General features: G+C 42.0%; 2 protein-coding genes and 1 pseudogene across 7 annotated transcripts in view; 1 reads left to right on the forward strand and 2 right to left on the reverse strand.

Moving 5' to 3' along the window:
- Positions 1–19,729: 19,729 nt before the first annotated feature.
- On the reverse strand, positions 19,730–48,815 carry LOC308605918 (uncharacterized protein). 4 transcript variants are annotated; one of them, XM_081216274.1, is made up of 4 exons: positions 48,772–48,815; positions 41,106–41,195; positions 39,050–39,176; positions 19,730–27,594 (listed from the first exon to the last, which is right to left on the reverse strand). In XM_081216274.1, the coding sequence occupies exons 2-4, from the start codon at positions 41,118–41,120 to the stop codon at positions 25,634–25,636; spliced, it is 2,103 nt and encodes a 700-aa protein (XP_081072400.1). In that variant the 5' UTR covers positions 41,121–41,195; positions 48,772–48,815; the 3' UTR covers positions 19,730–25,633. The 4 variants fall into 4 exon arrangements, with proteins under 4 accessions (XP_081072400.1, XP_081072399.1, XP_081072401.1 ...); XM_081216273.1 differs by having other exon boundaries at positions 48,656–48,799; XM_081216275.1 differs by lacking the exons at positions 41,106–41,195; positions 48,772–48,815 and adding an exon at positions 27,846–27,939 and having other exon boundaries at positions 39,050–39,131.
- Positions 48,816–57,287: 8,472 nt separating this feature from the next.
- The window catches only part of LOC308605923 (uncharacterized protein), a 14,916-nt gene continuing 114 nt past the window's right edge, over positions 57,288–72,089 (reverse strand). The window contains exons 1-4 of one of the 2 annotated variants that reach the window (XM_081216288.1): positions 72,085–72,089; positions 69,528–69,595; positions 61,885–62,011; positions 57,288–60,506 (exon numbers count right to left, since the gene is read on the reverse strand). The exon at positions 72,085–72,089 is cut by the window's right edge and continues 114 nt beyond it. In XM_081216288.1, coding sequence (XP_081072414.1) covers positions 58,816–60,506; positions 61,885–62,011; positions 69,528–69,542 — 1,833 coding nt within the window. In that variant the 5' untranslated portion in view covers positions 69,543–69,595; positions 72,085–72,089 and the 3' untranslated portion in view covers positions 57,288–58,815. Of the gene's footprint in view, positions 60,507–61,857; positions 62,012–69,527; positions 69,596–72,084 lie in introns of both variants that reach the window. The other variant, XM_081216287.1, reaches the window with a different exon arrangement.
- LOC308605941 (synaptobrevin homolog YKT6-like) lies at positions 65,945–67,843 on the forward strand (annotated as a pseudogene). The gene has a single exon. The product of its transcript is annotated as a synaptobrevin homolog YKT6-like (transcript).

Genomic DNA, 72,089 nt, shown 5'->3' on the forward strand with positions numbered 1-72,089 from the left:
CGTACAGAGGAGAAAACTGTCAGAGACACTCTGAGAAACTCGACTCAGGTCAACAGATAAGAAATGACACAGCAAGCACCTGAACTCAGGTGGCTGGGATCTGGAATTGAAGCTAAAGAGTGTCAAAGAATTGGAACTGTTAAAATTCACAAATCTAAGGACATGTATAGGCTAAAAGGATGGAAAAAGATATTCTATCCTACAGAGAGTAGAAGTGGCTACATAATATCAGACAAACTAAAAACAAAAACTGACACAAGGGACAAAGGATATTATATAATTAAAAATGGTCGATTCAATAAGAAGATTCAACAATTATAAATACACACACACACGCACACACATCTAACATTAGATAGAGCTCCCAAAAATGTGAGGTAAAAATTAACAGAAATGAAGAGAGAAATGGACAGCAGCACAGTAATAGTATGACATTATAAGACCCCAGTTTTATTTATAGATGGAACCATACAGGAGATCAATAAGGAAACAGAGAATGTCAATAACACTACAGACTGACTGGATGTAACAGACATGTACACATCACAACCACCCAACAACAGCAGAAAAGACATTCTTCCCAACTATCCATGGAACATTCCCCATAACAGACCACATGTTGGGGCACAAAATAAATCTCAAATTGAAGAAGACTGAGGTCATAAAAGTATCTTATCTAACCACAATTAAATGAAAACAGAAATAAGCAGACAGGAGGAAAAAACACCAAAAATGTGGGGGAAAAAGCCAAAAACCAATGGGCCAAAGAAGAAGTCACAAAGGAATTTTTAAAATATCTGGAAGAAAATAAAAATAAGACATACCAAAATTTATACGATACAGTGAAAGCTACACTGAAAAATGCTTGTAATAAAGAAAAGATCTCAAATCAGAAATCTATTTTTATACCTAAAGGAAACAGAAAAAGAAGAAAAAAACTAAACCCAAATTTAGAAGAAGAGGTAAATCAGAAAGATGAGACCACAGATAAATGAAATAGAAAATAGAAATATATAAACTAACAAACCAAGAGTTGGTGTTTTGACAAAATTAAATTTACAAACTCTTAGCTACACTATGGAAAAAAAGAAGATTCAAGTAACTAAAAACAGATATAAAAGGAGAGAGATTGCAACTGATGTCACAGAAATTTTTACAGGATTATAAGCGAGTACGATATACAATAATAGGCCAAAAAATTACATAATATAGAAGATAGAGGAAAATTCTTAGAAACATATAACCTACCAAGCCCTAATCACTGAGAAAAAGTCTGAACAGAAATATAACTTCAAGCAGTAATCAAAAACTTCAAAGAAAAACCTAGGACCAGATGGCTTAACTGCAGAATTTTACCAAATATTTATGGAAGAATTACCTCATATCCTAATAAAGATCTTCTGAAGAGGGAACACTGGCAAACTTGTTCTATGGAGCTGGCATGATTCTGATACCAAACTCAGAGAAAAACACAAGACGGAAGGAAAACTACAAACTAATATCCCCGATGAATACTGATAAAAATATCATTAACAAAATACTAGCAAACCAGATTCACAGCAAATTAAAACCATTTTACATCATGACGAAGTGGAATTTATAAGGCAAGGATGATTCAACATACAGAAATCAATTAATGAAACGCACCACATTAACAGAATGAATCAACCCATGATCATCTCAATTGCAGAAAAAAGCATTTGACAAAATTCAACAACCTTTCAGGATAAAAACCTCAACAAACTAGGAACAGTGAACTATCTCAACATAAGAAATGCCATATGTGAAAAGAACAGTTAACATCATGCTCAATGGTGAAAGAGTGAAAGCTTTCCGTCTCAGATCAGGAAGAAGTCAAGGATGCACACTCTCTGAGCTACTGTCCAAAAAAGTACTGAAAGACTTAGCCAGAGTAATTAGACCAAAAAAAAAAAAAAAGAAAAGAAAAATCAAAAAAGTAAAATTATCTTTTTTAGTAGATGAGGTTTATAAAACTGTAAAGATTCCACAAGAAAACTGCTACATCAAAAAACAATTTTAGAAAAGTTGCAGGATATGATATCAACATGCAAAAATCAGTTGTATTTCTATACACAATGCACAAAGTCAAATGAAAATTAGAAAACAATCCTATTTCTATAGCATCAAAAAGAATTAAACACTTAGGAACAGATTAGCCAAGGAGGTGAAAGACTTGCACACTGAAAACTACTAAATGTTGCTAAAAGAAATCTAAGATGATACAAATAAATAGAAAGACATCTTAAACTCATGGATTGGAAGACTTAAAATGCCCAGAAAATCCTAAATGTTTTATAGATTCAATGGAATCCCTATCAAAATTCCAATGCCAATTTTTGCAGAGATATAAGAAAACATGGTAAAACTGATAGGGAATCTCAAGGGACCCCAAATAGCCAAAATATTCTTGAAAAAGAAGATGGAGGCCACCCTTTTTTAGATTTCAAAACATAGTACAAACAAAGTAATCAAGAATGGTGTGGTATTGGGACGTCTCTGGCGGTTCACTGGTTAGGACTCACTCTCACTGCGGAGGGCCTGGGTTCCATCCCTGGTCGGGGAACTAAGATCCTACAAGCAGCGAGGCTTGACGCCCCCCACCAAAAAAAAAAAAGATGGTGTGGTATTGGCATTAACTCAGAAATAATTCTTGGAATATATGTAAAGTGTATTTAAATATATATATTATTTATTTAGTTTTGGCTGCGTTGGGTCTGTTGTTGCACGAGGGCTTTCTCTAGGTGTGGGAAGCAGCGGCTACTCTTCGTTGCGGTGCGAGGGCTTCTCATTGTGGTGGCTTCTCTTGTTGTGGAGCATGGGCTCTAGGCACACAGGCTCAGTAGTTGTGGCACACAGGCTTAGTTGCTCCGCAGCATGTGGGATCTTCCCGGACCAGGGCTCGAACCTGTGTCCCCTGCATTGGCAGGTGGATTCTTAACCACTGTGCCACCAGGGAAATCCCTTAAAATGTATTGACAAGGGTACCAAGACTACAATAAGGGGAAAGGACAGTCTAACAAATGGTGCTGGGAGGGCTTCCCTGGTGGTGCAGTGGTTGAGAGTCTGCCTGCCGATGCAGGGGACACAGGTGCGTGCCCTGGTCCGGGAGGATCCCACATGCCGCGGAGCAGCTGGGCCCGTGAGCCATGGCCGCTGAGCCTGCGCGTCCAGAGCCTGTGCTCTGCAATGGGAAAGGCCACAACAGTGAGAGGCCCGCGTACCGCAAAAAAAAAAAAAAATGGTGCTGGGAAACCAGGTATCTACCAGCAAAAGAATGAAACTGGAACCTTACCTGCATCAAACGCAGAAACTTCTTTGTGTCAGAGAAGGCAATCAACACAGTGAAAAGAAAACCTCTAAAGAACGGAGGTGATGCAAGTGATTTAAAGAATTTCTAAAATCAGTGATGGAATGAAACGCCCTCTATCACTGATGTTCCTGAACTTTCCATTCCATTCTCAATCATTAAGATTGTGAAGTCAGTGACTCACTCATTTAACTTCAACTGCATTAGAAAAAGAGCAAATTTCTACTTATTGGTCTCTTTTCTAGCACTTACCAGGTACTGTGCATATTAATACCATCACTTCCATGTGCAGCTTCTTTATCCCGGTTTTCAGAGAGCGGACGGTGCATCCTGCTGGCGCCCTAAGCAATCCCTGCTGCCCAGTAACACTGACACCAGGTCTCCAATCCATGGATGTGAAGCCCTGCCCAGTGGGGACTCCTCACAAGTTCCAGGTCACTGGGTCATGGGGAGGCGGGATCTAAGTGGAGGTGACAGGCCCTGAAGGAAGGACCCGGGTGACTGTGACTGTACAGGTGTCAGGCAGGATACTTCAGAGTCAGAGATCAGCGAGTCCAAAGAAGGGCATTTCAGGAAGGACAGACAGAAGAATCAGCTGAGAAAATGACTTCACCTGAGAAAGAGCCATTCCTGACTCCAGTTCTTTCCTCTCCCTCCTCTTCTGAGTTTCTTCCTCAAGCAATAGGAGGCTTTAGAGGTCGATCTTGAAAGTAGGAAAGATGCCGTTTAATGCTCAGAATCAACACACCCCCTTCCTGAGTCACCACCACACACACAGGGAAGCCCTCAGCATGTGGAACAGACAGTCCTCTGCTGCCCACTGTCCCAGGAGGGGCTCAGGACAGTAACTCCCACAAGAGACCAACAGGTGAGTTTCCCACCCTTTCCTTCAGATCACGCTCCCCTCCTGGTGAGGCCCTCACGTACCCAGCAGCAGCGGGCACCTCAGCTGGACCCGACGATCCCCTGCAGGTCACAGACCAGCCCTGATCCATCCCCACGCAGAGCAGAGCCCTCAGCCCAGATCTCAGCCCTCGGGAATGGGGGGACCCTGAGCCCTGATGCTCAGTGATGCATCCAGATTAGAATCATCTGGGGCACTTTAAATATTATTGAGGTTGGGCCTCACCGCAGCTATTTAAAGGGGGATCTTTGGTCAGGGGCACAGAACTTGTATATGCAAAATGCCTCAATGATCTAATGGGAAGCCTGGGTTGAGCAGAACTCAAGAGGAAAGCCCAGCACACCTTCTTTTCCTCTTCCAGCTTAACTGAGGTATAACTGATGAATAAAAATGGTGCACATATAAGGTGCACAATGTGATTATCTGACAGATGTATACACTGTGAAATAATTATCACAATCAAGTAATTTACACTTCCATCAACTCACAATTACCATTTTGTGTCTGAGTAGTGAGAACACTGAAGTGATACTCCCTCAGCAAATTTCAAGTATGTAGAAACACAGTATGGATGACTATAGTCAGCATGATGTATATTAGATCCCCAGAACTTATTCATTTTATACCTACAAGTTTGTACCCTACGACCAACATCTCCCCATTTTCCCCACCACACAGCTCCTGGTAACAACCTTTCTATTCTGTTTCTATGAGTTTGACATTTCTAGTTTCCACATATAATATCTTTCTCTGTGAGGCTTATTTCACCCAGCAGGTTCTCTAGGTTCACTTATTTTGTAATAAATGGCAAAATCCTTCATTTTTATGGCTGAATAACATTTCATTGTGTGTGTATACACACACACACACACATTTTCCTTATCCATTCTTTTGTCAACAGACATTTTGGTTCTTTCTACATCTTGGCTATGGCGAATGATGCAGTAATGCTCGTTGGAGAGCAGATATTTCCCTCAAAATATTGATTTTGTTTCATTAGCTATCTAGCCAGAATAGTTTTTGATAGATTGTGTGCCTGTTCTTTTTTTAATTTATTGAGGAAACTCCATGTTGTTTTCCATAATAGTCGTACCATTTACATTCCCACCATCAGTGCACAAGGGTTCCCTTTCTCTGTATTGGGCATGCGTGCGTGCGTGTGTGTCTGCATGTTTTGGGTCAGAAAGGGAGAGGATAATAGAGTAACCAGCACTGGCCTGGCAACAAGAAAGTCTCATACAGCTCCCCAAGGATGAGCCTCTGGATTGCAGATCACTGTGGTGTTCCTGCCCTCTGATTCTTGGAAAAATCTTTCCCTACATCACAGGACTTTGTCTCTGTCTCCTGTTAAGTTGTGCCCACAGACCCATACATAACAAGACCTCCCTAACGAAAACCTTCTGCCATTTAAAGCTTAGTACTCGTAATTTCCCTTCTGGACCCAAACTGACAAATTCTCATGAGGTCCAACACACTCTCCATATACCCCATAACCCCCCCACCTATCCTGCTATAAAATACCAGAAAACATTCCAACCTCTAATAACTCGTGCATTCATGCTGGAATAATACATATGAAGACACCTAAGGACCCTCTAGACCCAAGACACTATATTTTAATATAAAGCATTATTTTTTTAAATTAATTAATTAATTTATTTTTGGCTGTGTTGGGTTTTTGTTGCTGCCCGCGGGCTTTCTCTAGTTGTGGAGAGCGGGGGCTACTCTTTACTGCGATGCACAGGCTTCTCATTGCGGTGGCTTCGGGCTCTAGGTGCGCGGGCTTTCATAGTTGTGGCTCGCAGGCTTAGTTGCTCCGCAGCACGTGGGATCTTCCCGGACCAGGGCTCGACCCATGTTCCCTGCATTGGCAGGCGGATTCTGAACCACTGTGCCTTGGAACCGGAGAAGTCCCAGGACACTAATATTTTAATTCACAGTGCCCCTAGCCCAAACAATGTCATCTCCAAATCTAATAATAAAAGCAAGATGTCTGGGGCTTCCCTGGTGGCGCAGTGGTTAAGAGTCCGCCTGCCGATGCAGGGAACACGGGTTCGTGCCCCGGTCCGGGAAGATCCCACATGCCGCGGAGCGGCCGGGCCCGTGAGCCATGGCCGCTGAGCCTGCGCGTCCGGAGCCTGTGCTCCGCAGCGGGAGAGGCCGCAACAGTGAGAGGCCCGCGTCTCGGGGGAAAAAAAAAAAAAAAAAAAAAGCAAGATGTCTCCAACGATGCACATGCCCCAATGAGAACATACATCTTCCAAGAAACACTCCAACTTCTCTTTTGTATCTTTCGAAGTGCATCTAAAACTTTCTTCACTTGCAACCCAAAATACTCAAAAATACCAAAAGTAACCCAGAAAATGATTTCTGAGACATTCCCTATATTACTCCATGGGTTGCATGATGATGACGCTTGCCCCCCAAAAAACCCAACAAAAGTCAGCGTGTGGAGTGTATGCTGGGGGGCACCCTCTAGATCCAGCACCTTGGGACTAAGGCACCCATCCTCCTGCACCCACAGCTCCCTGTGGGCTCAGCTCAGGCCTTGGTTCTACCAGCCTTGCACGATATTATTTCCCTCGGCCTCATTCCACTCCTTACGTTCCTCCAAAGGTGTGATCATGACTTACCCAGTTAAAACTAGTACATGCAAAGCAGTTTCAGCACGTGTCCCAGGCAACCTGAGTTGACATTAGGGCACCCCAAACCATTCCATGCAGCCCACAACCACCCATAAACCCACTTGCAGATGCTCCAGCCAGAACTGAGACGTGCCTTCCCAACATTCCACAGACCCACGGATCCCACGAGGAACAGGAGCACACAGCATGCACTGGGCTCTTCTGTTTGACCACACTTGCTGCCGTATCCCTCCTGCAGACCCCTCCACTTTTCCCCATTTTACTACCTCTCCTAAGGGCATGACTGAGCAAATAGGACTAAAAGGCACAGAGGCCTCTGGGCACAGACATCACAGTAGGAACGCTGCCACCCAAAGGATGCTAGGCATTCTGTATGAATATCAAGAAGTTGGCTCTCCTGGGAAAACCTGCCAGCAACTGCAGACGATATAGAGTCCAGTTACAAAGGCTACTGAGTTCAGTGGGGAAGTCACCAAGAGAGAGGGTCCCCAGGTCTCACTGTGTCCTGATCTCCCCACGCACAGCTAATTGCAACACCCTAGCTCTTTACAAGGGGCCTCCTTCACGCCCCCTTACGTTCCTGACTTTCTGCCTGCCTTTAACACAGTGAAATCAGTATCCCTGACTCTGAACAGATGAACTGCTGGAAGGCAAAAACCTCTTGTCAAGGTGGCGACTGGTCCCTGGGATGTTTAGAGCCTGGAAGACCTGAGAACTATAGTGGATCAATGACACAGCGGACTACATGTGAGGACACCTCAGCACACGGGCTGCGGGTACCAGTCTAAAGTGCTTACTAGGGTTCCCTAAATCGTTCTGTACTTATTTTGAGTAATTAAGCAGCCACAGCGGGTAAGGATCAATTAAAGTTGAAATTTCCAAATAGAATTACCGTATGATCCAGCAATCCCACCCCTGGGCATATATCCAGACAAAACTATAATTCAAAAAGATGCATGCACCTCTATGTTCACAGCAGCACTATTCACTATAGCCAAGACATGGAAACAACCTAAATGTCCACCGACAGATGAATGGATAAAGAAGATGGGATATATATATATAAATATATATATATTTACATATATATTTTTTATATATTTATATATATACACATACACACAGGAATATTACACAGCCATAAAAAAGGACACAATAATGCCATCTGCAGCAACATGGTTGCAACTAGACATTATCATACAAAGTGAAGTAAATCAGAAAGACAAAGATAAATACCATATGATATCACTTATATGTGGAATCTAAAACATGACACAAATGAACCTATCTACAAAAACAGAAACAGACTCATGGACATAGAGAACAGCCTTGCGGTTGCCAAGGTGGAGGGGATTAGGGGAGGGATGGAGTGGGAGGTTGGGGTTAGCAGATGTAAGCTTTTATATACAGGATAGATAAACAATAAGGTCCTACTGTATAGCACAGGGAACTGTACTCAATATCCTATGATAAACCATGATGGAAAATAATCTTTTTTAAAAATGTTCAAATTTCCAGAACAAATAAGCAAACCATCATCATCACTTGTTCAAGTCCCTTAGTCTTCCCTGAGGATTACTCAGCCCCACCCACAGTCCTAGCATCTAAACACATTCTCAGAGTGATGTACTGCCGTCGTCCTGGGAAAAAGAGGAACGCTGTGTGCACTTCAATGGAGGGAAAACGGTCAAGACTCAAAATAATCAATGGAGAAGGGCATTTCTGTTGATGACAATTGATACAGAGGCAATAAGACCTGGGTAACCTGACAGAGATTGTCAGGAGGGGATGGGGAGCCCTCTCTGAGCCTAGACCTGAAGGAGCACAAGGGGCCTGAGCCATGGTGACTTCAAGGCCAAAGGTAAGAACAGGGACTAAGATCTGACACAGAAAAGGTGTTGGTGTTTGGAAACAGAGAAAAGGTGAATATGACTGGGGCACAGTGAACCAAGAGAAAAGCTCCCAGGATGAGGCTGGGGACACTGGCAGGGCCTTGAGGATGACACAGGACTGAGCAGCCACAGTGAGGACTCGGGATTTTGTCCTGAAGACAAATGGAGGCCACTGGAGGTCTGAGTGCCAGGACACACATAAACTCCCTTTAGGTTTACACTTAATACAGAGAAGGGTGACTGACTACGGGCTCTCCAACTCGGAGTCTAGCTTCCGGCCTCCATCCCTAACGCTTCTGTTTTTCATTCTGGGAGGGCTGGGACCCATTTAAAAAATTCTAATTACAACTGCACACTCCTTCCAACTGCCACACACGGACACACACCCAACTTGGCCAATCCTTTCAGGGGTCAGTGTTGCTCAGACTGAGAATTTCTGGTCTAGTCTGTCATCCCATCTCATCTTGAGGCCCAGAGGGGAGACATTTCTGAGAAGGTCTGAATTTACGGAACAGACCAGGTGGAACTGAATTCTGAAAAGGTCACCTGAAGGGCCAGTGGGCACAGTGTGTCCTTATCACCTGTCCCATTTATTTATTTAATCATAATAATGAAAGGGAACATTTTCTTGGAGAAGTGCAACAATTAGAAAATTCCAGCTTGCTTTTTTTTTTAATGCTTAGACAACAACTTCTTAATTTGCACAAGTCCAGAGACACTCAACCCACAAGAGGGCAGAACCCTTTGAATTCTTCCTAATGAAATGAAAGTCTGTTTTCCCAGAGTAGTCAAAAATATTTATTTGAATGAAAGAGAAAAGGAATGAGTTATTGTTATACTGAAATAAGCCCTTACAGAATTAAGTAATTTGCTTTATTAAATTTTCATCAGTGTATTTCTTCTCCCTAAAACAGGCAGGAACTGAATAGAAAGAAACAGAAGTGGGGTGTTATATTCTGGGAAGTTACATAAACATGCAAAAGCAAGGGAATGATTAATAAATAAATCTCCAGCTCCAATCATTTCCTGATTTTGGATGCTATTATGGGTTGAACTGTTTCTCCTCAGAAAAGATATGCTGGAGTCCAACTCCTAGTTACCTCAGAATGTGACCTTATTGGAGACAGGTCTTCATAGAGATGATCAAGTTTAAATGAGGTCATTAGTGAGTATGCTAATCCAATATGACTGGTGTCCTTATAAGAAAAGGAAATTTGGACACAGAGACACGCACAGGGAAAATGCCATGTGAAGATGAAGATTCTTCTTAGGCAGAAAAATATCTATGCCAAGGAATGACAGCGGTCATCAGGAAACCACCAGAAGCTAAGAGAGAGGCAAGTAACAGAGTGTCCCTCGCAGACCTCAGAAGGGACCAACCAGGCTGACACCCTCATCTCTGATTTCTCGTCTCCTCAACTGTAGTGCAATAAATTTCTGTTGCTTAAGAGACTCAGTTTGTGGAACTTTGTTACAGCAGCCCTAGCAACCTCATACAGGAGCCTAGAGACCTAGTTATTTTTCTACATGAAAATACTTTCCTCTTAATACTATTTATTTTCTTTATGAAATAATCAACAGCGATATTTTTGGAAGAAAAGAATTCGTCAAAAGGTCAAAAGTTAGAAACATCTTACTCTCAATTTGCTTTTATATGTAACAATTAAATCTATTTTTGAAGTTTCTTTTATGAAAATAGTGTCATTTTCATAGAAAAACAATTTCTCTATTTCATCATTGTATTCTAGGTAATAAAATGGCAAATGCCATTTTGATTCTAACAATTATAAAAACTTTTATACACAATGTATTCAATTTCAGACCATGAGCTTCAAGAAACTATAGCAAAAATAAAGTTCTCAGAATGATAAAAATAGAGAAGTCAATGTGGTGTTATAACATTAAATTAAAATCAATTGCACACCCACTTACCCAACACAGGGGATATAACATACAAATAAAGAGAGAGTTAATAAGAAAATTGTTACAGACTTGCAGGATGATCTTCAGAGGATTACTAAAATAGAATTGTACCCTGTATTTATTGATGCCATGATTTTCTCCCCATCTTCATCTTGGGAATATACATGAATAATAGTAAGTTCTACTGCTGTGTGTTTTAAAATATTTTCCTGGCTCAAAATGTTTAACAACAGGGTCCATATATAGGATGCCAGACTGACTGCCATCAGCAAGAAAATAAAAACATTTTCTTTGGAAATCTAATCATTAATTTGGATCTGACTGTGGCAGTTACCACATAAGGATTAAGCACTCAACTAATAGATAACTATTATCTTTTGTCCCCTCTTAGCAATAAGCTACTAAAGCATAAAAGTGTGTATAATTTGAGTGAAATTATTTTCCAGTTTAAAAGTGAGTTGCAGGCTTCCCTGGTGGCGCAGTGGTTGGGGGTCCGCCTGCCGATGCAGGCGACACGGGTTCGTGCCCCGGTCCGGGAAGATCCCACATGCCGCGGAGCGGCTGGGCCCGTGAGCCACGGCCGCTGAGCCTGCGCGTCCGGAGCCTGTGCTCCGCAACGGGAGAGGCCACAACAGTGAGAGGCGTGCGTACCGCAAAAAAAAAAAAAAAAAAAAGTGAGTTGCATGTGAGTACCTCATAGAGCTGTAGCAGCAGTAGGATTTGTTTTTAAATGTTTACTTTATCAGAAACCTTTTTGTTGTTTAAATCTACCAGCTTACTAACACAGATGTGTTTGTTCAATTTTCAGAAGAGATAGCAGATGCTCAAATTCAAAAATAATGGATATGGCTGATTTTAAATAGCAAAGATGAAAGTTGATTTTACAATCTTATTTTCTTGCCAAGCAGCTGGGCAGCCATAAAGCACGCTCACCTAATTGGTGCCAATTAATTACCATGTGGGTTCAGTTTAGTGCTGAATCCAATACTGGTTCAGAAGCCTATACCATTCAGGGACTCATCAGACACACCTTCAGAAACGCTACAAACAAACTACTTTCCAAAATGCGGGTGGCAACTCCTTTAATGTCTCACTGTCGAGGGAAATATGTATTTAATAAAATACTGCCTATGAGATCAAAGCCCCTAGCACCCATCCCTCTCACTAATTACAATAGTAAATTTGGATACATTACAAAAGAAAACAAACACTACTTGAGGACTCTGGAAGGTAAACAAGAGCAGAGAGGTGATGGGAATGAGGCAAAAGTTGGAGAAAGCAGCCCAGTCGCATGGTTTCGCACCAAGGGTAGACACCACTTGCACAGTGGCACGTAGCGTGTGCAGCTAAAGCTCTGACAGGAAATTTGGATATTTCTGGCCAGGGAACAATGGAACAAAGTCAGTTAGACCAGAGTATGGGAAGAAAACCCTAGAGGAGAGGAAGCTTGAAAAGAGGCACCGGCATTTCTGTGCAGAAGCCCATAAAATTCCCACCCTAACATGTGAACCACACGTGCTTTGCACAAACCCAAATCAGCATAGCAACAATTTTGAGCACTCAGCTGACATTTGAACCACTTGCAAAATCTCAGCCTAACCTCAGCCTAATCCCTGAACCTAACAGGTTCAAAGGAGACAGGCCAAAATCAGCATGACCAAGGTTTTGAGAAAACAAGTGAGACTCGGGCCACTGCAACAAAAGGTTAAACACAACTGGCAGTCTGAACAAAATAAACTCGATCTCCTACAGAAACAAACCATCAACATTCTTCAGAGGATTATAAAACCCAGAGTCTACACAACTCACAACATCCATGAAATAATAAAACAACACTTAACACACCAAAACTGAGGAAAATAGGAGTCATTCTCAAGGGAAAAGGCAACAGAGAGACATTGATTCTGGGATGATTCAGATGATAAAATTATCAGATAAAGGTTTTAAAAGCAGCTATTATAAAACTATGCTCTATGTGGCAAAGAAACATACTTGAAATAAATCAAAAAGGTAGAAATTTTAAAGAAATACAAAATTTTATAAGAAGGACAAAATGGAAAATTTACAAATAAAAAAATAAATTATTTAAACAAAAAACTCCCTGGAAACTCCATGAAGACATGCCAATTTGTCTTCAAACTGTATTTTAACCAGCACTAGTAACAGTTTCTGCTCAGAATAGGCCCATGAAAATACTTAATGAATAAAATCTTAAGTCTGGTAAAATGAAATATTATTTAAAATATTTTAAATAGAGCATATAATTCACATAGGCTGAAAAATTTATATGAAAGCACATATAAATTTTTAATGGAGAAACCTCAGTCCTTTATAACAAGGATGAACCACATTATCATCTTTACCTTTTGAAATACTAAATATCCCATACTAAAGACAAAATACAAAGTAATCTATTAAACGTCCTAGATATATAAAAAAATTAAAATTTTCCCATGTGTCTTGAACCCGCTTGAAAGGAGACTGGAAGTTGCAACTCTGTTCTAACCACAAGGCTTAACGAACTAAAAAATCAACAACTTTAAGAAAAGTAAGGTCACAGAGCCAACAACAATTTTCAGTTGAACCGATAACTGGAGAGACAGAGAGGCAGACAAAAAGAATCACAACTTACCTGAGTGGAAACTCATGAGCTGAAACTCCACCAGAACCCGGTCCCAGAGTAAAACAAGAAAAAAAAAAAAAAAACCTGAACTGTAATTATCAAATTGCTGGAGGCTCAGAGCAGACAAGCTCAAGAAGTAAAAACTCCAAGGGACCCAGTCATAGGTGGGCCCCTCCATGCAACTGTGAGTTTCTCCTGCAGGAGCTCAACCAAGTTCTCAGAGTAAACACTGGAGAAAAAGACTCTGGAGCTTCCAGCAGGGACAGAGAAAAAGGAACTATTTTGAAATACACCTGAGCATGCTGTTCTTTTTAAAAAGGCCCGCCCACAGGTAAGACTATTTAACCATAGCCTTACCTGCTGAGGTTTTGAACCTAAATGACTTGCTGGGAGGGAAACATCCAACTGCAGACCATACTAGTCATCCTGTCCCACAAAAGGAAGGAAGAATGAGAATTATACATGCAGTTCACAGTGCAGAGTTACAGGCTCACTAAAAGACTGAGACCCACTCATAGAACTCTGAACGCTTCCCATCCCCCGACACCCCACCATCACATTACTAAAGGCCTATTTACAGCAACTGCTTTTACCCAGGGCATCATGTCTATCACGAGAAAAATTACAAGGCACATCAAAGGCAGCAATTACAGTTGTAAGAGGCAGAGGAAACATCAGAATCAGACACGCTAGGGATTATCAGAGTATTTCTGCTAACGCCCGTCCCATTTAAAACACTGGGACCATCTTTCATGTTCCTGAGCAAAGGAAACTTCTTTCAAGGTCTGATCACACTGATACCAAGCATTTAATTCTTCTTTTCCAGAAAAATCACAGTAAAATACTTTAAAAATACAGAATTGCAAAAACATAGCTGTGGAAAACATAGCAAGGGGTCAACTTAGAAATAAGCTCTGAGCAAACTTCTTCATCATGAACAGAGGGGCTCTGTTGGAAGATTCCAAGTCAATCCAGCCCATCCTTCATCAACTGCAGTGACAATCAAGAGGGACCTGAGGGAAACATCTTCATGTCACCTCACAGCTCACGATTTTCACAGATCACATAAAAGGGAAGGCAATGTATTATTATTAAGCTAACTGGTTAAACTAAGTTTTAACTGTTAATAGAGAAGATCACTGACGTCTTATCACAAGTCCTTATCAAAAGAGTCAAATTATTTACTAGTTACCAAAGAACATTTCCAATATATAACTTAATGAGGAGAAAGCAGGCAGGCCTCGAATAAACCTGAAACATTTTAAAAAGAAATATTTTGTGAAATTTTTAAAAATTATTTATTTATTTATTTTTGCCTGCGTTGGGTCTTTGTTGCTGTGCGTGGGCTTTCTCTAGTTGCGGCAAGCGGGGGCTTCTCATTGTGGTGGCTTCTCTTGCTGCGGAGCACAGGCTCTAGGCATGCCGGCTTCAGTAGTTGTGGCTCGCGGGCTCTAGAGCGCGGGCTCTAGAGCGCAGGCTCAGTAGTTGTAGCGCACGGGGCTTAGTTGCTCCGCGGCATGTGGGATCTTCCCAGACCGGGGATCGAACCCATGTCCCCTGCATTGGCAGGCGGATTCTTAACAACTGCGACACCAGGGAAGCCAGTGAATTATTTTTTTTTTTTTTTTTTTTGCGGTAGGCGGGCCTCTCACTGTTGTGGCCTCTCCCCTTGCAGAGCACAGGCTCCGGATGCGCAGGCTCAGCAGCCATGGCTCACGGGCCTAGCCGCTCTGCGGCATGTGGGATCTTCCCAGACCGGGGCACGAACCCGTGTCCCCTGCATCGGCAGGCGGACTCTCAACCACTGCGCCACCAGGGAAGCCCAAGTGAATTATTTTTAAATCTAAAAATTCTGGTGTCAAAGTTTAAAAAAATTGAGAATATATCATATTTAGAAAAGTAGTACACGAGTTGATTATAGAAGGCCACCAAAGCTTATTCCAGAAGTTAAGAATTACTTACAGGAAAGTTCAAATTGTACATACTAAAATTTATGCCAAGCTATGTAAAGAAATGATAAAGAAAATGTAAATCCATCACACAAAACCCCAACACTTCCAACTGATCCTTTACAAAGGTACCATGTAGTGACAGATTCAACCATTTCTTGCCCCACGTGTCCTCTCCCTACTCCACGTCAGGAAAAGGGAAGCGGGTGACTCACAACTGAGTGAATCAAGTCACTGCCCCCTGGCTGAACATGGCGGGCAAATGTTATCTTCGCATACAAGTAACCACAAAACGCACAAGCCTTGCAGACAGCAGCTTTGCAATTCCCATCCTCATCTGCATAATTTAAACCAAAAAAAAAATTTTTTTTTTGGGCCGCACCGTGCCGCATGCAGGATCTTAGTTCCCCAACCAGAGATCGAACCTGTGCTCCCTGCAGTGGAAGCACGGGAGTCTTAACCACTGGACCACCAGGGAAACCCCAATTTAAACAAATTTTAAATGTATTAGATTCTAAAGACACCAATCAGTATTATCACAACTTATTCATCCATATCCAAACAACTCACCACCCATCCGAATCCAGTTTCCCCTCTCTACCTGCACTGCTAGGTATTTCCATTTCATTCTGTTCCTCTGTCTCCCCGTTTCTTTCTGTCTCTCTTCCTGCTCCCCTCCGCTCTCCTGCTGTTTCCTCCCTCACACCCGGCCTGCCCCACTCCGCAACCGTCTCCCCTCTTGTTGCTCTTTCTGCCCAACCAGACTGCCCTCAATGTCCATTATTTCTGCTTCTTTCTTCCCCCACCCCTCCTCCCTCTCTGCCCTCTCGGTTACACCTTTTCTGAGACACGACGGAAGGGGAGAGGGCGCAACCTTTAGAAGAATGACACAGCTGTTGAGAATACGACAAAAACTGGTTATAACCCATCAGGCCCGACTTCCAGTAGACTCTGAGCCTCGTTATACGCTCACTGTAATACATTAGCTAAATGACACACCCACAGGCGCCAGGACAGTTCCGAGGCCAACCATAAAAGGCCAAAAAATGGGCAGTTGCCCAATTCCTGGAAATCTCCGCCTCTCCCCGAAACAGTGGGAATAATCCTCCCACTCATTAGACTATGAAATTTCTCAGCCCCTAAAAACTAACCACGCCATATTTTGGGGCCGCTCTCACCTTCTGAGACGGACTGCATTCGGTCTATGGAATGTGCATATCCCAGGGCCTCTCGCCTTCTGAGGGCCTACATTCTGTCTATGGAGAGTGTACCTCTCTCAATAATCTACTTCTTACCTATCACTTTGCCTCTCGCTGAATTCCTTCTATGCTGAGATGTAAAGAACCTGAGCTTCATTAAGTCCTGAGACCAGGTGTGCGATATTAATTAAAAGACAGTGGGGGGCTTCCCTGGTGGCGCAGTGGTTGAGAGTCCGCCTGCCGATACAGGGGACACGGGTTCGTGCCCCAGTCCGGGAAGATCCCACATGCCGTGGAGCGGCTGGGCCCGTGAGCCATGGCCGCTGAGCCTGCGCGTCCGGAGCCTGTGCTCCGCAACGGGAGAGGCCGCAACAGTGAGAGGCCCGCGTACCGCAAAAAAAAAAAAGTGGGTTCAACTCCCAATCTGAGGTGTGTGGTTTCACTTCTCTCCCTGTTACACTCCCTTCCTCCCAACTCTCTAGCACCCCGTGGGGATGCTTCTTCCCTGCTCTCTCTCTCTCTCTTCCTCTTCTCTTCTAGTCAATAGTCCTCTTTCTCTCCCAGCACCAAGCTGCTCTGAAGGCCAAGGTTCCAACTCTTTTATTCTCTCCCCCAATTCCGTGTGTGAAGGGCCTCATCACTGTTGCTCCCCCACTACCGCTAATCCAGAGCCCCTCTCTCTATGTTGCTCTCCAATCCCTGGAGATCCGGCTTTTTAATTGACTTCTCTATTTTATTCACCTGCTACAATCACGGCTTAACCACTTTCATTTTCCGTCTCTTTACAAGTCCTCGGCCACCCTCTATGTTCCCATCGGTTCTCCCCCATTCTTTTCTCCTCAGTTTTTCTATTTCTCTCAGTCGCTCTGTCTCAGCTTCTCCTGATTCCCCTCGCCCCCATATTTACGGTGATGGCGACTGAAAAAGATGCCCGCGGACAGGAAGGGACCATTTTCCAATGGAGGTGGTGTCACACGGCTGGCCCAGGTCACCTCCGGGGTGACTATAAAGGGGAGGTCTGGGGAGCAGAAGGACCGGCCTGAGGAGACGCGAGGACAGAGGGGCGGGGAGGGAGGGAGGGGGTCTCCGGAGAGGGGCGGGCTCTGCAAAACCCCAGGACCGGGGAGAGGACGCGGCCTGTCCGGGAGCGGGGCGGCCGGCGCTGCCCTCCAAGGGCCGAGAGGGCGAGGCTGCGGGGCGCGAATCCACCTCGCGGAAGAGGACTTTATAGGGGAAGGCGGAGGTAGTAAAGGGTTTAAAGCAGGAAAATGTCACGAATAGAGATGTCTACCTGGACCGAAGGTAGAAAAGCCAAGGGCACCGGGACCCACCCGCCTCAGAACGATTTCAAACCCAAAGGAAAACATACCCGACCTGTAACAGCGACGTCTGGATTTACTGGGTCGGAGGGCCGGCTGCTGGGAGTTAAGGTCCGTAGTGACTCCCAAGACCCTGAGGGTGGAGTCAGCGGGACCGCGCAGCACAGATTTACACTACAAACGAGAAACACGCTGGGCAGTGCAACCTCCAACCCGCACTGTCCGCTTCCCGGTCCATAAAAAGCTGCGCGCGCAGTCTCCGGCGGGGCTTCCGGGGGCGGGGCCTGGGCGCCATCGGCGAAGGGCGGGGCGAGGAGGGAGCCGAGTCCAGTGTAGGCAACGCCGGGCTGCGGGGCAGGTGATGGGGAGGGAGGGGTAGTTCCCCCTGCCTCGAAACTGCTCATTTTAAGTGTCTGTCTGGAGAGGGGACTGCGAGGCGCAGGTTTAAGCTAGAAAAACAATGTTAACTCACGGCTCCCAGTGTGACCTTCGCTCCGCACTATTTGCTTCCCGGTCTGAAAGAAACTGCGCGTGCACATACGGGCTACGGGCGGGACCTGAGCGGAGCACCACCACCAAGGGGCGGGGCGTGAGGGGCCCAGGCCTGCGCAGCGACTGCGAGAGGGACGGGCGCGTGCCGGCTAGAAGCGTGGTCTGCGCGTCTCTTTCCCAGCCAAGCGCTTTTCGAAGTTTAGACATGCTTGAGGGTCTTTGTGTCGTGTGAGGTAGCATTGCTTCCAGCTTAGTTTAAGTTATTGTCTTTAATAGTTTTACAGTAAAAGCTTACAGTTTGGTGGGCCACTTGGTTTGGAAATTAAGGTATTTTCTTTTTAACAAGCTGAAAAGTCAGAACCTATTTCTGCCAGAGGGTTGAACGCCCGTCCTGAACTGAGAGAACTGGGATCTCAGTGAAGGATTGATGTGGGGTGGTGTTTGGAGCCAGGAACATTTCCTGCAGTTAGAATTAATTTAAGCAGTTTAAATAAACAGCAACTGGAGTTATCTCTGTAGGGATTACAAGCTAGAGTATGAAATACAAAACTCTCCCTGGGTAGAATGGGCTCTTTAATACTAAAACGCTGTGAACAGCATTTTGTTTCTAGTCTCCATTCACCCAGGAGGCCAAATTCAACTGTGTTCAGTTCCAGAGACTCTGATGGGGACAAGACCTCGATGTGAGGAGTGGAGGGCTAAGCAGTGACAATTTAGGTCCCTAATCTTTGCTTTAAAAAAGAGCAAAAGTTTTTTATGAACTGTATAAATTTGTCGACAAAAAAAAAGTCAATAGTCAATCTAAGGAAGAAATGGAATATTTTATTTAAGCCAATCTGAGGATCATAACCCAGGAGACAGTCTCTCAGAGAGCTCTGAGGACTGTTCGGAAGAGGTAAGGGTGAAAGCCAGTATGTATATATGTGATTTTGGGGAAGAGATACAGTGCAATACAAGCACGCGTATTGGAAGGTTACTGCTGTTGGTGAAGAACAGCTGTCTTAGTTAATGGTTTTAGTGCTTTTTTAACTATGGAAAGATGCAAGAAACTGGGTTCATAAAATTGTCTCCTAAAAAGATCTAGCTGTGGGCCAGTTCTGCCAGTTTTCCCAGAGCAGAGAGTGCCTCATCCTGATCTTCGCCCTGAATTCCTGTCAGGGTGGCTGTAGTTCAGTGACTGCAGTGGCTAACGTCTTGTTTCTTGTAGAACTGGATGGTGAGCAACATTCTCTATTTTAAAACCCCTTCCCTTTCGGTCTTAAGTTCAACCAAGTTTTGGGAGGCATTTCGTGACCAATTTGTCCCACAGTGCTAAGAATGCTCACTCCCAGGTCAGGTCAGACTTTGTGGATGGGCTACTCGATGTGCTGTAACTGGACTAAGCCCTGTTAACAGTAGACAAAAGCCTCTGGACCGCCTATCTTACTAGTCTGTTATGGCCCAGGTTCCCTCTTGTTGCTTCTTCCCATATCTAGAGTTACACTACTACAATCATTGATCTTATAGGACTATATTTGGTCAACTGTTTCAAGTCACAGTCACTATTATTTTTATTGGAGGCTCGGTCACACATTTGGTAATGCAAGAAACAATAATCTTGTAAAATAGGCAGAATACAAGTAGTATAGTTATTATCATTAATAAGGTCCTAAGTAAGTATTTAAGTTACGAACTTCCACTAGGTGCGACCCATTATCTCCCAAGGTTGTCAGACCCAGTCTGTTCTGCACCAATTGTTCTCTCTTTTTTTAAAACATTTAAAAAAATTGAAGTATAGTTAATTTACAATGTTGTTAGTTTCAGGTGTACAGCAAAGTGATTCAGTTATACACACACATATAACATATTATAATATTTATATATTATATATATCCTAAAGTATATATATATATATAATATACTTTTTCAGATTCTTTTTCATTATAGGTTATTACAAGATACTGAATATACTTCCCTGTGCTATGCAGTAGGTCCTTGTTGTTTATCTATATTACATATAGTAGTGTGTATATATTAATCCCACACTCCTAATTTATTCCCCCCCACCCCCCCTTTCCCCTGTGGTAACCATAAGTTTTTCTATGTCTGTGAGTTTGTTTTGTAAATAAGTTCATTTATATCAACTTTTTTAGATTCCACATGTAAGTGATAGCATATGATATTTGTCTTTCTGTGTCTTACTTCACTTAACATGATAATCTCTAGGTCTATCCATGTTGCTGCAAATGGCACTATTTCATTCTTTTTTATGGCCGAGTAATATACCATTGTGTATACATACCACAGTTTCTTAATCTATTCATCTGTCGATGGACAGTCAGGTTGCTTCCATGTCTTGGCTATTGTAAATAGTGCTGCTATGAACATTAGGGTGCATGTATCTTTTTGAATTAGAGTTTTCTTCAGCTACGTGCCCAGGAGCAGAATTGCAGGATCATATGGTAACTCTATTTTGAGTTTTTTAAGTAACTTCCATACTGTTCTCTCCATAGTGGCTGCTGCAACTTACATTCCCACTAACACTGTAGGAGGGTTCCATTTTCTCCACACCCTCTCCCTCATTTATTATATGTAGACTTTTTGATGATGGCCATTCTGACAAGTGTGAGGTGATACCTCTTTGTAGTTTTGATTTGCATTTCTCTAATGATTAGCGATATTGAGCATCTTTTCCTGTGCCGATTGGACATTTGTATGTCTTCTTTGAAGAAATGTCTCTTTTGATCTTCTGCCTATTTTTTGAACCAGTTGTTATCTTTAAGGGAAACAGTAGATTGACATTGTACATAAAGTTCACTAAAGATGTCTGCATGTGTAACACAGGTGGTGAGTCACCATGACCCCTTACAGGATTGAGAAAGGAATGTTATCTTTTAAGGAGTTACGTAGCTAGCACCAGAAGAATAAAAGTTGATCTTTAATGTTGAGCAGGTGTTTTTCTTGTCTTGCCTTTAAAATATGATTTAATTCATCAAATTGCAATTTTTATATAATTTTTATTCTACTCCACACTTGAGATAAACTTGTTCACTTCATCATATACATATCAATAATATGTAAATATAATGTAATTTCAAATTTATTATACATTCATTCTGAAAGTACCTGGAAAGTTTATTTTTTATTTTAAAATTGGAAGATTTATTTCCTTTCAGCTTCATCTCAACCTAAACAAACTAAAATAATTCTTCAGGGACTTCCCTGGTGGCGCAGTGGTTAAGAACCTGCTTGCCAATGCAGGGGACACAGGTTTGAGCCCTGGTCCGGGAAGATCCCACATGCCACGGAGCAACTAAGCCCGTGCACCACAACTACTGAGTCTGCGCTCTAGAGCCTGTGAACCACAACTACTGAGCCCGTGTGCCACAACTACTGAAGCCCGAGCGCCTAGAGCCTGTGCTCCGCAACAAGAGAAGCCACTGCAATGAGAAGCCCGCGAACCGCAACAAAGAGTAGACCCCGCTCTGCACTAGAGAAAGCCCACGCGCAACAACGAAGACCCAACGCAGCCCACAATGAATTAAAAAATAAAATAAATTAAAAAAATTATAATTCTTCAAGTTTTAATACAGATATTCTGATTCTATTATCAGGGTAAGAAATTAAAAAATCCATTTTGAGATGTTATTCATTCATGCCATCCTCCCTGACAGTGAGAGACATACAAAAGGCTTGTACTTGGGAAATAGTTTAATGTCATCTCTAAATGTATTTTCATATTGGACTATAACTTAATGGAAATATAACTGTTATATCGTAACTCAGTGATGTTCAGAATTGGGAAATCTACAATAAATATTTCCCATGAAGCAGCAGAGATGTCAACAGGATTTCCCTGGAAATGGCAAACATACTCAATTGAGGATGAACTTAAAATGTTATTTTAAAGTTATGTTTGTTCTGAAAGACATGAAATAATTCTTACCTTATACTTCTCAATTATATTTTTAACTTTTATTCATTTTAATTTCCACATATAGTTGCATGGTAATTACACCAACATAATGACTTTCTTCACTCTTAACTGCTCCACATCAAGAGCTATGCGTTCCCCTAATTTCTCAGCCACTGTGCAACTAGGCAAGACCTTGAGAACAGTTTCGCCAAATAGAGTGTGAGTGGAAGTAATGCATTACTCATCTGAATGACCAAATCTATATGTCATAAATCACAATATCACAATCAGAACTTCCTCTTATACAAATATACCTGAGAGAAGGGAAAACACATACCCACAAAGACTCCTTGTAAAAGATGTCCATAGAAGCATTTTTCTTAACAGCCAAAATGTGTAAAGAACCCCTCCAATGAGTGACAACTGGATAATCAAACTGGATATTACTTACTCAGCAATAAAAAGTTATGAGGCACTAATAAATGTTACAATATGGATGACCCTTGTAGACAGTAAACTAACTGAAAGAAGAGAGAAATAAGGCCACGTTATATGACTTAATTTATATGATATGCCCCAAAGAGCCACATTCATGCAGACAGAAGGTAACTTAATGTTTCCTTGTGGCTGGAGATGGAATATGGAATAACTGCTAAAGTGTGCAGGTTTTTGTTTTTTACAGGGGAGTGATGAATGATGAAAATACTGTGGTTGGACATTGTAAATATACAAGTCCTACCATACCGTGCACTTAAAAAGTGTGAATTTTATCGTACGCAAATTATACCTCAACAAAACAAAATCTAGTATCTCCATATCAAGCTCAGGAAAGAGATCTGCTCTATTATACTAACCATGGCCTACAAGGTGTTGGGGATATGAGTTCCAGTTTCCATTGTACTAATGGAAGGAAAAGACGATGACAGGAATAAGGGCAAGATGGGGAGGAACTGAAGAGATACATTGTAAGATAAGATTAACATATCGAGTTTCCAGAAATTCCAGTGACGCACCTGCACATTAGCAACAAGCCTCCTGCTTCCACATTCTGAGACTTCAGTCCATTATCTCGTATCATTTCAATTCTCTCAACCTAAATTAAAAAAACGTGAGAGGCCTCTTTCTTTGTGTTTATATAACACATGCTTTGTACCTGTCATTGCTCCATGTACATTTTCATACCACACAAAACTGAAAATAACTTTATGCATCCTCCAGATTTTTCACTGAATCCATAAAAAGGAAATACAAATTAAGTACACAAATTGGGCTAAACAGTATTTTAAAAAGACGATAAATGTGACTAACAAAATGGAATGTTTCTACAGTTTAGAAACTATGCAACATATTGCTTATTACTGTAACTTCAAATAGATTTTTATAGCCTTTCAAAAATGGCTATTATGAAAAATTATTGAATCATTATGTACTGTCTCATACACACTTCCACATATTTTCATGAAACAAGTATGAAAATATCTTAGGCAATTTATGTAAATAGGATTTCACAACCATTTTCAATCATCATATTGTGCAATGGGACCTACGTGTGCATCGGGAGAAGGAATGGAGCAAGTATGTTATCACAGGATGAAAACTGTGGTCTCTTCCCAACCAAGAATTCAGGAGTTTCAAGTGTAAACATTCAGTTTTATACGAAAGAGTCTGTTTCCATTGTCGATGTCTGACTACCACCACCTTTAAGCCTCACTAAAACCTCTTCTGATTCTGCCCAACTGGGCAGGGCAGGCTGATGATAAAGCCTGAATGCTCCCTCCCTTGGCAGCAGTTGTAGGTTCAGATCACAAGAAAGCACCAGCACTCCAGCCTGGTCCTGTATCCACCCTAACACAAGCCAGTCACCATTCTCTGCTCTCTGTAGCCATTTTTGGAACAACTTGAGAAGTCTACCCTGCTCTCCCCAGAAAGGCTCGTTAAGTAACAAACATTCACATGCAAACACTCTGTGTATGGAACCATTAGTCCGGACATCCAAAACCTGAGTGGGGCTGTCCTCTTCCAGCAGAGTCAGCACAAGTTCAAGCTAACAAAACATGTGTTACAGGGTGAATATATGAGCTATCCAAAAAATTCTCATTGTGTATGTTCATTCTTAAAAGGAAACTCATGAACACCGATCCTTTCAAATTATTTCCGAGTGCTCCAATTACAAAAAATAGGCTGTTATATTTATCTTTACTTCTGAAATTTCTTCTATTTTCTTACATTTTTCGTATCCTTACTATATTTCTATTTTCACTTCATGTAAAGGTGCAATCCATGGGTCTAATTTTGGCCTCCACACACAAAAAGGCAGGCAAAACTATAATCATATCGTGTATATCCATGAATGGGGAGGCAGGTATTAGGGTGTGAGAATTTGAAATTTCACTGTATTTTTATTATAGCCACAGAAATAATCTAGGATACACCATGGAGTGAATAGCTAAATGCAAATTGTGAATATACATTTTCAAAACTGTAAGTTGTTTGAGTCTAACATGGAAAGAGACTGTTATAGATGCCATTCAACCCAAACAGCCAAATAATGTATTATTAGTGTTCATCTATTCTGTCACTCCCCAGGCTCTCAAATTTATATCATATTGTATCTTAAAATTGTGTCCTAGTTTTTTTAGGTTACACGGATATGAATAAACCCCACCTAAAGAAGTAGGTCCTTTTTTATTTTTTTGGCCATGCAGCGCAGCTGGTGGGATCTTAGTTCCCTGACCAGGGACTGAACCTGGGTCCTTGGCAGTGAGAGTGCGGAGTCCTAACCTCTGGACCGCCAGGGAATTCCCAAGAAGTAGGTCCTTTCATCTTACTGATCCCTTCCCTGAAACCATCATGGTGACAAATGAAAAGCATGTAATGAAACTATGACATCAACAGGTTTCTAACTTCAGGTTGCAGATCATCAACAATAATGTAGCTTTTTCAAGAAACCTCAAATAACTGAATTAAAAAATTTCACAAACTGAAGATAATTAAACTTTCCCACAGACGTCCTTTCTCCACTGGCAGATTTAGTTCCCCGAGTATAAATTTTCTTATGTGTAAGTCGATTGACAGCACTGGTTGAACACTTTATCACTTTTGTTACATTTGTAATGTTCTTTCCGGTATGAATTCTTTGTGGTGTATCCTGAGGTCACTGCTTAAAGGCCTTGACACACTTGTACAGTTTCTATCTTATGTGAATTCATTCATGACCACAAAGGTACACATTTCTGACAAAGCTGATCACTGTCATTACATTTGGAAGGTTTCTCTCTAGTAAGAATTCTGTTATGCTCCACAAGCCTCGTTGCAAGCTTTGCCACATACTTAAGTTTTATATGATTTCTCTCCTTGATGGAGTCTCTGATGTTAAGGCTTGACCACCTGCATAAGTTTTATCTCAATCCTTATATTTGTAATATATTCTTTCTACTATGAATTCTCCAATGATCCCCAAAGCTTCAGCTTTTAATAAAAGCACCGCCACATGTATCAGCTTTATAATGTTTCTTTTCCGTATGTATTTTCTGATGCCTAGCAAGGTTTGTAAATTGGGTAAAAGCTCTGCCACACTCCTGACATTTGTAAGGTTTCTCACCAGTATGAATTATCTTATGTCGATTAAGATGTGAACTATCTGTAAAGGCTTTGCCACACTCATTACATTTATGAGATTTCTCTCCAATATGAGTTTTCTTGTGACGCCAAAGTTGTGAATTCTGGATAAAAGCCTTATCGCATTTATTACATTTATAAGGTCTTTCTCCTCTATGAATCCTCTGATGTGCCGCAAGGCTTGAGTGATGGATAAAAGCCTTGCCACATAAATTGCATTTGAGTTCTCCAGTGTGAGTTCTCTCATGACCCCAAAGCTGTGAATGCTGCATCAAAGCCTTGACACACACACTACATTTATTTGGTTTCTTTCCAGTATGCCTTCTCTGATGCCTACTAAGACTTGAAATTTGGGTAAAAGCTCTGCCACACTCATCACATTTGTACGGTTTCTCTCCAGTATGGATTGTCTTATGTTGAGTAAGATTTGAATGTTTTGTAAAGGCTTTGCCACATTCAACACATATATAAGGTTTCTCTCCAGTATGGACTCTCATGTGTTGGGTAAGGATTGACCGCACGGGAAAGGCTTTGCCGCACTCATCACATTTGTAAGGTTTCTCACCAGTATGAATTTTCTCATGAATCCAAAGGAGTGAACGTTGAATAAATGACTTCCCACAGTCATTACACTTGTAAGGTTTCTCCCCAGTGTGCAGCCTCTGATGACTTGCAAGGACTGAATTTCGACTAAAGACCTTGCCACACACATCACATTTGTATGGTTTCTCTCCTGTGTGGATTATCCGATGGTTCCTTAGGGCTGAGTGCACACTGAAGGCTTTGCCACACTCATTACATCTGTAAGGTTTCTCTCCAGTATGGATTATCTTATGTTGTGTAAGATTTGAATGCTTCCTAAAGGCCTTTCCACACTCAACACACAGGTAAGGCTTCTCTCCAGTATGGATCCTCTTATGCTGAGTAAGGCTTGAATGCTTCCTAAAGGCTTTGCCACACTCATTACATGTGTAAGATTTCTCTCCAAAATGCACCGTCTGATGACTTCCAAGGATTGATTTTCGACTGAAGACCTTGCCACACACATCACATTCATATGCCTTCTCTCTTGTATGGATGACCTGATGTCGACTGAGGTTTGAGCGCTGATTAAAGGCTTTGCCACACTCTTTACATTTGTAAGGTTTCTCTCCAGTATGAATTCTCTGATGACATGCAAGGTATGAATTTCGACTAAACACCTTACCACATACATCACAATTATATGGTTTCTCTCCTGTATGGATTAACTGATGTCTACTGAGGTTTGAGCCATAAGGAAAGGTTTTGCCACACTCATTACATTTGTAAGGTTTTTCCTTGTATGCTTTCTGGTCTTGTGTCAGTACTGAAGGATGCATAAAGTCATTCTTATATGTATTAGAAATGTTGGTTTGGACAATAGGAGAAATTGACTGACGTGGTAAAAATGAGGTACTACTGTTGATACTCTTGTCAGCCTGATTAAATTCATCAAATTTCTCTTCACTTTTAAATATATGCAGTTCATCCAGAAAGCTTAATGTAAGCTTATTTTCAATAAGTTTGTTCCCAGTATCCCTTCCACCATGTTGATTTTTTCTGTCAGTAAGATCTGCACTATGGGTTATAGGCATTCCTTTGTAATTTCTTTCATCATCTCTCCACTGACACTCAAACACATGCATGTTTTCCTGGATCTTCATGAAGTAAAAATCTCTGATTTCATGGCTTTCGTGTCTTCCCAACATCACTGTTTGGAATACTTCTCCTGTGTCACTGTTCGCTTTTGGTGTTAATTTCTTGATCATATGTATATGAGAGACAGCTACAAGATATAAAGAAACATAGGTATCCTATTAATTACAGATCGTAAATAAATGTTTCATGTTGAAAACGTGATATGACGCCAAAGGTAATACTTATCCTGAACAGAGTTATAAAACTTCCCAACCATGATCTTCAAATTTTTTGACACACTAAAGAAACAGGATCCTTTATTAATGAAAGAATAATCACATGTAATTCAAATTAATTTTAGGGTAGCCTAGTCAAACACCCTACGACAAAAACACTCACATTGTGCAAACTTAGCTCTCAAAGAAAGGGTATTTTCCACCATGACCACAAAGATCCCATACCTGTTGGGAGTAAACATACTGCTGTCTCGTAACTGAGGAGAAAAAAACGTAATATATATTTTATGCATAATTATTGTACATAAATAAGTACTAAAGGACAATGCACTGTAATGGTAAATAATCCAAAACAAGCTTATCTAATGAATAATCTAAATAACTCGCAGTTTAGAATCACAACCACTGTAGCACTGAGAAAATAAATCAATAAAACAATTTATAAGAAAACAAAATATTTATCTTAATACACATTATAAATCCACATGTACCCACTGAGAATAGGCATTTTACAGCATTAATAAGTGGTGCGTGTCAGATATATTGCATAATACATGCTGAAAAAACATCATCTATAAATCACAATATAAATTGATAAATATTCTAGTAAATCATGATAAAGCCAGCATAAATAATAAGTCACCATATTATAGAAAATTTTACTCTGTGGAACTCTTAACATTCTCCCTTTAGAATAAAGAAAGGACTTATATTCTAGAAGGAGCACACAATATGAGAACTGGGAGTTACGTTGAAATCACCGACTCATGCAATATCATGTCAGGAAAATACATAACATTATAAAGAAGAGCTGGAGGAAGAAGTCAGAAGTCACAGTTATGATTTCATGGCTGCAGTTATATCAGTCAATTAATGGAGGAATTCCCTCTCTATGCAGTGCGCTTCAATTATCCTGTTCACTGGCACCAAATTATATGTGATACAGAGTAATGTGCTTTGAAAATTTACTAATTAAGGTCAGAGGCAACACTGTTGAGAATATACTGCAAAATAAAAACATACAAGGGGGCTTCCCTGGTGGCGCAGTGGTTGAGAGTCCGCCTGCTGATGCAGGGGACACGGGTTCGTGCCCCAGTCTGGGAAGATCCCACATGCCGCGGAGCGGCTGGGCCCGTGAGCCATGGCTGCTGAGCCTGCGCGTCCGGAGCCTGTGCTCTGAAACGGGAGAGGCCACAACAGTGAGAGGCCCGCATATCACACACACAAAAAAATAAAATAAAAAAATAAAAAAGAAATCTAAGACTCTGTTTGATATTAAAAATAATAGTCTCCCTTTTCCTGGGGTCTCTAATTACTTGAACTCATATCCTGGATCTCTTAACACAATCTCCACCATATAAAAGGCATGAGGAGTGATGTCAGCAAGACGGTAAGACCAATAAACTCAAGGCAATGATTACCCCATGGAGACACCCAGTTAATGACAAAATACAGCCAAAGAGGGAAAAAAATCTTTTGGGAAAACTCTGGAAACCAGTAATAAAGCTGCAGCACTCAAACAAACAACTACCCCCAAAACGTGTTAGAAAGATCATGACGATTTGCTTGCCTTTGACTCACTCACTCCCCAGCACATTGCTGTGAGAATGAATAGGAGAAAGCCTCCCAATACCCAGATCTGCCCTCAGGAGGAAATGCAAATCAAAACCACAGTGAGATATCACCTCACACCCCTTAGATGGGTTACCATCAAAAAAGACAAGAGAGGGACTTCCCTGGTAGTGCAGTGGATGGGACTCCATGCTCCCAATGCAGGGGGGCCCGGGTTCGATCCCTGGTCAGGGAACTAGATCCCACGTGCATGCCGCAAATAAGAGTTTGCATGCCACAACTAAGGAGCCCGCCGGCTGCAACTAAGACCCAGCACAACCAAATAAATAAATAAATATTTTTTTTAAAAAAAGACAAGAGATAACAAGTGTTGAGCAGAATGTGGAAAAAAGGGATCACTGCTGGGAAGAATGTAAACTGTTGCAGCCACTAGGGAAAACAGTATATAATTTCCTCAAAATATTAAAAAAAAACACCCCGCTATCATATAATGCAGCAATTCCACTGCTGGGTATATATCGAACAAAATAAGATCACTGTGTTAAAAAGATACCTGCATTCCCATATTCATTACAGCAGTATTCACTATAGCCAACACATAGAAACAACCTAAGTGTCCAAGAGATGAATGGATTAAAAAAATCTAGTAGACATACACAATGCAATATTATTTAGCCACAGAAAAGAAGGAAATTCTGCTATTTGTACCAACATGGATGGACGTTGACAGTATTGCTCAGTAAAATAAGTCACACGTAAAAACTAATACTGAATGATCTCACTTATAGGTGGAATATATATATATATATATATATATATATAGAAGAACAAAAAAGACCAAAGCTAGCAGAAGTAGAAAAAAGTAGATCAGAGATAAATGAAATAGAGAATACAAACTACCGAAAACCACAACCACAACTGGGAGGAAGCTTCCCAAATTCCAGCTCCTTCCTTAGGAGGAAATGCAAACCAAAACCACAGTGGGTTATCACCTCACACCTGGTAGAATGGCTATCATCCAAAGATCAAGAGGTAATAAGGGGAGGTGAGGATGTGGAGAAAAGGGAACCCAGTGCAATGCTGGTGGGAATGTAAATTGGTGCGGCCACCATGGAAAAGAGTATGGAGGGTTCCTCAAAATATTAAAAAAAAGAACGACTGAAACAGGAGGGAAGGGGGCAGGGCACAACCTCTGAAAGAATGACACAGCCCGAGGACATGACATCCACTGATTAGAACCAAATGGATCCAAGATGACGGACAAGTCAACTTGTTCCACTAGACCTTGAGCCTCAGTATACACTCACATCAGCAAGCTAAATGACATACCTACAGGCGCCAGGACAGTTCCAACACCGACCATAAGGATCAAAAAGTGGGTGGTGGCCCAATTCCTGGAAATCCCCACCTCTTCCTAAAATAGCTGGAATACTCCTCCCACTCATTAGCCTATGAAATTACCCGCTCTTATAAAAACTGACAACCCCATACCCTGGCGCTTTTCTCATCTTCTGAGACGGCCCACACTCTGTCTGTGGAGTGTATTTCTCTCTAAATAAATCCACTTCTTACCAATCACTTTGTCTCTTACTGAATTCTTTCCGCGATGAGACGTGAAAAACCTGAGCTTCATCAAGTCCTGAAACCAGGTGTGTGACCTCAGTTGGAAGACTCTGGGTTTTGGCTGGGTTGAAGTCCCAGCTGTGTGGGTTCAAGTCCCAATCTGGGTTTTGGCCGAGTTCGAGTCCCGGCACGTGGGTTCAAGTCCCAATCTGAGGTGCGTGGTTTCACTCCCATAGGATATAGCAATCCCACTTCTGGATACATACTGAAAGGAAATGAAATCACTACTTCAGATATCTGCCTCCCATGCTGTTGCAGCATGATTTACAACAGCCAAGACATGGAAATAACCTAAGTGTCCAACAGTATGTAAATACATTTTAAAATGTTACACACAGAATGGAATATTATTCAGCAATAAAAAAATTAAGTAGTAAATCCTGCTACCTGTACCAGCATGGACAGACCTTCAGGGCATTATTCCACGTGAAGTGAGTCAGGAGAGAAACACAAATACAGTATGACCTCAATTATATCACACATAGTGGAATTTTAAAACAAAACCAAAAGCCAAATGATTAGAAAAAGAGTAGAATAGTGGTTGCAGGAGCTGGGGATTGGCAGTTTCAGTTATAAGGTGAATAAGTTCAGGGGATCTAATACACAGCATGGTGACTGTTGTTAACAATACTGTAATTATATACTTGAATTTGATAAGACAGTAGATGTTAAATGTTCTCACCGCACACACACACACAATTGTAATTATGTGAATTGATGTATGTGTTAACTAAGCTGTGGTCATTATTTAGCAATATATTATATGTATATCAAATCATCACTCTGTACACTTTAAATTTACACCATGTTATGTTTGATTATATGTCAACAGACCTGGGGAAAAAGAAAATACAAAGCAGTACACAAAAGAGATCCTGGTTTATCATGTGAATAAGAATTTCAAAAAAAAAATAAAGCAGAGAGAGAGCAAGGAAGAAAACATGGGGAAAAAAAAGATCTCAAAAGACCAAAACAGAGCCAAAGCTCCAGAAGGAAAGAAGTAAGATTAGAGATAAAGGAACTAGAAAATAAAAAAACTACAATCACAAAACTAAAGGTTGGTTCTTTGAGAGACAAAATTTACACTCAGCAAGATTAAGAAAAAATCAGAATACTCATAGCTAAAATCAGAAATGAAAGAGGGAACATTACAACTAATTACAACTGATGCTACAGAAATCAAAAGGATTATAAGAGAATAGTATAAGCAATTCTATGTGTAAATACAAGGAGAAATGGCTAAATTTTTGGCAACACAACCTCTGAAGACTGAACAATTCAGAAATACAAAAACTGAACAGACCTATACCTAGTAAGGAGATTAAATCACTAATCAAAAAGCATTCAACAAACGAAAGCCAGATAGCTTCACTGCAGAATTCTACCCAACATTTAAAAACAATGAATGCCAATCTTCCTCAAACACTTGCAAAAAAACATGAAGTGGAGGAAATACTTCCAAACTCATTCTATGAGGCCAGAATTACTCTAATACTAAAACAGACAAAGACACTGCTAGAAAATCACAAACCAATATCTCTGACGAATACTGATGCAAAAATCACAAATAAAACGATAGTAAACCAAATGCAACACCACATTAAAAGAATTATACACCACGACCAAGGGGGATATATTTTTGGAATGCAAGGATGGTTCGACATATAAAAACTTTTCCATGTAAACCTGCACATTAAAAGAGTAAAAGGAAAAAAAAAAAGCTACACAATCATCTTAATTGATGCAGGAGAACTATTTGAAAAAAGTTAACATGATAAAAAACACTCAATAAAGTGGAATACAAAACAGCTACCTCAACACAGGAAAGGGCATGTATCAAATGGCCAAAACATCATACTCCATGTTGAAAGACTGAAAGCTTTTCCTTGAAGATCAGGAACAAGACAACGACACATGCTCTCACTATCTGTATAAAACATATTACTGAAAAAAAATTACTAGAAGTCCTAGCCAGAATAGGAAGAAAAAGAAATAAAAGGTTCCAGATAGAAAAAGGAAAGAGAATTATGTTTCCAGCCGATATGATCAAATGTGGAGAAAGACCTCAACATTCTGCAAAAATCCTGCTAGAACTAATGAATGAATTCAGAAAAGTTGCAAGATATATTACCAACATGTAAAAATCAAGTGTGTTTTTATACATTAACGATGAACAATCTGAAAGAAAATTGAGAAAACAATTCCACTGACAATAACATCAAAGAATAAAACACGCATAACCTTAGCAAAGAAGAAGATTTGTACACTGTAAACTAAAAACATTGCTGAAAAATATTAGGAAAGATACAAATAAATGCAAAAATATTCCAAGTTCATGGACTGGAATACAATATTGTCAAGATGTCAATATTACCCAAAACAATCAACATCTTCAATGCAAATACTAGCAAAATCCCAAGTGTTTCTTGTAGAAATAGATAATTTCATCCTAAGATGCATATAAAATCTCAAGAGACAAAGAACAGCAAAAACAAGCTTGAAGAGAATAAAGTTGGAGGTCTCCCACTTCCTTATTTCAATACTTAACACAGGGCTTCCCTGGTGGCTCAGTGGTAAGAATCTGCCTGCCAATGCAGGGGACACGGGTTCAAGCCCTGGTCCGAGAAGATCCCACTTGCCGCAAAGCAACTAAGCCCGTGTGCCACAACTACTGAAGCCCACGCGCCCTAGAGCCCGTGCTCTGCAACCAGAGAAGCCACCGCAATGAGAAGCCCGCACACTGCAACGAAGAGTAGCCCTTGCTCACTGCAACTAGAGAAAGCCCGCACACAGCAACAAAGACCCAACACAACCAAAAATAGATAAAAATAAAATAAATAAATTTATTTTAAAAAATACTTAACACAAAGGTACACTCATCAAAATAGTGTGGTACTGGCATAAGGACAGAGAGACCAGTGGAACAGAATAGAGAAATAAATGTCAGAAAGAAACAATGTGTATACGGTCAAGTGATGCTCCACAAGGGTGTCAAGATCAGTCAGTGGGGGAATGACAGTGTATTCCACAAAAGATGTTGAGAAAACTGAATATCCACATGCAGAAGAATGTAGCTGGACCACTGCCTTACACCACATACGTCTAAACATGAGCACCAAAAGTGTAAGACTCCTAGCAGAAAACAGGAGGAAACCTTCATGACACTGAATTCAGCAATGATCTATCAGATATGACATCAAAAGCACAGGCAACAGAAGTAAAAACAGATAAACTGGACTGCATCAAAATTTACAAGGTATTGTGAATTAAAGCACACTCAGTAGAGTGAAAAGACAATCTACGGTGTGGGAAGAATATTTGCAAATCATGTATCTGATAATAGGTTAATATTGGGAATACAGAAGGAATTCTAAAAGGGTCTGATCAGCAATTCCATCATGGGGGTAGGGGTGGATCCCCACGCCAACAAGCAATGTTCAGGCATCAGCTGGGTGTCCTACAATTGAACTCAGTTGTGACACTATCTACCTGGAGATAGTCATATCCGACAGGTGAAGGACTTGGTGTTATAACACTGCCCCCTCCACCTCACACTTTAGATGCCAATCTCAAGTCCAGGATGTCACCAGGGCTTCTGACCAGCAGCCTACAGATCAGAGCTTCCAACGATTTATTTGTTAAGAATGTTTCATAGAACTCAGAGAAACATGTTACTTATTAGATCATCAGTTTATTATAAAGGATATAACTCAAGAACAGCCAGCTGGAAGAGGTGCATAGGGCAAGGTACGGGGAAAGGGTTCGGGGTTTCCACGCCTTCCCCCAAACCACCATTCTCCCCAAATCTCCACGTGTTCACCAACCTGAAAGCTCTCAGAACCCTCTCCTTCTGGGTTTTCATGGAGGCTTCATTACGCAGACATGACGGATTAAATCAGTGGCTATTGGCAGGCAAACTCAATTTCTAGCTCCTCTCTCCAACCCCTCCAATCAGGGGTGAGACTGAAAGTTCCACCCTTCTAATCACATGGCTGGTTCCCCTGGTGACAGCCCCCCATCTTGAGGGAATTTCCAAAAGTCACCTTATTACCATAAACTCAGCTGTGACTTAAGGGGGTTTGTTATGAATAACAAGACACCCATTCTACCTTCATGGCTCTGAAGTAATTTCAGAAACTGAGGACAAGACACCTAATATTATACCAAAAGATGCTCCCATTGCTGTTCTCACTCAGGAAATTCCAAGAGTTGGGGGAGCTCTGTGCCAGACATGGGGAAGAGGGTCCTCCTCAGAACCGAACCATGGTGGCACCCAAATCTCAGCCTTCCAGCCTCCAAAACAGTGAGAAATAAATTTCTGTTGTTAACAAGCCACCCAGTCTATGGAACTTTGTTAGAGGAGCCAAAACCGACTAAGAGACCTATGATCTAGCAATTTCATTTCCCTGTATATGTAACAAAGAAATGGAAAGCAGGATCTGGAAGAGATATTTGCATACCCGTGTTCACAGAGGCATTATTCACAATAGCCAAGAGGTGGAAGCAACCCAAGTGTCCACTGACAGATGAATGCACCAAAAGGTGATTATTCAGGCAAAACAACAAAAGACTCAGATCCCATCATGTGCTACAACATGGATGAACCCTGAGGATGTTATGAAATAAGCCGGTCACAGAAAATACGATACGAGTCCACTTATGTGAGGTTATCAAACACAGTCAACTTCATGGAAACAGAATGGTATTTGCTAGGGGCTGCTGAGGGGGGATAATGGGGAGAAATCAAGTGAGTTTAAATACTCATGGTCATCAACTGAATCTATAGTCAAACAACAAGAAAAACGTGGTATATGTTAACTCTTCTAAGCTCAAATGATGTAAAACATTAAGAAAGTTATTTGACACAATAAAAAAAAGAACATGAGGTCGGGGGTGCTTCTACTCTTAATACTATGTATTAGTAGATACATAATTATTTCGAATCAATCAATAATATGCAATGTGTCTAAAATTAATCAATTAGACTTCGTAAGTATCATCAGGAGAACAGAAGTAACCTTATGGAGAAAACAGGTGAATGGCCCTCACGGGGAAGGACTTGCAGTAATGGGCGCTGTAGTAACAGCAGTTCCGTGCAGAAACATTTTCTGGCTGTGGCGTGGAGACTGATGGAGGAGACCCATGTGCACAGAGGTGGTGACCAGCACACACAGCAGATAAGCCGGAGGACAACAGCACAGCACCAGTAGGAGGGACAACGGGGACCAGGTGCACTTTATATGAAGCTAATGGAAAGGAAGATGGGGAACAAGACGGTCTTCTTGTGTTCACTCAAGAATGCAATTTCCGGAAGAGGGACTGGGAGTTTGGGATTAGCAGATGCAAACTATTACATATATGTATGAATGAATCACTTTGCTGTACACCAGAGACTAACACAACATTGTAAATCAACTATACTCCAATATAAACTAAACTAAAAAAAAAAAAGGAATGGAGTTTCCAGAACGTTAGAAGTTTTGCAGGAAATACAGGTGTCAGAAACAACAGTGGAGAAGAAGTTCATAAAGTGCAAGAAATGAGCTAAATTTTCTATAAAACACAATGGCATATATAAGTATTAATTCACTATATCAACATGGACATTATGAACCTAGACAGGGAGCATGATTATTAGAATATCACAGTCATGCCCCCAAATAAAAACTCAGTGAAATTTATACAAAATCCAACAAATTATGCACAGAAAATTGAAAACATACAATAGAAAAAGCAATGACTTTTATATAACAAATTATGGCAAGGCGATCAAATGGTATTCCTGGGATTAAGAGAGTGACAATAAAAAATACATATATTCTCAAGACATTAAAAATCTCAACTTAAAAACTGTAATAAATTTAATTTAATATTCGTACTCCGGTGAAAAGAAGTAGAAGGAATTAATATGTTTTCAAAATATTCTGGACTAAGTGTAGGGTTTAGGGAAACAGCTGCTGAGCCATACCCCCAACTCTAAAGGAGGAAATACTGTAGTATATAGAAAACAATATCCACTCCCTAATCCCCCCCTCCCACACACTGCAAATAGGAAACAAAGAACACAAAGAGTAGTAGCGGCTTAAACACAACGAATTACGGTACTTCACTGACGGTCTCATTCAGCTTCCTAAGTTCCCTCACTAAGCTGCTTCACAATAACGTGTTGAGGTGGAATGAAAAACAGCACACACAGAGGATAAACAGCGTGGTCTGGACAACAGTGTAGTCAGCAGCCTCAGAGATGTGAGGATATGATCTTCATAACAAATGTTCCCAGCAGAAATTCGTGTGTTATTTATTGTGGCACAAAGGGGATGTGCATATGTGAACACCACCGTCATGGTGTCCTTGAGAGGTGCTTTCATGACACTCCTCCAAACTGGAAAGATTACGGAAAACACTCATCAGTCAGGCTCTCCTGATACTTCCCACCTCAGTATCCTGGGACATGCTGACCACTCTACTGAGTAGCTTCAAGTGGTGCTTCTTATGTAGCAGGATAACGTCGCCAAGATATGAGTGACAGTATTCTCCATCAAGAATTCTGTTACCAAGGAAACCCACCCCATAGGAGAGTCCACCAAAAATCGTCTGTTACTTAAAGGTGGATGCTCGCGGCAAAAAAAACAAGATAAAATTTCAGACCCTAGGACTGTGTATTTCAGAAGCAAGTTTCAGGGGCAAATTCATGCAAACTTAAGAGAATATGAAATCTGGAAGAGTCTACATTACCCAACTAGATAGAGTAGTGCAAGAGGCAGGAAAATGCAAGATGTGGGGTCAGATATTGTAGGATCTTGAGATGGGACCATGTGCTCTATCCACAGATGCCAAGCTAAGAGCCTGAAAGACTGGCATAGGCTTCTCATGTAGGACTGGGGATTAAAAAGAAGATCTCTCTGTCCACCGTCTTTACAGTTTTCCTAAGTAACAAACACAGATGATCCAACCCACCTCCCGTTACACACCCCCAAGTTGTGTGACAAAAACAGAACAGGAGGAAGGGTGCAGGGATTTGAGCAGGCAGGCAGGGCTTGAGACAACCCCATGCAGGTTCTGGGGTGACAGACGGAATCAAAGAGCAGCCAGTGTTTTCTCACCTCCTGACTAGGTCTCCCAAGTACAGCAGATGGAGATGGAACTGGGAAAGGTCCAGGGCTTAGGACTGTGGAGGTGTCAGCTCTGATCAATATGGACTAAGAACTAAGCATCTGATGGAATCAAGAACAGAATGAGAGACCAAGGGGAAAAGAGACCCCTTTCAAACATCCCGTCCCACGCTCCTCAAGGAACCAAAGAGTTCAGAGGAGCCGGATGATGGGGTGTAGATCATGATAAAAACTCTGCCTTTGTCTGTTTTGGAGCTGCAGCACCCCTGAAGGATGAAAAGACACATTTTACATGTTGAAGGACAGAGTGCTAAGTTAGGGAGGAGAAAAATGCCCTCTCAGAGTTCACAAGAAATAAACTTCTGTTTTCCCACAGAACTCTCCCACTTAAGGAAAGTTTCCCAAACACTATTAATGGTGAGGTTTCCACTCTGCTCTTCTGAGCTCCGACCTGTGTTGACACCTTTGATACATTCCCATTCATTTGATTTTTTGCTATTTTCCACTTCACTCTTCAGAGCCCAGAGCTCTTTCCCTTGCTCCAAAATGGAGGTAATATTCACAACAGAAACAGAAATTCGTACTCATAAAAAGAAAGGAACATGGTGTCCTGTGGCGTTTCCAGAATCCCAGTTCCTTGTTCAGCTGAGGAGTGAGGACATTACACATGGGTCTGGAGAAACATTTCACAAATTCATCCACCGCCTCCTTCTGAATACACAGGGAACAGTATAATATGCAGACATCTAGCTCTCTTCCTAGAACTACTGAATCAAAAAGCAAAGGGTTAGAAAACAAGAAATTTGATACATTAAGAGTTTGCCATTGGGCTTTGTAAATACTGAAGCTCTGGAACAACTCCTAGTATATCATGAAATGGGCAAATTCCTGAAGAAAAGCAATTTTAAACTCCTGATGTCGAATCATAAAGCTGTTCATGTCTGAGTCAACAGGGCTTTCAGGTCAGTCAAGCACAACAGGGCCTCCCAAGAGGCACACAAGGGAAAATGCAAATATACGCAAGGGCAGATCCCAACTTCTGGAGGGAAGTTATCCTCACCCAGGGAGATCAGGTTCCTGCAGGTCTCCACCATCACGTCCCTGTACAAGGCCCTCTGAGCAGGGTCCAGGCATTCCCACTCCTCCTGAGAGAACGTGATGGCCACATCCTCAAAGGTCAACTGTCCCTGAAACAAAAGATACATCTCACCAAGGGGCCATGAGGAGAGTTCTTACCGTCACATAAAAGGAGAAGAGAGAGGATCAACCGTGTTGAAGCATGCGTTCTGACAGATTTGAGTAAAGGCATTTTGAGCAAGTTATATGCCTGAAATTTTAGTTTCTTTGCTTCCACAAAAGATTACGGGGCTTCCCTGGTGGCGCAGTGGTTGAGAGTCCGCCTGCCGATGCAGGGGACACGGGTTCGTGCCCCCGTCTGGGAAGATCCCACATGCCGCGGAGTGGCTGGGTCCGTGAGCCATGGCCGCTGAGCCTGCGCGTCTGGAGCCTGTGCTCCGCAACGGGAGAGGCCACAACAGTGAGAGGCCCGCGTACCGCAAAAAAGAAAAGAAAAGAAAAAAAAAAAAAAAAAAAGATTACGATATCCTCCGAGTCAGTGTGGATTACTGGTTTTTGTGGATGATACATGAAATATACAAGTAAAAATGCAACACGGGCTGTCTACACAGGAGTGTCAGATATTACGTTCTACACCTTGAGGGTATTCAGTAGGCAGATGAGCTAGGACACGAGTGGTGTCTTCAGAGGCGACTCCACAGTGGCTTTACCGAGACATCAGGATCTTAAAATTGTGATGAGGATAACAGAGAACAATGATGAAACGCGTGTGAACACTTCCTATGTGCTAAGCATTACGCTTGAGACTTTACGTATATTAACTTGTTATCGACATAATAGCGCATTAGAGAAAGACCTGTTCCCACTTTACAGAGGAGAAAACTGTGTCACAGACACTCTAAGAAACTCGCCTCAGATCGAACAGCTAAGAAATGACACAGCGAGCACCTGAACTCAGGTGGTCGGCCCCTAATCAAACCTAAACAATCAAACAGTTAAGTACAGCATGAAAAGTACCCTGACAGAGGGTTCCCTGAAAAACCCTGAAACAAGTACAAGGTGAACAACGTGCAAATGCATAAAAAGTCATATATAAATACATACGTGTCTACACATAATGTTACCATTTTTGCTACTATTTAAATTATTAATGGGATAGTGTAAAAGAGAATTAACATGTAATTTCAACTGCTAAAAAAATATAAACCTTATTTATAAAATATTTTATAAAAGCCATGGACTTGCACATCCATGCCCTAATGCACACACATGTAGACACACCATTCACTAAAATGAGAGCAGCTGTCTCAACATATTTTGGATTTTTTAAATTATCATTTTGATCAATATATTTCAACATCTCTGGGACAATGAAAATGTACTAAGTGTACTTAATTTAGTGTGTCAACATTATTCTACAGTAGGTTAGTAAAAAACAGGTACAAACATGAAGAAATATATAATGCTTTAATGTCTATAAAATACATATACTCAAATATACAAATATAATTTTATCCATTTAAATTTAAATACGTAGCTATTAAAAAAGCCAAACCAGGCTTTCCTGGTGGCGCAGTGGTGGAGAGTCCGCCTGCCGATGCAGGGGACACGGGTTCGTGCCCCGGTCCGGGAAGATCCCACATGCCGCGGAGCGGCTGGGCCCGTGAGCCGTGGCCGCTGAGCCTGCGCGTCCGGAGCCTGTGCTCCGCAACGGGAGAGGCCACAACAGTGAGAGGCCCGCGTACTGCGAAAAAAAAAAAAAAGCCAAACCGAGTTTGTTTATTCCAGTAATAAATATTGATTCAAAATTGGAAGGGTTATTAGTGGTGTACATTAATTTAACAGATTAAGGAAAGAAATTATCAAAATAGTAGAGCTGAAAAATTCTTGGATAAATAAAAATCATGACAGAGAGAATACCAAAAAAAAAAAATTTTGTGGAGCAAGAACATACTGAAGCATCAGAGAAGATCGGCAAGTCCGAAGAAGGGCATGTCGGGAAGGACAGACAGAATAATCGATTGACGATACGACTGTACCTGACTCACGGCCATTCCCGACTCCTTTTCTTTCCTCTCCCTCCTCTTCTGAGTTTCTTCCTCAGACAACGTGAGTCTTTAGAGGTTGACCTTGAAAGTTGAAAACAGGCTGTTTAATGCTTAGAATCGACACACCCCCTTCCTGAGTCACCACCACACACACAGGGAAGCCCTCAGCATGTGGGACAGACAGTCCTCTGCTGCCCCCTGTCCCAGGAGGGGCTCAGGACAGTAACTCCCACACAGAGACCAACAGGTGAGTTTTCCACACTTTCCTTCAGATCTCGCTCCCTTCCTGGTGAGGCCCTCACGTACCCAGCAGCAGCGGGCACCTCAGCTGGACCCGACGATCCCCTTCAGGTCACAGACCAGCCCTGATCCATCCCCACGCAGAGCAGAGCCCTCAGCCTCAGCCCAGATCTCAGCCCTCGGGAATGGGGGGACCCGGAGCCATGATGCTCAGTGACGGATCCAGATTGGACTCACCTGGGGCAACATAAATATTATCGAGCTTTGGTCCCACACTGACTACATGAAGAGGAATCCCTGGTCAGAGGGTACAAGACATGTGTATGCATAAAGCCTCATCGATCTAATGGGAAGCCTGGGTGGAGCACCACGCACAGGAGGCAAGCCCAGCACAGCCCCCACTTGCTTATTCTTTCCCAGCTTTACTGAGGTGTAACTGACAAATGAAAATGGTGTAAATATAAGAGGTACGATGTGATTATTTGACAGATGTATACACTGTGAAATAATTATCACAATCAAGTAATTACACTTCCATCAACCCACAATTACCACTTTGTGTCTTTGTGGTGAGAACACTTAACATTTATTCTCTCTGCAAAATTCAAGCACATAGAAATACACTACGATTAACTAGTCAGCCTGTTGCAACCAGCTCCCCAGAACTTACTCATTTTACAACTGAAAGTTTCCCCCTTTGACCAAAATCTCCCCATTTTCACCAACTCCCAGACCTCGGTAACCACCATTCTACTCTCTGGTTCTCTGAGTTTAACTTTTTCAGTTTCCACACATAAGCGAGATCAGACAGTATGTCTTTCTAGGTCTGGCTTAGTTTACTTAGCAGAATGTTCTCCAGGTTCCTCCACCGCGTCGTAAACGGCAGGATCCTTCCTTTTTACGGCTGAATAACGATAGTTCATGGTACGTATATAACACGTTTTTGTTATGCGTTTATCTGTCACCAGACCTTTGTGCTGTTTCTACATGTTGGCTGCTGCGACTAATGCAGGGATGCTCACAGGAGTGCAGGTATCTCCTTCCAAATACTGACTTTGTCTCCTTTGCATCAACAGCCAGAATGGGCTTGCTAGGCGGTCTGCCTGACCTCTTTTCAAGTTTTGAAGAAACCTCCACACTGAGTTCCACAACTGCTGTACCATTTACATTCCCACCAACAGGGTAGGAGGGTTCCCTTTTATCCCCACCCTTGCCAATACTTGTTATCTCTTATCTATTGGCTAATAGCCACTCTGAAAGGTGGGACACCTCCTTGTGGGTCTGCTCTCCCCTGAGGCCTGGTTCTCACCAGGACTCAGCCAGTGGAAGGAGCAGCAGCAGAAGGAAACGTGCAGAGCGGGCGTCATGGACCAGAGGTGGGGGTGAGGGTGTGGCTGGCATGTTAAATGGGAGGGGGTTGGTCAGAGAAGGCTCCACTCAGACGCTGACATCAGACCACAGACCTGGGGGAGGAAGCGTGTTTGCCACCTGGATCTGAGGGACAGCCCCTGTGAGGGCCCTGGGACAGTAGGAACCTTGACCCCAGGAAAAGGAAGGAGCCTTGGGTGGCTGCAGCAGGGTGAGGAGGAGGAGGCGGGCGGGAGGGGAGGTCAGAGAGGCGGGCGGGAGGGGAGGTCAGAGAGGCACCGGGGGAAGCTGAGGAGGAAGGGCCTTGGTCTCCAAGCATTTTTCTTCCATAAGAAAAAAAGAAGTTTAGCAACGACGTATTCCATCACTCATTTTAAGTAAAGATCTAATATTTTTGTATCTTACATTTTAGAACAATTACATATAAGGTAGTGTTTTATATATTTTATATACATACCAAAATGTTCATCAGAGCCCCGGGAAGGATGGTGTCGCCCTTAAGCAAGATGTGTTAGACGGCAGGGGGAACACGGCCAGGGATCTCAAGGAGTCCGTTTCGGACAAATTAAGGCAGAGATGCCTGTTAGATGTCCCAGCAGAGACGTCGAGGACACAGCTGGACACAGGATTCCAGACTTTAAGGGAGAGATGTGGGCTTGAGAGGGCAAACTGGGAGACGGGCAGGTGGTGTTGAAAACTCATGAGAAGAAATGATGAGGAAAGGCAGAGGATGTAGACAAGGGAAGAGGTTCAACGACTCAAACGTTTGGATGCTGCCACGGTCAGAAACCAGGTGCTCAGAAACATTCATCAGAGAACGGCGAGAAGGGAACAGGGAAGTGAGGAGAAAATTGAAGCAAACAGACTTTTCAAAGTTAAATCAGTCTTTCAAGAAAATCAGTCTTTCAAAGAAGAAGGAGTGATCCAGTGCGCAACATGCTGCCCATACGACATGCAAGATGAGAAGAGGAAATAAATTATTCGATTGAGAGATGAGGAGGTCATTGGTGACTCTGGAAAAGAAAGTATCAGTGGATGGTGGATGTGAACCCTTCACAGGGGAACTAGAGGCAAGAATTGAAGACAAAAACAAGTTTGTAGTATACTGTGATCTGAAATGGAGCGTAGAAAAAAGGTCCTTAGTACTGGGGAAAATGTAGTTAATTAAGAATGCTTTGTTTTAAAGATGGTAGAGTGAGCTTCCCTGTTGGCACAGTGGTTGAGAATCCGCCTGCCAGTGCAGGGGACACGGGTTCCAGCCCTGGTCCAGGAGGATCCCACATGCCGCGGAGCAACTGAGCCTGTGCGCCACAACTACTGAGCCTGTGCTCTAGAGCCCTCGAGCCACAACTACTGAGCCCGCATGCCACAACTACTGAAACCCACATGCCTAGAGCCCGTGCTCTGCAACAAGAGAAGCCACTGCAATGAGAAGCCCGAGCACCGCAATGAAGAGTAGCCCCCGCTTGCTGCAACTAGAGAAAGCCCGCGTGCAGCAGCAAAGACCCAACGCAGCCAAAATAAATTAATTAATTAAAAAAAAATAAGAAAGAGTGCTACTTCCAATAAAACATCTTTAAAAAAATTTTTTTAAAAAGATGGTAGAGTGCATAAAAAGGTTTTGGGGTGTGTGTGTGTGTGTGTGTTGGTCCTTGTGTGTAAGATAGGCAACACCACCATTTGTGAATGCTGATGAAAATAAACCCCTAAAAGCCAAATACATGATGCAGCGGAGGAAGGATGCCATGCCGTCCTGACACAAAGTGAAGTTGGCAACAAGGGCACGATCGCAGGGTCAGCCGCAGCCAGGAGCAGGGACAGACCCTTCACAGTGGATACTGGGGAGAGAACACGGGCCCTGAGGCAGACGAGTGAGCCGGTTAGAGGAGATCTCTTCCCTTCGCTCCGGGGGCTCAATGAAGAAGAAACAGGGTCTCTGAGAGAAAAGATGGGAGAGGATGACTTGACTTAGGAGGGCCTGTAAAGGAAAGGCATGGAGCAGACACATAGGGAACGTGAGGAAACTGAAGGGACACCAGTCAGTCTGGGGTGTGCTTTTCTCCAGCTGTGATGAGCCACACGGGGAAAGTGCAGAGGAGGCACAGCTGGATGTGATGGGGATGCCAGGGAGGGCAAGGAAGTAGAGGGTCACAGGAGAATGAGTGCACACACGTCCTTTGCTTTGGGGCATCTGACTTGCACAGCTGTAGGTAAGTGACAGGGTGTACTTGTCTCCATTATGGATAAACAACCTGGATAAGGTAGGAGAGTGTATTCCATTGGCTTATCATTTTACCCCTGATGCAGACAAAACAAGCCTGGACTATAGGACATACTCCATATGTAGTCAGCAAATTAATGAGGAGAACACAGAGTGAAACTCATACACCCTCCAGCATGGTCTTCACTTCCGGGGACAGATGTGTGCAGGGGTCCTTTGCCCTGGAAAGAGTGAGGAAGGAGCTGACCAGGAACAGCAGACGCGGGTCTAGCCAAGGGTCCTCCATCCAGACAAAGCCCCTTACCCTCAACAAGTGCAAAGGGCGAGTGTAAGTTCAACCGGGACTGCAGTGAGCTCAACCAAGGGGCAGCTGCCTCAGGCTGAGCAAGACCCATTTCGGAAATAAAAGAGCCTAAAATCAGCAGAAAAAGGAGAGGCCTCCAGGCTGTCTAGACCCCTCGATGGAGAAAAGGTCTCGGTGTCTAGGATTTCTCACTCTGCAATGCCATTGGCTTAAAAAAAATTCACAACCTGGGACTTCCCTGGCAGCCCAGTGGTTAAGACTCTGCGCTTCCAACACAGGGGGTGCAGGTTCGATCCCTGGTCAGGGAAGTAAGATCCCATATGCTGCGGTGGTGCCGGGGGGTGGGAGGGTCACAGCCTGAAACCCTGACTTGATTGGGTTGGTTGGGATTGTGCAAAGCAACAGCAGAAGCACAGCAGGAAGTGGGTGTCTGACACAACAGTAGAGGGGAAGCTGGAAGACGTGAGGGAGGCAAGGCACAAAGAGAGAAAACACTTTTCTTCCTCAAGTCACCCACCTGGGAAACCCCCATCACTGCCATTCCAGCGAACACAACAGAGAGACGTGTATGAAGGGTGAGTGTGTGTTGGGTAGGAACGCAAGTTCCTTCCTGTCATCGGACCTCATCAGTTCACCCCAGTCTACACTCTACTAACTGCTGAGCCCCAGATCCACTGGTGAGTGTGAACAGGGCTTTTCCTTCATCCCGCTCCTGAGTCTTCCCGCAAACACCAGGGCTGTAACTCCCCAAAGGAGCCTCCCCTTCCCGTCTCCAAATGCCCTTCTCAGACCATAGCAGCCCTTCTCATTGGTTCCGCGTTTAGTTTAGTTTTTTTTTTTTTTGCGGTACGCCACTGCTGTGGCTCTCCCATTGCAGAGCACAGGCTCCGGACGCGCAGGCTCAGCGGCCATGGCTCACGGGCCCAGCCGCTCCGCGGCATGTGGGATCTTCCCGGACCGGGACACGAACCCGCGTCCCCTGCATCGGCAGGCGGACTCCCAACCACTGCGCCACCAGGGAAGCCCCCGCGTTTAGTTTAACACACCGTGCTCATCTGCCCCCCAGCTGCCTTGTGACTGGTGTGTGTGTGTGTGTGTGTGTGTGTGCACACCGTGCTCATCTGCCCCCCAGCTGCCTTGTGACTGGTGTGTGTGTGTGTGTGTGTGGTGTTTTGGGACAGATGCGCAGAGGACAGTGGAGAACCCACCACTGGCCTGGCAGGAAGAAAGTAGAAGCTGCATGTTCCCAACAATGAGCCCTTGTACGTCAATTCACCTTGGTGGTGACCGCCCCCGATTCCTGGAACAATCCTTCCCCGAGTCATAGGGCGTTATGGCCCCTCTCAAGTTGTGCCCATAGACACATCCCCCACAGGTCCTCCCTATGAAACCTTTCTGCCATCTGCAGCTTAAGACCCAATGTTTCCCTTCTGGAGTCATACAGCCTTACGAAGTCTCATGCGGCCCAAGGCACTCCCAAGACACCCCATAATGATCCCTTATCCTACTATGAAACCCCACAAAACATTCCAAACCCTAATAACTCATGCGTTTAGATGGAACGGTACACATGAAGACGCTCGAGGACCCACTAGACTGAAGACACTATATTTTCATTCAGTGACCTCAGCACAAACACTGCCATCTCCCAAAACCACTGCTAACAGAGGTGGCTCCAGTGATGCACATGTCCCAACAAGACCCCAACATCTTTGAAGAAAACACTCCAAATTCTTTTTCATATCTTCCAAAATGCTACTGGAACTTTCTTCACCTGCAACTCAAAATATCTCAAAACACACAAAAGGTAACCCACAAAATGATCTCTGAAGGTTTTCCCTGTAATTACTATATGGGAGGCATGATGATTCTTGCCTTCCCAAAAGATCCCACAGACGTCACTGAGTGGCGTGGATTCTGTGGGGCACCCGTTAGGACCAACACACCATCCTCCTGCTCTCCCTGTGGGCTCAGCTCAGGCCTTGATTCCAACAACATCGCAGCAATACGTTTCTCTCTGCCAAATCCACTGCCTTCATTCCTCCACAGGTGTGATCACGAGTTACTCGATTAAACCCATGCGTGCAAATCTCAGTCTCTGCATCTGTGTCCCAGGAAACGCGAGCTAAGACACTAGGGCACCCCAAACCGTTCCATGCAGCCCACAACCACCCATAAACCCACGTGCAGATGCTCCAGCCAGGACTGCAGCATCCCTTGCCAACAGTTCCACACACCCCATGATCCCACAGCTCTGCTTGGGACAGGTGCACACACCATTCACTGGGCTCCTCTAGAGGCCCACACTTACTTCCGTACCCCTCCGGCAGACACCTACAGGCTCCGCCCCACTTTCTCCATTTTTCCTCCTCTCCTCCATGCATGCATGAGCAAACAGGGCTGAAAGGCACAGAGACCTATGGGCACAGGATCGCGAGAGGAACACACACAAGCTGCAAACTGAAGGACACTGGGCATTCAGTATGGATATCAAGAAGCTGGTCCTCCTGGGAAAACGCTGAAAGGGGTCAGCTTAGAAATAAGCTCTGGGCAAACGTCTTCATCATGAATAGAGGGGCTCTGTTGGAAGAAGGCTCCAGCTCAATCCAGCCCATCCTTCATCACTTGCAGAGAACCGACAAGAGGTACTTGAGAGGAACACCTACTTAGTAGCTCACAGATCACATAAAAGGGAAGAAAACGCAATACTAGATTGACTGACGGAACTCACTTTCAACTGTTAAAAGATCGCTGACATCTTTACCAAGTACTCACTGAAACAGGCCCTCAGCCATCCTCCACGTTGCCATCTGTTCTCACTCATTCTTATTTTCACCTCAGTTTTCCTATTTCTCTGTCCACCGCTCTGCCTCTGCTTCTCCTGATCCCCCTCGCCCACATATTTACCGTGATGTCGACTGAATTAAGAGGCCCGCCCAGCGGAAGTGCACATTTTCCAGCGGGGTGGAATTTGAGACCGAAGAACACTGAGCGTCACACGGCTGGCCCAGGTCACCTCCCCCTATGCGGGGTGAGGGGAAGGGCTGACTAAGAAGCGGAGGCCGGGGGAGCAGAAGGACCGGCCTGAGGAAGACATGAAAAAAGACGGGCGTGGAGGGAGGGGCGGGCTCTCCAGAATCCCGGGACCGGGGACAGGACGCGGGCTCTCCGGGAGCGGGGCGGCCAGGGCTGCCCTCCAGGGGCCGAGAGGGCGAGGCTGGGGTGGAGCGAATCCACCTCGCAGAAGACGACTTCACAGGGGGGGCGGAGGTCAGTAAAGGATTTTAACCAGGAAAATGCAGCGAAAAAGAAGCGAAAAGAAGAGCCAAAGGAACGAACTAGCCTCAGAGCGATTTCAAACCCAGAGGGAAACGACCCCTGCCCTGTGACGGCGACGTCTGGACTTACTTGGGGCCGAGGGGCAGGTGCGGTGATTTTAAGGTCCGTAGTGACTCCCACACCCAGAGGATAGGTTGGGGTGGGGGTTGTGAAGCGCAAATTTACACTAGAAAGAACGAACTTACGCTCCGCCTGTAACCTTCGCTCCGCGCTCTCCGCTTCCGGGTCCGTTGGTAACTGCGCACGAGCGCAGTTGAGCGGCGGGGGCGGGGCCTGGGCGGAGCGCTACCGCGAGGGGCGGGACATGGGAGCCCAGGTCTGCGCGGCCCCAGGAGAAGGCGGGGGAGGGTGCGTCCCTCCGCCTCGCTGCGAAGGCGTAGCTTTCGGCTTTAGGAATACTTGAGTGTCTTTTGCATTTTATGACGCAGCGTTGTTCCCTGCCTGGATTAAGTTACTGTCTCTAACCGTAAAGCTTAACTGTTGTGTGAAACACTTATGATGTTAATAAGATGTTTTCCTCTTAACAAGTTGAAAACGGTTTAAGTCAAAAGCTATTTGTGCCAGTGAGTTGCGCCCCAGTCCTGCTACTGAGGCTGAAGCAATTCAGTGGTGAGGGATCGCTGGTTGGATCCAGGAACATTTCCTGCAATTGGATTTAATTTAAGCAGTTTGAGTAAACCAGAGCTGGAGTTGTCTGTGTAACAAAGCTGACTAGAATGTGACATACAAAACTCTGCCTCTGAATAATGCCATTTGCAGTAACATGGATGGACCTAAAGATTATCATACTAAGTGAAGTAAGTCAGAAACAGAAAGACAAATTTCATATGATATCGCTTATATGTGGAATCTTAAAAAATGATACCAATGAACTTATTTACAAAACAGAAACAGACTCACAGACTTAGAGAAGGAACTTATGGTACCGGGGAGAAAGGGTAGGGGGAGTTTGGGGTTGACATGTACACACTGCTATATATAAAATAGATAACCAACAAGGACCTACTGTATAGCACAGGAAACTCTGCTCAATATTCTGTATTAACTTAATGGGAAAATAATTTTAAAAAGAATAGATACATGTATATGTATAACTGAATCACTTTGCTCTACACCTGAAACTAACACAACACAACATTGTTAATCAACTATACTCCAATATAAAATAAAAATTTTAAAAAAATATAAAAATACTTTTTTTCAGAAAAAAAATCCAACCAAAAGCAAAACCAAAACTCTGCCTCTATAGATTCAGCCACTTCATACTGACACCCTACTTAACAGCATTTCCATTTCTATTCCCTGTTCTCGCAGGAGGCCAACTGAACACTGCTCAGTTCCAGAGATTCATAGGGACAAGACTGATAAAAGCAGTTTTCACATATTCAGATATAGGGAAGTCATTCTGGCTTATACCTGAGTTAACTTGAATTTGATGTTAACTTGAATTTGATGTTAACTAAAATAGCCTGTTTGTGGCCCAGCAAACATACATTGTACATCTGCTTTAATTATTAAAGGGCACATTGACCAGAACTAAAGAGTGTTCATCCTAAAAATAAAGATTAAATGCCTCTCTTCTTGGGATGCAGATGCTGGTTCTCCTTTGATGATAAGACTCCTTTCCCAGGTGCCAAGGCTATGCTTGCTGACTTGCTGGAGTACGTGTTGATCTGTTCTTTTTTTTTTTTTTTTTTTGAAACCTGTAGAAATGTAACCCTGACTTGTTTAATGTTCTTTGTCCTGACAAGATATAAAAGTGTGGCAGAAAACCCTGCTTCTCTGAAGCAGTTTCTCAGAGTAATCTGGGAAGCAGGCTCTGGGCTAGTCCTCAGTTTGGCTCAAATAAACGTCATTTCTATTCTTATTATTGATTGTTTACTGATTATTTTCGTCGACAAGACGGGTCTGAGACTGGAGGCCTGAGGCATGTGATAATTTAGGTCGGTAACCATTGCTTTTAAAATAAGGATATTTTGTTACAATTAAATTATAAATTGCATTGTTTTCTTTTTGCTAAAATGTTTTTAATTATTTGCCTTCTTAAAACCAACTCTTGATCCCGGGGGAAGATGGCTGAAGAGTAAGACGCGGAGATCACCTTCCTCCCCACAGATACATCAGAAATTCATCTACCCGTGGAACAACTCCTACAGAACACCTACTCAACGCTGACAGAAGACCTCAGACCCCCCCCAAAAGGCAAGAAACTCCCCACATACCTGGGTAGGGCAAAAGAAAAAAGAATAAACAGAGACAAAAGGATAGGGACGGGACCTGCACCAGTGGGATGGAGCCGTGAAGGAGGAAAGGTTTCCACACACTAGGAGCCCCTTCGCAGGCGGAGACTGCGGGTGGCGGAGGGGGAAAGCTTCGGAGTAGCGAGGAGAGCGCAGCCACAGGGGTACAGAGGGCAAAGCGGAGAGATTCCCCGCACAGAGGATCGGTGCCCTCAGGCACAAATTTTTAGAAAGGTGTAACCTGCCAAGACTGACTCAGGAAGAAATAGAAAATATGAATAGACCAATCACAAGCACTGAAATTGAAACTGTGATTAAAAATCTTCCAACAAACAAAAGCCCAGGACCAGATGGCTTCACAGGCGAATTCTATCAAACATTTAGAGAAGAGCTAACACCTATCCTTCTCAAACTCTTCCAAAATATAGCAGAGGGAGGAACACTCCCAAACTCATTCTACGAGGCCACCATCACCTTGATACCAAAACCAGGCAAGGATGTCACAAAGAAAGAAAACTACAGGCCAATATCACTGATGAATATAGATGCAAAAATCCTCAACAAAATACTAGCAAACAGAATCCAGCAGCACATTAAAAGGATCATACACCATGATCAAGTGGGGTTTATTCCAGGAATGCAAGGATTCTTCAATATATGCAAATCAATCAATGTGATACACCATATTAACGAATTGAAGGAGAAAAACCATATGATCATCTCAATAGATGCAGAGAAAGCTTTTGACAAAATTCAACACCCATTTATGATAAAAACCCTGCAGAAAGTAGGCATAGAGGGAACTTTCCTCAACATAATAAAGGCCATATATGACAAACCCACAGCCAACATCGTCCTCAATGGTGAAAAACTGAAACCATTTCCACTAAGATCAGGAACAAGACAAGGCTGCCCACTCTCACCACTCTTTTTTTTTAATTATTTTTTTTATTTAGGGCTGTATTGGGTCTTCGTTTCTGTGCGAGGGCTTTCTTTAGTTGTGGCAAGTGGGGGCCACTCTTCATCGCGGTGCGCGGTCCTCTCACTATCGCGGCCTCTCTTGTTGCGGAGCACAGGCTCCAGACGCGCAGGCTCAGTAGTTGTGGCTCACGGGCCCAGTTGCTCTGCGGCATGTGGGATCTTCCCAGACCAGGGCTCGAACCCATGTCCCCTGCATTAGCAGGCATATTCTCAACCACTGCGCCACCAGGGAAGACCCCTTTCACCACTCTTATTCAACATAGTTTTGGAAGTTTTAGCCACAGCAATCAGAGAAGAAAAGGAAATAAAAGGAATCCAAATTGGAAAAGAAGAAATAAAGCTGTCACTGTTTGCAGATGACATGATACTATACATAGAGAATCCTGAAGATGCTACCAGAAAACTACTAGAGCTAATCAATGAATTTGGTAAAGTAGCAGGATACAAAATTAATGCACAGAAATCTCTGGCATTCCTGTACACTAATGATGAAAAATCTGAAAGTGAAATCAAGAAAACACTCCCATTTACCATTGCAACAAAACCAATAAAATATCTAGGAATAAACCTACCTAAGGAGACAAAAGACCTGTATGCAGAAAATTATAAGACACTGATGAAAGAAATTAAAGATGATACAAATAGATGGAGAGATATACCATGTTCCTGGATTGGAAGAATCAATATTGTGAAAATGACTCTACTACCCAAAGCAATCTACAGTTTCAATACAATCCCTATCAAACTACCACTGGCATTTTACACAGAACTAGAACAAAAAATTTCAAAATTTGTTTGGAAACACAAAAGACCCCGAATAGCCAAAGCAATCTTGAGAACGAAAAAAACGGAGCTGGAGGAATCAGGCTCCCTGACTTCAGACTATACTACAAAGCTACAGTAATCAAGACAGTGTGGCACTGGCACAAAAACAGAAAGATAGATCAATGGAACAGGATAGAAAGCCCAGAGATAAACCCACGGACATATGGTCAACTTATCTTTGATAAAGGAGGCAGGAATGTACAGTGGAGAAAGGACAGCCTCTTCAATAAGTGGTGCTGGGAAAACTGGACAGGGACATGTAAAAGTATGAGATTAGATCATTCCCTAACACCATACACAAAAATAAGCTCAAAATGGATTAAAGACCTAAATGTAAGGCCAGAAACTATCAAACTCTTAGAGGAAAACATAGGCAGAACACTCTATGACATAAATCACAGCAAGATCCTTTTGGACCCACCTCCTAGAGAAATGGAAATAAAAACAAAGATAAACAAATGGGACCTAATGAAACTTCAAAGCTTTTGCACAGCAAAGGAAACCATAAACAAGACCAAAAGACAACCCTCAGAATGGGAGAAAATATTTGCAAATGAAGCAACTGACAAAGGATTAATCTCCAAAATTTATAAGCAGCTCATGCAGCTCAATAGTAAAAAAATAAACAACCCAATCCAAAAATGGGCAGAAGACTTAAATAGGCATTTCTCCAAAGAAGATATACAGACTGCCAACAAACACATGAAAGAATGCTCAACATCATTAATCATTAGAGAAATGCAAATCAAAACTACAATGAGATATCATCTCACACCAGTCAGAATGGCCGTCATCAAAAAATCTAGAAACAATAAATGCTGGAGAGGGTGTAGAGAAAAGGGAACACTCTTGCACTGCTGGTGGGAATGTGAATTGGTACAGCCACTATGGAGAACAGTATGGAGGTTCCTTAAAAAACTAAAAATAGAACTACCATATGACCCAGCAATCCCACTACTAGGCATATACCCTGAGAAAACCATAATTCAAAAAGAGACATGTACCAAAATGTTCATTGCAGCTCTATTCACAATAGCCCGGAGATGGAAACAACCTAAGTGTCCATCATCGGATGAATGGATAAAGAAGATGTGGCACATATATACAATGGAATATTACTCAGCCATAAAAAGAAACGAAACTGAGCTATTTGTAATGAGGTGGATAGACCTAGAGTCTGTCATACAGAGTGAAGTAAGTCAGAAAGAGAAAGACAAATACCATATGCTAACACATATATATGGAATTTAAGAAAAAAGCAAATGTCATGAAGGACCTAGGGGTAAAACAGGAATAAAGACACAGACCTACTTGAGAATGGACTTGAGGATATGGGGAGGGGAAAGGGTAAGCTGTGACAAAGCGAGAGAGAGGCATGGACATATATACAGTACCAAACGTAAGGTAATAGTGGGAAGCAGCTGCATAGCACAGGGAGATCAGCTCGGTGCTTTGTGACCACCTGGAGGGGTGGGATAGGGAGGGTGGGAGGGAGGGAGACGCAAGAGGGAAGGGATGTGGGAACAGATGTATATGTATGACTGATTCACTTTGTTATAAAGCAGAAACTAATACTAAAAAAATTAATTAAAAAAAAACCCCAACTCTTGGGGACTCTCCTGAAGGTCCAGTGGTTAAGACTCTGCGGTTCCACTGCAGGGGCGTGGTTTTGATCCCTGGTCGGGGAACTGAGATCCTGCATGCCGTGTGGCGCAGCCAAAACAAACAAACAAACAAATAAAACCAACTCTTTCCCCGAGTTTTATTGAGATATAATTGATATACTTCACTGTATAAGTTTAAGGTGTATAGCATAACGGTTTGACTTACATATATTGTGACATAATTATTGCAATAAGTTTAATCAGTATCCATCATCTCATATAGATACAATAAAAAGGGAAGGCACAAAAGAAATTTTTCATTTTTGATGGAAACTGCATTTGTCTTTATAAGTTATAAATGTTGTGATTGATTACCTTCAAATATCTTTCAGAAAAACTTGTTTACATCCTAATATGCTTAAGTCAATAATATCTAAATATAATTTCATAGTATCTGTACGTTCATTTTGAGAATATTAGAAAGTTTACTTTTAATTTAAAAATGGTGACATATGTTAGCTCTTTTCTGTGTTTTCCATTTCTGCACGTTCTGTCAGGTGTGGATGACAAACCCTGTAAATATATAGTCTTGAGAAGACTTTGGGATTTATTTTCACCTAAAGAATAATCAATTTTGCAATATATGTAAGGCATTTAGTAGGGAGGTATAGTCTTTTTAATATGAACCCTAAAGAAAGTAAGCATGCAATAATTCATTTCTATTATGGTTTATCATAGGGTACTGAATATATTTCCCTCAGTTATACAGTGGGACCTTGTTGTTTATCCATTCTATATACAATAGTTCGCATCTGCTAATCCCAAACTCCCAATCCATCCCTCCCCTAATCCCCTCCCCCTTGACAACCACAAGTCTGTCCTCTATGTCTGTGAGTCTGTTAGAAATACTCTATGTGAGTAAAACTATAAAACATTCCTGAAATATATGAAAGTAGGTATAAACAAATGAAAATTGGCATCTTGCTCTTGGTTGGAAAAACTCAATATTACAAAAAGATCAATTCTCCTTAAGCTAATTAATAAAATTACTGTCTCCCTGTATAGACAACTTCAGTTAGTTTTGGAGCTAGCAACGTTATTGCAAAACTCTTGCAGAATGAAGAGCAAATAAGAAGAGCCACAAAAACTCTAGAAATGAATCAAAATGAGAGAGGCTATCTCTAGGGGATATGATTATTCATGAGTAGACTGACAGATCAGTGCAGCTAAAATTTATGCCAAAATGCATAAGAAAAGTTAATAAGCAGCAAAACTACAGCGGAGCTATCATTAATACTTTATATTTGGGAAATGGAGATTCCTACCAAAATGACAACAGGTTGGGACTTCCCTGGTGGCGCAGTGGTTAAGAATCCGCCTGCCAGTGCAGGGGACACGGGTTCGAGCCCTGGTCCAGGAAGATGCCACATGCCACGGAGCAACTAAGCCTGTGCGCCACAACTACTGAGCCTGCGTTCTAGAGCCCGAGAGCCACACCTACTAAGCCCACATGCCACAACTACTGAAGCCCAAACGCCTAGAGCCCATGCTCCACAACGAAAGAAGCCACGGCAATGAGAAGCCCGCTCGCCACAACTAAAGAAAGCCCGCATGCAGCAACAAAGACCCAACGCAGCCAAAAATAAATAAATAAAATAAATGAAAAAGAAATTTTGAGCTTGTTTAAGTTACATTTACAAATATTTGATTTGTAAGCATTTACTTGTAAGTCAATTCAATAGAGCTCCTTTAGAAGTTAATTTTAATAACACCATCTGGAGTTAGGGACATATCACATTTATTATGTATAGATAGACATACATTCATCCAGATAGACACAGAGATCTTTTTGGTTTTTTTGTTTTTGTTTTGGCCACGCTGCACAGCATGTGGGATCTTAGTTCCCCGACCAGGGATTGAACCCGGGCCCACTGCAGTGGAAGCACAGGGTCTTAACCATTGGACTGCCAGGAAAGTCCCCTAGACAGAGATTTCAGTTTTCCTGCTTCAGTTTAAAAGTCCTTCCCCCTCCCCCCTCCTTTGTTTTTTTCCAGCTTTAAATTCTACTAATTGACCCAAGGCTGTAGGTCAGGCAACGTGGGCTACATTTCAAGGATATGTAAGAGTTGTAAATTTTAAGCTTTCTCCTGGGAATACTTTTGTTCTCCCAAGGTCAGAATTGAAAAGATTAAACCAGCTTTCTCTACAGTTTTGGAGTGTCAATAGAGTGCCATCCTGGCCATTTAAAAGTTAAATGCTTGCAAGTATTGGCTTTGTTCCAACTGCACACGAAGCTGGCCAGAGTTCCAGTGAGTGGCTGTTTTATTAGTGAGATGTTCAGCCTTTGAAGTGCAGTTTCTCTTTTATTACTTTGGGAGCCTAATTCAGATATAATCTGAACAACTTTCTGAGGGCACTGTGATGGGTCGCATGTGTGCTGCTCCTGAGTCTAGCTCCCCAAGGAGTTACCCTTGGGTCGGTTTGAGCCTCTTACATGTCTCGGTTTCTCCCTCCAGCAAAAACTGCTGTGCCCCTCGGCGGCGAGCAGAATTTGCTTAATGGTTGTAGTGGGGTCCCTTGTGGGACCGCAGCACATCTAAAGGATTGATCCTCAGATATGTCCACTAGGTTCTCAATCACCTGAGAAGGCCTTGTGGCTGGAAGGAGTAAGCGTTCCTTTCTCAGTCTCTCATTCTACTATCAAATGGTTTGTTCAGATTATATATAATCTTTTTAATTTAAGACAAATTTTTAAAAAGACCAGCCAACCCAATTCACTCCAAAGTTCCCCCCCCCAGGTCCCTGCCTAGGGAATGTACCATACTCCCTCTTACGACTCCAAGTCCCAAGAAAAAAACAGCTCGAATAGAATTCAGGATGTCATGTAAAGCAATGATGTCTGAACATCAGGAGAAATCACCAAAGCAGCTGAGGAGTACCGAGAAGTGGATGCGTCTCAAAGGACCCATGCTGGTACCAAGCATCGATTTGGGGTAGACTCCAGGTGTCCTCTGATAGGTGTCTCTGATATCATACTGAGTACAACAAGAAAATGTCAACAAAAATTCAATTAAGAATCAAGGAAAAAAAGGGAATTTTATTCGAGCCAAACTGAGGAGTCTAACTTGGGAGACAGACTCTCATAAAGCTCTGAGAACCGTTCTGCCTGTTAGAAGTCAAAGGCACAGTTGTATTCATTTTCAAGACAAAGCATCGTTCATCAAAATGACATACTGATAATTTTTCATAAAGTTCACCAAGGATACATATCCAGGTTAGTACATACAGAGCGAGCAGCAAGTCACCATGACCTCCTACAGAGTTGGGAAAGAACAGTATTCTTTTAAGAAGTTAAATCACTAGTGTCAGAAGAAAAAAATAAATTGATCTTCATGGTCGAGCAGGCAGGCACTCCCACATTTGAGGAGCTGTGGTTGATGTGTAACGCAGATGCACGCCGCACTTTAGGGAGGGAGGGGGCCCAAACAAACAGAGAGAGAATTTTATGTTTAACTTTTTCTTGTCTTTCCTTAAAATACAAATTTTATTTCATCAACTCCAAGCACAAAAAAGAGATTATTTTTATCCCTATTTCTGAAATTTTTACACGGTATCTCTCCATGATGGAGTTTTTTTTTCCCTTCACTGAAACACAGTTGATATACAATATTTTGTTTCAGGTATACTACATAATGGTTTAACAATTGCATACATTATGAGATAATCACTTCGGTAAGTCTAGTAGCCATCTGTCCCCATATAGTTATTATTACTGACTATATTCCTTATGCTGTATATTACACCCCCGTGCTTTATTATGTAACTGCAGATTTGTACTTCTTAAAGCCCTTCTCCTGTTTCACACACACCTCGAACCCTCCCTCATACCTTCTGGCAACCATTTATTTGTTCTATGTATGAGTCTATTTTCCTTGTATTTTGTTTTTTAAATTCCACATAGGAGTGAAGTCATGTGCTACACCATTCTCTGACATTTCACCTAGCAAAATACCCTGCAGAGCTATCCATGTTGTTACAAATGCTAAGACTTCATTTTTTCATGGCTAATATTCCATTGTGTGTGTATGTATGTGTATATATGTATCACATTTTCTTTATCCATTCACCTATCAGTGGACATTTAGGTGGCTTTCTTAACTTGGCTATTATAAATAATGATACAACAAACAACAAAGTGCATATATTTTTTTGAATTAGTATTTTTGTCTTCTCTAGGTAAATACCCAGATGAGCAATTGCTGGATCATATGGCAGTTCTATTTTTAATTTTTTGAGGACCCACCATTTAGTTTTCCATAGTAGCTGCACCAACTTACAATCCTACCAACAGCGTACAAGGGTTCCCTTTTCTCCTCATTTTCACCAACACTTGCGATTTGTTGTCTTTTTGATGACAGCCATTCTGAGAGATGTGAGGTGGTAGCTCACTGTGGTTTTGATTTGAATTTCCCTGACGATTAGGGATGTGCCTCTTTTCACGTACCTGTTGGCCATCTGTATGTCTTCCTTTTCCATGATGGGAGTCTCTCAGCCTGATGCACAAGTTATGTGTCAATCATTACCTTTTAAGGTTTCTTTTTGCTGTGAATTGTCTGATGCTCCCCAAAGCCTGAGCTCTGAATAAAGCATTGCCACATATGTTAGGTTTATGTTTGTTTTCAGTATGTATTTTCTGATGCCTAGTAAGGCTTGCAAATTGGGTATAAGCTTTGCCACACTGATTACATTTGTAAGGTTTCTCTCCAGTGTGGATTGTTTTATGTTGAGTAAGATATGAACGCATTGTAAAAGCTTTGCCACACTCATTACATTTGTAAGGCTTCTCTCCAGTGTGAGTTCTCTCGTGACCCCAAAGTTGTGAACGTTGGATGAAAGCCTTATCACAGTCTTTACATTTATAAGATTTTTCTCCTGTATGAATTCTCTGATGTGCCATAAGGCTTGAACGTTGGGTAAATCCCTTGCCACACACATTACATTTGTGTGGTTTCTCACCAGTATGAATTCTCTCATGACCCCAAAGTTGTGAAAGTTCAATAAAAGCCTTGCCGCACACATTACATTTGTGTGGTTTCTCCCCAGCATGCATTTTCTGATGCCTAGTAAGGCGTGAAAATTGGGTAAAAGCTCTGCCACACTCATTACATTTGTACGGTTTCTCTCCAGTATGGATTGTCTCATGTTGAGTAAGATTTGATCGCATGGTAAAGGCTCTGCCACACACAATACATTTGTAAGGTTTCTCTCCAGTATGGATCTTCTTATGTTTGTTAAGGCTTGACCGCTCAGCAAAGGCTTTGCCACACTCATTACAATCGTAAGGCTTCTCACCAGTATGCAATTTCTCATGACTCCAAAGGAGTGAATGTTGGATAAAGGCCTTACCACACTCATGACATTTATATGGTTTCTCCCCAGTGTGCATTCTCTGATGATTTGCAAGGTGTGAATTTCGACTAAAGACCTTGCCACATACATGACATTTATATGGTTTCTCTCCTGTATGCACTCTCTGATGTGTAGTGAGATTAGAACACTGGTTAAAGGCTTTGCCACACACGTTACATCTGTAAGGTTTCTGTCCAGAATGAATTCTCCTGTGATTCCTGAGGTTTGAGCTCTTGCTAAAAGCCTTCCCACAGTCATTACAGCTGTAAGATTTTTCTCGAGTGTGGGTTCTCCTGTGTTGTGCAGGTGACACAGTGTTCTCCACACTAGGAGGGATTCTGTGAAGTGCTGACACTGAGGAGCCACTGCTGACTGGCTTCTCGACTTGACCGCACGCACACACTTCCTCCTTAGCTGGAAACCTCTGCAGCGGAGCCGCCGGGGCCTGCGGGCTCACTCCAGGTCTACTGTCCAAACACCTGAGGTCTCTGCTTCCAGCAACGCTGACGTTATTCTTCCTTGTTAACAAACTTCTTATGAATGGCTTGTCGTGCGTGAAATGTTCACGTGCATTATTTCTTAGAGAAACACTCTGAGGAAAACTAATGAAGGATTTATTATTGTGATCTTCTCCATGACTGAGATTTTTGCTATGGGTCAAAAGCACTCCTTTGTCATTTCCTGCATCGTATCCCCACTCACTCTCACACTCCTGCACATCTGCACAGACTTCCTTGAGGTCAAAATCCTTGATGCCATGGTTGTCATTTCTGTCCAGTATCACTAGATGGCATAATTCTCCTTTATTAATGTCCTCTCTTGGTGACAACTCCTTGATTGCAAATCCAGCAGAAAGGCTTCCTATTAAATCAGTTGGAAAATAAATATTTTATATTGAATTACATAATTATACAAAAAATGTGTTTAATAATGTGGAAATATATAAGAAAAAGATATTTTTAAAAGTCTGTATATCACAATAATAATTAATAAAATATTTTAGGAACTCATGATAAATCTAGCAGGTAAGTTAATAAGTAACCACAATTATACAAAATAATAGTCTCTGGCATTCTAAAGGATTTTTCCATAAAAACCAAAGAAAGAATTTACATTCTAGAAGGAACATATAAAAGGAAAAGTGAAATATATGTTGAGAATCACTGAACTTTGTCTATCTCCTGAGTTCTTCCAAGGATATAAAATATGAAAGGAAACTAAATAGGTCCTGCGGTCAGGACTACAGAGGACTTAGCCCTGATATGTATTAAATGAAAACCAAAAGAGATCAAGGGGAAAGAGGACTCCAGAGAGAGGCATCTCAGTCCCTCTCAAACCAAGGCACCAAAATGGTCAATGGTGTCAGAAAATAGAGTATTGTAGGTCATGACAAAGCTTTTCCTCAGCTCTGAATGAGCTGGAGCATCACGGTAGAGTGGGAGCTTAAACTTTTATATATTTGAATAACAGAGTGACAAGTTTTAGTGTGTGGGAGGGATTTCCTTTGAGCACCCAAAAGAAACAAACTTGTATTCTTCCACAGATCCTTCCCATTTGAGGAGAATTTCCTAAACAAGATTTAATGGAGCAGTTTACTTTGTGCCCACCTGAGCTCACATCTCGATATATTCCCACTTGCCTGGATTTTTCCCTATTTTCACTTTGCCCTCCAAAGTCCAGGGCTCTTTCCCTTGTTCTAAAATGGAGGTAATATTCAGCTTAAGAGAGATTTCAATTCATAAAGTAAAATGGAGTATGACATGCTATGCTGTTCCAGAACACATGCCCAGCTCTTTGTTCAGCTAAGAAGAAAGAAAATTATAGTTGGGTCTAGAAATGTATTATAAAAATTAGTCAACTGACTGCCTCCTGAATGCTTAGATTATTTTAAGTATGCAGATATCTAGCTCTCTTCCAAGAACTACAGAATCAAAGGCACAAGAGTGAAACCACAGAATGACATATTTTTTTTAATTTGCCATAAGGTTTTCTGACTGCTGACGTTCTGCAACCACCACTAATCAAGCATGAATGCAGAACATCTGAAGAAACGAGAAGTTATAGAGTCATAAGCCACATTATGAAGGCTTTTCATTCTGAATCCAAACAGCTTCAATTACTCTCTCAAGAACAGAGATTTGAAACTCTCACAAGCATGCTAGGGGCTCATAAAAGACTCAGAAGGGAAAATGCATAGATACACAGTAGTTACCAACTTCCGGAGAGGAGTTATCCTCACCCAGGGAGATCAGGTTCCTGTAGGTCTCCACCATCACGTCCCTGTACAAGGCCCTCTGAGCAGGGTCCAGGCATTCCCACTCCTCCTGAGAGAATTCAATGGCCACATCCTTGAATGTCAACAGTCCCTGAAAGGAAAGCACATTTCACCAAGTGGACAAGGAGAGAGTTCTGAGTTTGACACAAAATTACAGAAGCAGCTCTGGCTAGAGCAAATGTTCTGACTGATCCATAAGATAATTTTGAGCAAGTTACATTTCTCGATTTTTTTTCAACTGAGGTGAAATTCATGTAACATAAGGTTCGCTATTTTAAGGTATCACTCAGAGGCATTTAGTACATTCACAATGTTGCACAAGCACCACCTGTTTAGTTCAAAAACATTTTTATGGTTGCTGAAGGAAATTTACCCATTAAGCAATCGCTTCCCATTCTCCTTTGCCCCCATCCCTGTACACCACTAATGTCTACTGTCATTACACATTTACCTATTTGTGATATTTTCATATAAATGGAATGGTATGAAATGAGCTTTTCTGTGTGGCTTCTTTCACTTAGAATGGTGTTTTTGGTTCATCCATGATGTAGTATCAGTACTACATTCCTACAGTATCAGTACTACATTCCTACAGTATCCATACTACATTCCTTTTTTAGGGCTGAATAATATTTGATTCTATGACTACACCACATTTTACTTATTCACTCATCCCTTGATGGCCATTTAGCTTGTTACCACTTCTTGCCTAGTGTTAATAGTGCTGCTGGAACTTTCATGTACAAATATGTGTGTGAATACCTGTTTTCAATTTTTTTTGGTATATACCTAGGGAGGAATTAGAATCACGTTGTTTAAACTTTTTAAGATCTGCCACACTGTTTTCCACAGCAGTACATTTTACCAGCAACGTGTCAGGATTCTCATTTCTCCACATTTTTACCAATACTTGCTATTTTGCATTTTATTATACTCATCCTGGTGGGTGTGAGATGATATCTCTTTTTTTAAAATTTATTTATTATTTTTGGCTGCGTCAGGTCTTAGTTGCGGCATGCAGGATCTTTTGTTGCAGCGTGTAGGCTTCTCTCTAGCTGTGGTGTGCAGGCTCAGTAGTTGTGGTGTGCAGTCTTAGTTGCCCAGAGGCATGTGGGATCTTAGTTCCCCAACCAGGGATGGAACCCGTGTCCGCTGCACTGGAAGGCAGATTCTTAACCACTGGACCACTAGGGAAGTCCCAAATGATGTCTCATGGTGGTTTTAATTTTGCATTTTCCTAATGACTAAGTTCATTGAACATCTTTTCATGTGCTTCTTGGCTGTTTCTATATCTTCTATTCTTGAATTTTAGGATCAGAGAAATGTCTACCAGAAGTCTTTTGACCATCTTATAATTGGGTTCTTTGTATTTCTGTTGCTGATGTGTAGGCGTTCATATACTCTATAGAGAGTAGACCCTTACCAGATATGTGATTTGCAAATATTTCCTCCCATTTGGTAGATTATGTTTTCACTTACATGACAGTGTCATTCAGTGCACAACCATTATTAATTCTGTTGAAGACAAATTTATGTATTTTGTCTTTCTGTTTTTTGCTTTTGGTGTCGTATCAAAAAAATCCACTGCCAAGCCCAAGGTCATGAAGATTTACCCCTATGCATTCATCTAAGGGTTTTATAGTTTTAGCTCTTATATTTAGTTTTTGATTCATTTTGAATTGATTTATTTATATGGAGAAAGGCAGAAGTTCAATTTCATTCTCTTTCACATGGATATCCAGTTGTCCCAGCACCACTTAAGAGACTATTCTTTTTCCATTGTATATTCTTGGCACCCTGGCAAAAAAAGGAATTGACCACATGGGTATGGGTTTATTTGTGGACTCTCAGTCTATTGCTTTGATCTGTATTTCTATCCTCTTGCTAGAACCCCAGTCTTGATTACTCTAGGTTTGTAGTAAGGTTTGATGTTGGGAACAGTAAGTCCTCCAACTTTGTTGGGGTTTTTTTTTCACATTTATTTTGGTTATCTGGGGTCTATTCAAATTTAATATGAATTTTATTTTATTTTAATTAATTTATCTTATTTATTTATTTTTGGCAGTGTTAGGTCTTTGTTGTTGCACGCGGGCTTTCTCTAGTTGCGGAAAGTGGGGGCTACTCTTCGTGGCAGTGCACGGGCTTCTCGTTGTGGTGGCTTCTCTTGTTGCACAGCACGGGCTCTAGGTGTGTAGGCTTCAGTAGTTGTGGCACACGGGCTCAGTAGTTGTGGCTCACGGACTCTAGAGCACAGGATCAGTAGTTGTGGCGCATGGGCTTAGTTGCTCCTCAGCATGTAGGATCTTCCTGGACCAGGGCTCGAACCCGTGACCCCTGCATTAGCAGGTGGATTCTTAACCACTGCACCACCAGGGAAATCCCCAATATGAATTTTAGGATCAACTTTTCCATTTGTGCAATAGAGACTGCTGGGATTTGATGGTGATTGCATTGAATCTTCATAACACTTCGGAGAGTATTGCCATCTTAACAACTCTAAGTCTTCCAATCCATGAACAGAGGATATCTTTACATTTATTTAAGTTTTTTTTTCATTTCTTTCAGCAACACTTGTAGTATTCATTATATAAATCTTCCATTTCCTTGGTTAAATTCTTATTCTTTTTGATGCTGTTGTAAATGGAACTGTTTTACTTTGAATTTGTTGATTGCTAGGTACAGAAATACAACTGATATTGAGTATTGCTATGTAACTTCAGTAAATTTGCTTATATCGCTAGTAGTTTTTTGAGGATTCTTTAGGTCTTTCTAAATATGACATCATGTATCCTGTAAATATAGTTTGACTTCTTTTCCAATTTTGATACCTTTTATTTCTTTTCTTTCTAATTTGTATGGCTACAACTTCCAGTACAATATCGAAGTATAGTTGCAAAATGGGGCTCGTTGTCTTCTGCCTAACATTATAAGAAAGTTTTCAGTCTTCTACCAGTGAGTATGTTAGCTGTGGGATTTTAATAAACATGCCTTTTCAGATCAAGGATATCCCTTCTATTATTAATTTTGAGTGCACTCTGTTTTTGTCACATGGAGTGTTCTGTACATGTCTATTACATCTCGTTGGTTTACAGAGTTGCTCAGTCCTTTATTTCCCTATTGGTCTTCCGTCTGGTTGCTCTACTTATTATAAGGGGAGTACTGAAGTCTCCAACTATTATAGTTGAACTGTCCATCTCTCTTCAATTTTTGCTTCAAAATATTTGGGGTTTAGTTGTTATGTGCATATGATTTATGGTTGTTTCATCATATTGATGGATCGATCCTTTTATTGATATATAATGTCCTTAAAAATCACTGGTAACAATTTTATGACTTAAAGTCTATTTAGTCTGATATTAGCATAGCTAGGATCGGTTACTATTTCCATGGAATATCTTTCCCTACCCTTTCACTTTCAACCTATTTGAGTATCTTAAAGTGAGTATTTTGTAGAAAGATACAGTGGAATCATTTTTTTTAAATTCTTGCAATTGTTGCCTTTTAATGTAGAATTTAATCTTTTTACACTTAAAGTAACTCTAAACAAGGGAAGAATTGCTTCTGCCATTTAGCTATTTGCTTTCTATATGTCCAATATTTTCTTTGTTTTGTAATTCCTCCCTTGCTTCCTTCTTTGTGTCTCTGTGGGCATAACATTTGGATTCCCTTCCTATTTACTTTTCTGTATATTTTAAAATTATTTTCTTAGTGGTTACCCTGGAAATTACAGTTTATTAGTTTATATTAAAGTAATATCTGAGTTCCAGTTCATACTCACTTAGCTTTAACAGCATATAACAATTGCTCTTATACTGTCCCCCTTTATATTGTTATGGTCAAAATTACTTCTTTATACATTTTGCACTCAGTAACAGATTTACAATTACTGTTTTACACAGTTGTCTCTTAAGTTGCATAGGAAAAAATGAGTTAAAAATCGAAAATACAATAATACTGGCTTTTAGGTATGCCTATATAGTTACATTACCACTGTTCTTTATTTGTTCCCATGGCTTTAAGGTACTTCTGTTATCCTTTCATTTCAGTCTAAAGAACTCCATTTAATATTTCATGTAGGATAAGTGAGTCAGCATGAACTCCTTCAGTTTTTGTTTATGTAGGCATCTCTAAATTTCACTATCAGTTTTAAGGCATACTTTCTCTAATAATGAATTCCTGGTAGTTTTTTTTTTTAACCTTTCAAACTTTAAATATATCATCAGACTCCTTCCTGGCCTCCAGTTTCTGATGAGTAATAGGCTGTTAATCTTATTGAGGATCCCTGTACACGAGAAGTCGTTTCTGTTTGCTATTTTCCCCATTCTCTTTTTGTCTTTTAACAGTTGGTTATGTGTGTTGCCCAGGCTCTCTATGTGTTTATCCACTTGAAATTTGTTGAGTTTCCTACATTTGTAGTTTTTAAATAAATTTATGAGGTTTTCAGCTCTTATTTCCTCAAATATTCTTTCTGCCCATTCTCCTTTCCTTCTGTGACCCCTATTATATGTATACTGGTATTCTTTTTTTTTTTTAACAAATGTTTATCAAGTTCTCATTTTGTGCCCATATTGTTTAATTAAGAATCACCATGTGCATCTTATTTTACTTTTTTATTTTTTGGCTGTGCCACACGGCATTCGGGGATCTAGTTCCCTGACCAGGGATCAAACCTGTGTCCCCTGTATTGGAAGTGAGGAGTCTTAACCACTGGACTGCCAGGGAAGTCCCCTATACTAGTATTCTTGAGAGTGCCCCAAAGGTTTCTTAGTCTCTGTTCATTGTTCTTTTTTCTACCTTTCTTCTGCTCAGAGTGGATAATTCCAAGTAATGTATGTTTAAGTTCACTGACTCTTTATTCTGATTGTCAATCTGCTGTCAAAACCCTGTAATAAATTTTCAATTTCAGCTATGGTAGTTTTGGGCTCCAGAATGTCTTTTTCTTCTCTTTTCTATAATTTGTCTCTTTATTGATATTTTCTATTTGTTGAAACATTGTTCTCCCACTTTGCTTTAGTTCTTTGTTCATGGTTTCCCATAGCTCTCGGAGTATGTTTAAAACAGTTGATTTAAAATCTTTTCTTAGGAGCCGGTGGTGGTCTGGGGGGCAGCGCCACGCTGCTCCCTGCGAGCTGGTCCCGTGGCCAGGTGGATAGCCAGCCTGAGGGCGCGGCACCATGAAGCTGTACAGCCTCAGCGTCCTGTACAAAGGCTATACCAAGGCAGTGCTGCTCAAAGCCGCGTACGATGTGTCCTCCTTCAGCTTCTTCCAGAGGTCCAGCGTTCAGGAATTCACAACCTTCACAAGTCAGCTGACTGTGGAGCGCTCCTCGAAAGGCAGCAGAGCTTCTATCAAAGAACAAGAATATCTGTGCCATGTCTACGTGAGAAACGACAGTCTGGTGGGAGTAGTCATTGCTGACAGTGAATACTCATCCCAGGTGGTGTTTACCTTGCTGGAGAAGGTACTAGATGAATTCTCCAAGCAGGTCGACAGGATAGACTGGCCAGTTGGATCCCTGGTACCATCCAGTACGCAGGCCTGGATGGTCACCTCAGTAGATACCAGAACCCCTGAGAAGCTGACCCCATGACTAAAGTGCAGGCTGAACTAGATGAGACCAAAATTATCCTGCACAACACCATGGAGTTTTTGTTAGAGCATGGCAGGAAGCTAGATGACCTGGTGTCCAAGTCTGAAGTGCTGGGAATACAGTCTAAAGCCTTCTATAAAACGGTCCGGAAGCAAAACTCATGCTGTGCGATCATGTGATAGCAGCTGGCAGAGGCCCCTGCGCTGGAACATCACCATCATTCACATCACAACTGCAGCCACCAGGGAGCAGGGCCACTGTGGAACGACCCGAGTGGGACAGACTCAACTTTGGCTTTGGAGCTCATGGGAGGAACTGAAGGGTGGAAGAGACCTGGGGGTGGGGAGGGAACATTCAGATTCACATGTCTAGTAATTTGAGGTCCCCTAAAAGTGTATTTGGGGGCCGAATGAAACCATAAAGCTCAGTGACTCCCGTAAAAAAAAAAAAAACTTTACTTAGTACGCAATGTCTGTTCTTCCTCGGAAACACCATCATTAATGCAGTAATCATGGTTAAGCTGCCCAATCTGGAGAAATCCTTAGACATCTGTACTGAAGTTGGCCTGCACAAAAGCAGCCACTATGGCATTTTTTTTAACAGTAAAAAGTGTGAAAACCCTTGTGTTTTCATTAAGAGAATAGTCCAATGAGGAAATAAAAGAGAAAGTCACCTCTATGTTTACTAACATGAAAGTAACTCCAACATATATGGCATGTAAATATTTAAATTTGCAGAATGGGGGAGAGGGATAAATTGGGAGAGTGGGATTAACATATAGATGCTACTATATATAAAATAGACAGCTAATAAGAACGTGAGGTATAGCACAGGGAACTCTACTCAATACTCTGTAATGGCTTGTATGGGAAAAGAATCTAAAAAAAAGAAGAGTGGACATATGTATATGTACAATGATTCAGTTTGCATACACCTGAAACTAACATAACATTGTAAAGCAACTCCAATAAATTTTTTTTAATTTGCAGAATAAAATACCATAACAAAACATTTACCAAAAAATATTTTCTAAAATCACTTTAGAATATAAAATGCATTTTTATAAGATTTGGGCTAAGAGCTAACAGTTGTACCTAATGGAGACAGTAAGTGATGGTGGAAGACATGATAGAGAAGCGCATGTTTTACTTCTCAGTCTCTAAACCGCATCACTATGTGGAGCTGAACCACAAATATACATACATGAGATGTCTAATTTAAAAAAATATAACCCTGAACAACAGTTAGTAGAATCAGAATGTGGCTCCAGGCTCTCTGATGGTAGAAAGTTCTGCTCTTATTTCTTGGCTAAATTATGATCATTTTAATCTAAAACGCCTGCTGCATGAGAGTCCTTACAGGAACACCTGGGTCTTTGTGAGATGAATGTTGTGTGAATAATTTATAGAGCCTTTCCTGTTAGACAATTAATTTGATTCCACTTTTTAAAACAAATTATGTACTAAAACACCCTCTCTACACCTTATTTCTATTTTGGAACTTCCCATTTTATTCTAAAGTACTGATATTTTGGAGTCAGAAACACACTGATTCACTTAACTTCAAAGGCACTTATAAAATCTGACAAAGCATGTTTCCCCATATCAGTCTTCCTTCCCAGACCTCCTCAGGTATCTGTGCACAGGAGCACATCACTTACACATGTAGTCTCTTTCATCCTGGTTTCTATGGAGCTGAACGGGCACCAGAAGGGAGCACTAAACAGTCCTCACTGCCCTACCTCACTGACACCACAGAGCCTACTCCCCATCTCCAGTCCACGCCTCAGTATAAACCTTTCACGGGATGACCGCCTGAAAGGGGGCTCTTCCCAAGTTCCCCGTCACTGGGTCACAGTGACATGGAATCTGCAGGGAGGTGAGAGGAGACGGAGGGAAGGCCCTGAGTGTGAGTAAATATTTTAGACAGGAAACTTCATAGACCAAGAAGCTCAGAGCATCCAAAACGTATCATTTTAGGAAGGAGAGAACAGTCCACAAAGAATATGACTTTCACCTGGGAAAGGGCCATTTCTTCTCCTTTCTGTCCTCTTCCTCTGAGCTTCTTTCTCAGGTAGGATTATTCTGTGTGACAAAAATACGTTCTTAAATGCTTAGAATCAACATACCTCCCTCCCCTGCCACAAGTATACACACAGGGAGAACCTTAATATGGGGGAGAGAAGGGCCACAGCAACAGGATGGATGCAGACAGAATAACCTCCTATAAGGAGACCAGTCAGTGAGCCTGTCACCCCCTTCTTCAGGAAGCCCTCCCTGCTGCTGCTGGAACGCCCACTGCACTGCAACTGCGCCGTCCTTGTCCACTTGGCCCTCAGCCAGAGGCAAGTGCCTCGTCCCAGCCCCTGGCTCCTCCCAAGGAAGCCAGCATCCAGTGACTGGCTGGTGCAGGATAGGAGGCTTGTCCCATCCGACAAGTGGGAGCAACTCCAAAGGGCCCCCCAGCTCCAGAGCTCCCTGCTGACGCTCTACTGAAGACTTCAGATTTCTGTCCTGAAGGCGATGGGAAAACCTAAGAGGGTTTAATACCAAGAGATGACACAATTAAACTTAAGATTTACCCTAAAACCTGTAATTATACTTGTTTCTTCAACTTAATTAGTGGCACAGTATCTATTCTTCCAGGGAACAATGTATCATCTTCAATTACTCCATCCTGTCCTCTTACCTACATCTAATAAATCATCAAAGGACACAGACTCTACCTTCTCAATAGGTTTCAAATTCATCCTTTCCTTTCGTATGATGCTTTCTACCCCGCACGCATCCTCACGTGTCAGATAATTTCAAAGATCTGTGAAGTTTCCCTTGCCTGTGATTTCTTCTTCCTTCAATCCATAATCCACATACTTATGAGAGTTCAGTATTTAAAATGCAACATTGACCTATTAGTATCTTGTTTTAGCCTCTCAATGACCTCTTCGTGTCAACAGGATCAAATCAAGCTCCTTAGGAGAGAATATGTTGTGAGTCCCCTGGTGACAGGACCCCTGCTTTGCCTGCATTTCTTTCACTCTGCATCACGCTCTGCATCCAAGCAACATTACAGGATGCTAATATTCTCTTCTTCACCCCGACAACACACTTACTTTCTTTTGGAATGCTGCTTCTCCTTTATTAGCTGTTAAATTAATATAAACTATTTAAATCCAACTTGAATAATAAAAATAAACTAAGATGAAATGGGTATAAGAGTTGCCTCTCCTGATTCTTTCTTTTCCCCTAAACGGTCCCATTTAATCCCACCCAGAAAGAATTATTCACCTCTGCAGTTTACGCATGCTTCTATTATTTCATTTAACAAGGTATGTTTTAAAATATTCACATATCTATTTTCCCTAAAAGAATGTAAGCTCTGTGTAAAAGGGAACATGTTTTCCACTCTGGTAGCTTGCATTCACTTCCACATGCTGGCAACCCATCTCCTGAGATCTCTCCTGAACAAAATTTGAAAGCCTACCTTATAGTAACTGACTTACCCAGCTCCTCATCATTCAGTGGGGCCTACTTATAGGCCACTTGAAACAAGGTGTTTGAGTAGTAAGATGATATCCTTTTTTAAAAATTGTATTTATTTATTTACTTGGCTGCGTCGGGTCTTAGTCGCGGCATGCGGGATCTTTTTAGTTGCGGAAGCTTTAGTTGCAGCACGTGGGATATAGTTCCCTGACCAGGGATTGAACCCAGGCCCCCTGCATTGGCAGTGTGGACAAAGATTCAAGGATGCGTGTGGGATAGAAAGCATCATACGAAAGGAAAGGATGAATTTGAAACCTATTGAGAAGGTATAGAATCTTTGTCCTTTGTCTTTCTCCACAATATTTCTTTTTTTTTTAAATCCATCCTCTGACAAAGGCCTTCCTGACAACTTTCCATACAGTTAGTCATAAAATAAAAAAATACAGAACACAGCAGACAGTATCTCATACACTAGAAACCAACATGACAGGAGTCCCTTCTCATTTTTCTCATCACTGTAAAAAAAAAGAAAAAAAAAAAAAACCCAAACCTAAGAACTTAGTTTTGGTGAGGCACAGGGCGTTGGTCCCCTACCAAATGAACCGAAATAACCCAGCAGAGAATTCAAACCAAGGGAGTAAGATTTGGAGCGGGGCGGGGCGGGGGAAGGCGGGGGGTGGTGGTCGTGGTCAGTCTCCATAATGTTTCTGATGCCTCACTAGCTGCATATATTTCCGCCTCTGTATTCCCTCACTGGTCTCTCTGGAGGGAGGTGAAGAGCGCAAATCCACCTCCTGAGTCAGGACTTTACCCGACGAAGGGTGGGGTGGGGTGGGAATGGGAGTGGGGAGGGGAGCCAGGAGTCACACAAAGGTTTGAGAAAGGGAGTCAGAGTAGGAAAACATCCTTGCAGGAAGTCAGTGTCTATATGGACCGAAGGCAGAAAGTTGGGGCCGGTACCTGCCTCAGAGTGATTTAACCGGAACCGGACCCAGACTCCTGGGACCCGAACCGAGTCTTCTGCCAACGCCGAGATAGGCGAAAGAGCAGACTCAGAGCAAGATCGACGAGCGCGTTCAGGGGTTTTAACTTACCGGGA

Source organism: Mesoplodon bidens (assembly GCF_964165515.1).
Source record: "Mesoplodon bidens genome assembly, chromosome: 18".
Lineage (NCBI taxonomy): Eukaryota > Metazoa > Chordata > Mammalia > Artiodactyla > Ziphiidae > Mesoplodon > Mesoplodon bidens.

Excerpts from the sequence above, each read along its gene's own strand:
- LOC308605918 (XM_081216274.1), bottom strand. Across the intron at positions 27,595-39,049 it reads CAGGAACCTGATCTCCCTGG|CTGTCTCTCATATACATATG; the intron begins GTGAGGATAACT and ends TATATCTTGTAG.